This window comes from Topomyia yanbarensis, chromosome 2 (genome assembly GCF_030247195.1).
Source record: "Topomyia yanbarensis strain Yona2022 chromosome 2, ASM3024719v1, whole genome shotgun sequence".
NCBI lineage: Eukaryota > Metazoa > Arthropoda > Insecta > Diptera > Culicidae > Topomyia > Topomyia yanbarensis.
The window spans coordinates 205,663,414-205,735,502 of NC_080671.1; the positions used below are offsets into that span (position 1 = coordinate 205,663,414).

Sequence of the window (72,089 nt, forward strand, 5' to 3'; positions counted from 1 at the left end):
ACCCCTCCCTCCCCCCTCGTAGCATTTGGTCACAAAATTCTAACCTCCCCCTCGTAAATAACGTAGCATTTACCTACCCCCTCCCCCTCGTCCCATGCAAAGCACCCGGGTGATGAAAAAAAATTACATGTTTTTCAATTATTTTAAATACATGTCCTTTCAAAATGTTTGACGACTTTTATCAACATTTTCATTATAACAGCAAAATGCGTGCAAAATAAGCCCATTTCATCACAAATATTGTGTTGATAGTTTTGTTTTGAATTTTATATGTCAAGGGGAGCATAAAGAGAAGTTCTCTCAGTTCACAATCCTGCAGCTACCAATGATTCTTAGAAGCATACGTTCATCTAAATTACTAAATTTTGTTTGGTTGAATCCGAAGTGAAATCTTAATTCAGCTTCCAAACTAAGTCTACTAGTTAGCAACATTAACTAAGTAATGTAGCAAGTTAAATCCGCATACAAAATCTTTTCGTATTTTTGTGAACTTGTAATTCCGCGAATCGTAAAATTTATCTCATGAAAAACCGCGTCAAAAGTAACTTATTTGAATTTAAACTCATTTCTCTTGGGAATGGAGGATCATTAAATTATTTTCTCTAAACAATGGGTTTTAAATTTAATGCTACGTCGCACAACTTTTGACCCTACCCTCCCCCTCGTCACACTTCGTCACAAATTTAGTATACCCTCCCTACCCCCCAAAATGCTACGTCATTTATGCATGGCCCCTTTGAAATCCACATCGTCAATATAACTTTTTTTCCATTACAGGTACAATATTTTTGTCAATATTCTCTAGTATTGTCAAAAATATTGAACGTGTAAGGGCCGCTATAATGACCATACACCATCAATATATTGGTCAATATATGATTTATTGTTAATATTTCTGCTCATGTAGGGTCCGCTTAACACAACTGCATATGAATTAGTCAATTCGTCTCTCTCCCTATATTCTCTCTGCACGCAGACGAAAAATACCTAAAATTGAGTATTTCGACGTCAACGTTTCATAAGGCATTATATACAACTAGCCAATACCCATCGCGCGTTGCTGCGACTTTCAACGAAATATGAGGAAAACACAATTTGTCCCGAAGCGCCATCTGGCGGGCACATAATTCCCAATCAGTGGCACACAAACACGCCCCATACCAAATACCTACTGTATGCAAATTTTTACGGAAATCGGTTAAGCCGTTTGGGAGTCTATAAATCATATACATACAAACTTTGACTTATATATATATATATATATATATATATATATATATATATATATATATATATATATATATATATATATATATATATATATATATATATATATATATATATATATATATATATATATATATATATATATATATATATATATATATATATATATATATATATATATATATATATATATATATATATATATATATATATATATATATATATATATATATATATATATATATATATATATATATATATATATATATATATATATATATATATATATATATATATATATATATATATATACAAATATACAAATACAATATGCTCATGCTGAGAAAATGGCGTCTGGAAAATTGCCTACTTTATATTCCCATTTATGAACAGGAGCTTGATTTAAGGACCACTAGCTTTCGAAAGAAAATTCCTAGCTGCTGCTACGCTATCAGTCTCTCTCTCTCGACTGAGGACTACAATTTCGGTCGACTAAATTATGCTATGAATATTGTACTTCCTGGAATTTCACCTAACGAGATCAATTCATTGTGAGGAATTTCGCTGCGTTCCAATATTGCTTGCCTCTGTAGGTGATGATGTGTGTGGATTCACTTCGGCAGCCAGGTCTTATGTTTTGGGTAATTTTGCTATCTTATTCTGCTGAATAAATCATCTGGCTAAAGCCTCTACGTTATACTATGGTCACTTTAAAAACGCCCTGCTATTTAATCTTGTAGCTCTTGGCAAGTCAGTCCTGGCACTGTTCTCGACTAATCCTGGCACTATACGTCGCACTTATTACGGTGATCAAACTTGGCGAGAGCGGCAGTGGTTTCGTCGGAATTGTTCACTCGACAAGCAGGAAGTGCAAGGACTCTGCTACTTGTTCCTGAGCCCCTCATTGAAACCTTCGTCCTGTCAGAGTGTTAGTTTCGTCCGATACCGGGGCGTATTGCTGAACCGAAGCAGTCTGCTACTGGCGCTGCTTCATTCGAATCGGAATCGCTGAATATTCCCGTTAGCCGAATGTCCAACGTGGCCGAAGGCAAACCGATTGCAGCAACACCACCAACCGTAGCTGAAATTTTGGCCTTTAATCCAAGTCCCTGCCATTGACATAGCGACAGACGAGTGCGGCGAAGGTTGGACCATCGGTTGACTCGGTGCCGGACAGGGCGAAACAGCTGCAACAGGAGCGGACCTAGTATGGGGTGTAAAGGTCATCAATTGCCATAGATCACCAAAATGCTCTGCGACTAACATTGTGAACAAAACAAACCAAACGAAATTGATCGCAACAACGATAAAAAAATAATCTAAATTCTACCCAAACATTTGAAAATGAGAAACAGGCAAAAGAAGTTTTGGTTGAATTCATTATAATTCTATTTAAAAATTGAATACCGTTTTATTTAGTTTGATTGCGCATATTGTTTACATCAGACACACCCCTTAATTCATTGAGTACGTTTTTCTCTGCCTTTATAATCCTTTTGGAATCAGTTACAATAATCCTTTATAATCATTTTATAATATGCGTATTGCTAGTTAGGACTTTTATATCAGCCGGGCCCTTTTATAATTTGTTATAAAATCATTATCAAAATTCTTCATAATCCATTGTTGCGTTATGTTTATGTCCATGGCCAGATAGATAGTTTTTAACTGGGACGGAACGTATGGATACGAAAAAACTTAATGTCAATTGTAGCCAGAGGGAGCTGTCAAATGCAGCCAAAGGGAACCGTCAAATGCAGTCAGGGGTAACTGTCAAATATAGCCAGTCCATTTAAAATATGTGAGGAAGAAAGAGTGGCTATGCAAGACAAGAGATAAAATAAACAGAAAAAAGAAAAAGAAAACATCTATCCACAGGTTCTGTACCAGGATTTTAATAGAAAACATCAAAATTCGCTTTGTTTGCATTTGGCAGTAGGCCTTTTTCAAATGTTTGGCTAGAAATTCCTTGCTTCTTCAATGAATCATGTACAAGAAAAGTAAAAATGTTAAATTTAACGGAACAATGTATGATGCCGACGTCAATTAAAAAATACAGCTGAGCGACCTTGTTGGGAAAGTGTTAACATTTGGCAGCGAACCAAACCAAGTTTCTCATACTATGATCGAATCAACAAAAATTCCAAGATCATGTAAACAATCTCTTTGAATTGTCAAAAAAGTGAGGTTAAACATTACCATGCAACGTTCTCCACCGAGAGGTTCACTTTAGTTTGTTTACATAACCAATGAACTTTGTACCGCTACTCACCACTTCATTTGCCGCGTTGCCAGGAAGCCAAGCAAAAATATACAAAACAGTGCTGCCCAAACACATATTTTGAGTACCACCATTCTTGCAAAGGTAAAAAAAATACTCAACATTCTTGCATTTTTCAAATTTAAAAAAATCATTAAAAAATCACGATAGCTCTAAAAAGTCTCATTTCAGCGAAAATATTCTTAAAAATGTGTAGTCTTTTGAATAAAAATAAGAAAAAAAGGTCGGACGAGAAAGGTCTATTGTAAAATACTGAAACACAGATCTCAGACCAAATCCAACCCAAAAAAAGAAATTTTAAGTAGAATGTGTCCAAAATCAATAAAAATCGGTAGTTTTCGGTAGGGATAACAAAATATCGGTAGTTTTGCCAAAGACAAAAGACGTGAATCATACGAACAAGTTATAGAAAATATGTGGCTCATTTTACACTTTTAGAATGAGTTACTTCGGTCCCTTCAAATTTGACTGCATGACCGCTTAGTGGCGCCACAGTTTGATGTTTCTTTTGAGTGTTCTGAGAAAACGAATATCATCAACGCAGGCCTGGATACGGATAAATAAATATAAACAAAGTTTGGTATCCGTGCATCATTTTCTAAAGTGGTTAGACGTGTAAGTATATTTATTAAATTCTATCTTTGATCGCAATGTTTGTGAGTCATAAATTGTTACTGGTTTCAGATGCAGGCATTTTTATTCAGAGCACCTGATTCTAAACGTTACCTATAAGCGGTTTCTCAAGTGGTTTGCCCGAGAGGATTGCATCGGATTGGTTCACTGGTAGTGGTTAAAATTTTTCGATAAATTAACACCGCAAAGTTCTCGTTCACTTCCACCCCATTATGCTACCACAGTGAACCGCACGGGAGCCCAATTTCTTGCCACGCTTGAGATGGTTCCATAGACGGAGTTTTTTTGACATGTGGAACACCTTTATCAATTTTTAAATAACCGAGTTAGGTAAGGTATTCTCTACTATTCCGGTTGTTTGTACTTACATTGTACCACATTCACAGCTTCTGCGGCGAACTCGAACGGCTTATGTGATCATCTATTATAAAAGAGGCAAAATATATGCTCAGAATCATCATGTGGATGCCTAATATATATTTAGCAGAAGTAGAATATTTGACAAGCCCCAAGGAAGTGTTGAACCTGGAAAGGTGGACAAAACTAACAGTCAGAATAATACATTAAGGTGTGAGTAGGTTTGATCACACCACTAGCGAATGCTACCAGAAGAAAACAGTCCCGTAATGTATTAAGTCTCCGATAACTCCCTCATCTGCACAATGTCCATATTCATTTCCAGGAAAAAAAATTCTCAAATGTGTTCTTCGATGCTGACACTGACCCGAAGGACTGAATGAAATTCTTGTATAATCAACATCAAACATATAAAACTTCATCCAATTTGATTTGACAAAGTTACCTAAGAAATTTACTTCGTTGCCTATTTTGCGCGGCTTCCGATGATTTTATGTTTTTTAACGTATGTGATTCGTTGGAATCGGATTTATTGAGAATATAAATCACATTCATTTGGACGTTTGAAACAGATTGCGAACTGATGGAATTCGGAGACGAAAATACGCTCGCAAACGCTGGTATCGTTAAACGGATACCTACTCGGGAGCTGAAAAGCAAATTCTTCCTCTGCACGAAATAATTATACCAACAATGGATTTTGAAGAGGTTTCATCTTGAAATTGATGTGTTGCTTTATATGACAATATAAAGGAGATAATATGGAAGTGGTGATGAACTGTGCCGAATGCAAAAGATAAAAAATCTTTCCTCGGTGGAAGATTGCATAATAGCAATGTTCTCAAAATATAACACTTTCAATCAAACTATCGTGTTAGCCGTTGAGCTCGTGCATATATGTTGAACATTCCCGCTAATGTCTGGTGAACTTCTACATTGGAGTGCTGTGGGAAGATTTGTATCGTGATAGACTTGACGCTCGGGCTGTAGCAGTTTCCAGTGAATCGCAACATTGTATTTTTCGATAAGTATGACGGTCACGGGCGCAACAGTGCCGAATTGTCCGATGGCAGGCTATGGGTTTCCGGAACGAGCGGTACAGGGTACTTGGTCCTTAACTTTTATATTTGGTGTAACATCCAATCTTGCATGTGTCTCTCCGAACAGCCCTTTTGAGGTTATTTCTGGATGTCGTTGTATTTAATTGATGTTGTTGATGTTGGATTTTCTAACATCTTTTATGGGCAGAGCAGCATAGTGGTTTTTGAGAAGCTACCAAAATTAACAGGAACAGTGGTTCTGAGTTCTGGAATCCAGGAGAAAAAGCACAGCAGTGAAACGAGTAAGGGCTGGTTTGGCAGTATTTATTATTGGCCAAAGGGTGATTGAAGGTGGATTAAGTACGAGTTTTTTGGGCGCTATGACGGGCGGAAGTTTCATGGGATTGAGCAGCGACAATATCAGCAGCAGCAGACAAACGATTCTCAACTGAGACCAAAATTCCGAGTGCTTGATCCGAATACACACGATGGAACCTAATAGTTGCGTTAAAACACCATGCAAAAATCACGACAGAGAACACGGCCGTTGGAGTTCAAGCAGGAAAAGGAGAATAAAGGTCGGTAAATTTATTAAATTATTTTGTTTGTTTACCTTTTTTGTGTTACGAAAATCCGAAAGTCTTGGTCGAAGCACCTAGGCCTCCTGAAAAGAAGGGACCGTCGGGCAAATTTATATAAGAACCCGAGTAGTAGACAAACCGCTACTTACACAGTTTAATATTTGGGATGGAAACCGTTGTCACATGACCAACTGGTGGATCGCGCATATCATAATATCCCATCCTCTTAATACTTTGACCTGAAGGGTTCGCAGTTCATATGTGATGTATTGTCCGAAAATATGAGTGCGTTATTGAATCCCAGATTTTATGAAAATGTCTAGGAGGTTTTAACACATTTATTTTCGGATCTACTGTCTATTGCTTGCTTACAACAGACTGGAAGGCAGCGTATTGCTAAGTCCCTACCGTGAGATAATCCGTGACTTTGCCTAGTCGGATGAGTTGGTCACTGTAGAAATCGGTTCTCAGGAGAGCAAAATTTTGCGCATGTTTGTCTCAAAGAGTCTGATGTGTCCTCTAGTTTGTGTAATCTATTTGTGCAGTTGGTAAAAAGACAATCTTGCCATGCTTTTTAGCTTATAGTACATAACAGTCTGCACTCCTTGGTTTTCCAACAGGCAAATACTGCATCATAATGTTCTGAAAACAGTACAAACATTGGTATCCGAAACAAAATGATAGATACAACAGATAAATTTTAACGGTTTCGAAACACGCATCATTCTGATAGTTAAATTTTGCAGTTTACTGCTGTGTAACACTCACATGTCATCCTAGCCTTGGCGAACTTTGGCTGTTAATCGGGAAATAAAAACTGTGCCAGGTCGTCATATTTCACAACAGCCAATGCACTATGGTCCCAAAGCTGTCTTTAGGAAGACTTTGAGTAAATCCAAAAAATACTAGTTGTTTTGTTTTGCTTAGATACCTTTGAGTAGTTTTTTTTTCCTTAGATACCTTACATCAATAGAAAAATGAGTGCCCGTGTTTTGATGTCAGTAAAATGTCATGGATGGGTTTGACATTTCCTAAGAGAAGAGAAGACAATCGCGTACACACTTAATTTAAATTACTGGGTACAGTAAAATTTTGCTGGGGTTTGGAACAGCAAACCGTTCGGTAATCAAGTCAGTAAAACAATTTGGTACCGGACCAACGAAATCTCCGCAATTCGTTCTATCCAAACGTCAAAAAACACTGATCAGTCAGCAGTTTCCTCTAAAAACGGCGACTTGACAGATAATTTGCTGTACCCATTTTGTAAGTTTTTGACGAGGTTCAGTAACGTTGGTACAATTTTTCCGAACAACCAGTCAGTATTTTACTGGATAATGTTTATGTACGGAAAAAACAGAAGAGCTGATAAATTCAGTGAAAAATATTGCGGGTTTCAGTAAATTATTCGAAAAATTACTGAAAATCGCAAAAAAATGAAAACTATTCCGCAAATTTTTAAACAATTTGCTGACAGCTCTTTAAAAATATCACTTTACTGAGCAAGTCGTCAAAAGAAATTACTGAACAAGTTTGGTCCTAACCTAAATATTGAACCAGCTTCTGATTGGTCGTTTTGCCAGTCAAGAGCGTTCATAATATTTTCAAACGGGATGGAAAACAGTGCAGCTGAATTTATTTTGGCTACTTTTCATACAAATGAACATTTCATGCAAATTGAATAAATTCCCTGAATGACGATATAACTACGTGTATTGTTAAGAGAGACGCGAGTAAAATTCAATTTTTAAATGCAGCTAGTATTATGAATTCTTGACAGAGGGTCGATATTTGAGGTACAATTATTTTCAGCAATTGTGAAAAACATGCAAATGGAATCTGGCAACGATGGATGCTTATTGTCTTTGGAATTACGACAGGGTCTGGTAGATAAAATTAAGAAGAGCAAGAAGGCTGTTGTCGTCTCTTCTCTTAGGACATTTCGAGGGACCGTGACTTACTTATTGGCAAATCCAAAGTGGACCAAAAAATAATCATTAGAGGCAAGGCCCTGGTTTTGCCTTGGTCGTCTATGAATCGGTAGGGAAGACCAAAATCGGTAGGACTACCGATAAATCAGTAGGTCTGGCCACTCTGCGTGCAGGAAGGTAAAATTACACGCTCATTCAGAACTACTCAAAATTTGAGTTCGGAGCACTCAATTTCAAAAGTCATAGCAATATGTCAAAAAAATGAGTTTTAATTTGAGTAGAACTAACTCATGGCGAGATGGACCGTGATCGGTCTTAGCCGTCTAAGGACAACACAAAAAAAGAACTAACTCATCTCTTGAGTAATCATTAAATTTTCAAAGTTCTGAGTGAAAAAACTACTTGTTCTCAAAAAAGTGCAGAGTCAGGCGTCGACTTAAACAAGAGCTGATCGTTCATAAAACTAGAAGGTAGGTTTCATTGAATTCTCTTGTTTTCAAATATAACTTCCAGTTTTGTTTTTGCAGTTTCTGCAATTTCTTCAAGATGCCGATCGGCATGAAGTAGATGTAGTGAAAGACCCTCGGATTATATTTCCTGCCATCGCAAACGCATGGACAACGGCCTGGAGGATCAGGTAAATGACATTTGAAATAACAATGAATATATTTGTAGTTTTATTAAAATGCGGAATGATTATTTTTCGTTTTTGCCTTTTGAGTAAAATGTACTCAAGTTTGACATTTTTATCCCAAACTCAAAACTGAGCAAAGGAGAAAAACTCAATTTTTGACTACGTGCACTTTTAATAAAATTGGATGTTATGAATGAGCGTGTAATTAAACCGTGTTGAAGATGGTTTCCATTTCACTACGGTAAAAATAATAACTCAACCTTGAGTTCAATTTACTTAAATTTTATTTGAATTTACCTAACTTTGAGTATACTCCAAACAACTCAAAAGTACCTCCCCTAATAAACATCTTATCATTCAAGAGCCTAACGACCTGTTCAGGGTATCATTTAAACAATATGTGGAATCGTTGGACTATATGGGTTAAAGTTAGTGTATAATATTTTTTATTAGGGTTACAACACGGAAGACCTCGACTGAGTCGATTTTCTCGTTTTGTTTTTGACACCACTATTAAGTGCGAAAGTGATGCACAACTCAAAAGTACCTAAATTTAAGTTAAAAGAACTTATTCTGTGGGTTGTTTTATTTTTGCGTGTGAGCTCCGTTGACAGCTCCGTTCAACGTTTGTCACAAATGACAATAAGGTGTAGTCATATCCCATCGCGTTCACTCGTTGCCCTGTCATGGTCTCATTAAATTTGCAAGGATTCAAGTTCATTCGCTGTCTTCTCGGGTTATTGTCAACAACAAAAGTCATGACTGTAGTGTCAGTTAGCTTTTAGTTTTTTCAATCTGTTCACATTGTTTTTAATGTCCTCTTCGAAGAAGTAAGGAAAATTAGTAGATCTATTATTTTATCTCTTACAGCCTATCAAAAATTAGTGATTAAATTTAAGTGGAAAATTCAACCGTATGTGAACATTTTTTCAACTTCTCTGGCTAGCTGAAAGTGCATCATAAAAAAAATAAAACTAGTGAAACTTAGTGCTTTTCTGGTCGATAATTGTGCAAAAGAAAACGAAGTAGCTTACGTTTGACCGAGTCCGGTAAAGGTTCAGTAGACACAACATGGCAAACCTGAAACAAATTCCACTAACCTGCTCCGGCCATACAAGACCAGTGGTACATTTGGATTTTAGTGATTTGACCGACTGCGGATACTTTTTAATATCGGCCTGCAAAGGTAAGAGCTATGAGAAAAACATTAACTTTCCTACTAGCAATTTCCGAACCAATAGATAGATACTTTCCTTTTGCTATGTCGCTACACACTCTTCTTGATGAGTAAGTCGTGGAAAAACTGTGTGAAATTCGCAAGGACCTTTCGTTGCTGATAGTTTTTTACAGTAGAATTTCTTAAATGTCTATCATACCTACTTCCTACTTGAGGCAGTGTGCTACCTAGACCTTGACAAGTTTCAGCTCTGCGAGAGAAAAAAAACGTTTCGCTCAACGATGGGTCGGATCTGTGCGAAACATTTCGAAAAAGAAGAGATTTGGAATTATATCGACCTTGACCATTCTTGTTTTCTCATGAGATATATTTTCTGTAGAGCAAATATAAATTAAAAACGGTAGCGCTCAAAAACATATGTGAGTTTGCTTCATGATTTGTTGTTTCAAACGTGGAATGTCTATAGCCCAACTAACCTGCCTTTCAACACAACACAATCATGTACTTTAAAATTTACTGTGTGATTTAGGCTACACAAAAGCAGTACATTTTGTTAGCATGGATCATGCAAGTACCTATATATATTTAATCTTTTTGCCGTCGTTGAGAATTGATCAAAATAGCATACGTATTATTTATCTGGAATATTTAAAATTTTCCCATAAATTTTCAATATGCAACTGTGTAAACGTCTACTAAATAGGACAAATTTTATACAAACTGGGTTTCAAGCGAACCTTTGCGTACTTTTGAGAAATTCTGTGAAACTCAAAGTAATTCTGCAAACTTCAACAAAGGATCTTAGAAATCTATCAAGTATGAAGAGAATCTTAAAAGTGCGAATATCGTTGGAGTTTCAGAAAAGTTCTAAAAATGTTGGAAGATTGCTAAGTTACAGAAAGATGCTTAGAACTTCAGAAAATATGTGCAAAACACAAGAAAAGCATAGTTTTTTTTAAATACAGACTATCTCAATGATATTTAGGTAGAATTGAATGTAGGAAAATTTTCAAATTTTCGAGAATTTCACGCATATTGTAAGTTTTTAGTGATTCAGTGAATTTTAAAAATGTTTTTTGTACTTCAAGAAAATCGTACGATCTTCGTAAGTAAATTCTTCAGGAACTCTGGAAATTCCGCGAACCTCCAGGAAAATCCTAAGGATGCCTGGAAAACCTTTCAAGCATACCACCTGACACCTGTAAATTTTACAAAATTCTTTCAAATTTAAAAGAAATTGCCACGAATTGCAAGTAAATATATGACACTTACAGTTGACTATTTCACGCTTCAAATCGCGTGTTATCCGACGTAGCTGCCACTGCGTCCGATTTGAACTAATTTATAACCCCTATGTTTGAGTAATCCGGGCAAACGAGTGGATCACATGTTTGCGCATTACACTACCTTTACCTCTATAATTGAAGAAAAGCAAATACCAAAATACAATGCATATTAAAAATTATATCATATGCCTATTATGCCAAACAATCTTGCAAATGACCATTATGCCAGACAAGTATAAGCACTTTAACCACACTTACATATTTCTGTGGGTTTGGCGGTGAACTTTGGTCTAGAAATCTTTATACTTAGAGATTTGTATAGCAAACTCCATGATTCTGGTGGTCCTAAATAATCCAGCAGCCCAACGGAGCGTGTTTCGTGTAGCAGAGAGAAGCTAAGGGGAACCTTGACGCAGTGATGCCGCATGTTTTTTTGAAATGTCTGTAGAAGAATAACTAAAATGTCTGTAAAAATCTGTAGATGGTTGTGTAAATCCTAGTTACACTAAAATTTTACTTTAAAAATAGATTGCAGGTAGAATTCTATTGTGAAGGAATCACTCGTATTCGAAAACAGTTGTTCTAGTGCAATTTAACTAAACGCTATTACCCTTTTAAAAGTCTGTAGATCTCTGGCTACGTTTGTAGGAGACATCAAAAGTCAAAAGTACATACATGTCTGTAAATCTGGCATCGCTGCCCTGACGATGCAGTATCCTATGGTTGTTGGTTCATATCAATTCAAATATTAAAAATGTGCCTAGTTACTCCACGCGGACCAGACTGTCAAATAAAGTGGCTATGTTCCCAAAAATAAGCAATTACGTACTCTCGATTGGTGGATGAGAGTTCGAGATCTGAGCGAATGCTCGTTCTTTGATCTTTGAACTTCATGATTGTTTCGGCTTCCGAACGGGGGAATGACATGCTGGTTCAGAAGGTCGCCTTGCTTCCTCAAGGTGGTGAGTCGCACTCGTCTCTAACGGATCCGATTTGCTGCCTTCGCGAACAGGGATGGCAGTCTCTTGTGGATGGACCTTTTTCTTAAACATACATGGTCATCAAAACACATGTTTTTTGAGGAAATCCAGTTCACGTGGGCCGCACCACCGGGCATCTGGGTGTAGTTTGGATGTACGTGGTTTATGTTTCTTTCCCTAGCTGATTTATTTACATTTAGTTAGCTGTATAAAAATAATCTTTCTTGGGTGATAGGGTTTTTTAATATAAGTATTTAAAAATACACCGGCCCCGGGGCAAGTTGGTGGTATGTATGTATTTCTGCGCTGTAATTTAAAAAATAACTTTTGCTTGTGGATAGTTGTAATATCTATACGGATGCAGAAAGCTCTTTTCAAATACTATCAAAAAAATATAATCATTCGGGAAATAGATTGAAAATCAACCTAAACAACACAGCGTTCAAAATTTAGAAAATTTGCTTGGCTAAAAACACAATATCGCCCACAACTTGTACAAAACAAAATGTTTTGCAATAAAAATACATTGGATAATGATTTTCACATAACTTGAGGTACACAACGAGAGACTGCGCTATATGTCTAATAGAAACGTAGAAAACGGGATTCCGCCAGCGTACCCAAACCGCCAACTAGCCACGGGCTCCCAATATATATATATATATATATATATATATATATATATATATATATATATATATATATATATATATATATATATATATATATATATATATATATATATATATATATATATATATATATATATATATATATATATATATATATATATATATATATATATATATATATATATATATATATATATATATATATATATATATATATATATATATATATATATATATATATATATATATATATATATATATATATATATATATATATATATATATATATATATATATATATATATATATATATATATATATATATATATATATATATATATATATATATATATATATATATATATATATATATATATATATATATATATATATATATATATATATATATATATATATATATATATATATATATATATATATATATATATATATATATATTATTTTTTTTTTGCTCTAACTTTATGGAGAAACATGTTATTTTTAATTCTGAACAGATAACAGTAATCCTGTTCAATTCACTTTTTCATCACGTTCTGCAGCGCAATTATTTGTCAAGTATACATAAATTCCTTAATTCTACCCCAGCCCAAGCCCTTGTCGTCTCCCATCGGCCTTTGACTGACTTGCGCTCTCATTGCCCCACCAAACGCTGCAAAATGAAAATGAAATGAAATTTAATCATGCGTACATATGTATCATTAATTAGTTTTAGCCGAAATTTGCATATTATTTTCTTTTCTGCTTTCTATTTCATATTTGAGGAAAAAAATTGTCTACGCATGCCATCAAATCTCAGTCGTTAAAGAGTTATTGTACTTTTTCTGAAATTGACTTGTTTTTCTTTAAATACCTCTAACTCAAAAAGTATACTTTATATTTCAATTCTATTAATTTCATTAGCAAGGTGAGAAAATTTCATATGAAATTGTGTCCTCATATCTTTCAGTTATTGAGTTTAAGTATCATTTTAAATTAAAGTATCTTAATGTGAGGGTTATATTTCTCGGAAACTTAAACAGTGAACGTCATTATTTTTATACTTCAATTGTAAAATTCCTTCTGTAAGTTATCAGTATCTCTTTTCGTTTCGACGCAAAATCATTTCAATCACTTCATTGCATATTCAAAACCGACGATTTTAAACCCACCGCATTTGTGGCGACGTCATGTTGTATCTATCATTAAATTTCAGCGAAATAAAAAGAAATAGGGATAAAGTGTCAAAAAACAAATTGTAAAGATTTTTTAAGGGGCATCAAATGAACAATCGCAATGATGAAGTTTTTTCATAAGTAATTAGTAATTGCAAAACTCCTCTGAAACTTTTTTACATTTTAACGACTCCTCTAAAACATTAATTGTTAACTGCCTTACTGGTAAAACGTCACTTAGTACACTTAACTAAAATGTATTTGTATATAATTTGGTAAGAAATTTTCTTAGCTTTTCAATAAAATCTTGGTAACAAGGATATAAACCATATCTTTTAGACTAGAGTCTTTTAAGCACTTATAAGTCGACTACAAATAATATTCAATAATGAAATTTCAACGAAAGGAGAAGAGATACGAATATCATGTTGAAGAATAAATTATGGATCGTTTTGAAACTCGACATTTGGAAAGTATTATTATGTTCATTTTTCCTTTATTTTGAGAAAACCTGCAAAAACCTCATCGAAATACATAGTCAAAAGACTTCGCCATTTAAAGGTTGCTTAAAGATATTTTTTCAGCAGAAGATTTTCTCACCTTTCTAATGGAACTAATAGATTTGATATACAAGGTATTTTTAGCCATGAACCCTGTATACACGCAGAACATTACTTAACTAGAAGTACATTGCTTGCTAGAAGGATATGCTAGAACATGCATAAAAATAACAGCAGAATAAAAGGGACGGGAATAGAAAGTATGCTAACTCTGCATATTTCAAATTCCTCAGCGTATAGTACTAACTTTCTGGTAAAGTTAATACAGTGAAAACCCGTTTTTAACAGCCCCTTGGTGAATCTTAGGCTGATAAAACAGGGACATTGATAAAATCGAGACATATATTTTTCTTTCTTTTTAAAAAATCGAAGCTCTTAAAGTATTCTTCTTTAGTTCCTAGATATAGCCTCATAACCCTTTCTGATTACTTTGTTTAAATTTCCCTTAAGGGGGCTAATAGTGAAAAATTCATAAAAAAATCCAATTTTTTTTTTTGCATATTTCGGATCCCTCGGAAGTCAAGAAAAATATGCTCAAGAAAGGATTTATTCGAATTCAAGTTGGTTCGTCTGCTAGAGCCCATCAAACTACCAACTATCAATTTTCATACAAAGCTGATAAAATCGGGCCAAAAAGCTGATAAAATCGGGGGTAGATGGAATCGGGGGCTGATAAAATCGGGTCATTACTGTACTACTATACCCTACAAAAACAAAAGCGATAAATTTTCGTACTTCTTAACTAATTTACAATTTATGTTTATGTGCGATTAAAATGTATGAATTTAAAAAAGAAATTTTCTCGAGTTGTATTAATTTTACTGTAAAGTTAGCTCTAACAAATGTTAAATATATAAACATTCAAGTATTTGAAACAATAATTTTACGACTAATGTCATGTGTGTGGATTTACAGTCAGTAAGTGAACTAACTTTGCTGTGACGCTGTCATTAATACCGACTAAACTCCATTGGGCTTTGCCATCGTTCCCCCAGGAACTACCTCTCGGTATTACTTCTGGGGAGATGGCTGTACTTGATGTACTCATTCATTCTCACTCACGCGTTCATACGTCCTGTATGAGGATTACTTGAGTGCTCTCTCTATCGCACCTTGATTCACTCTCAAATACTCCACACGAGGCTGACTGTTGTGCTCACCTTTTTCGTTCCTTGCGAGGCTGACTTGTGTGCTCACCTTACTCATTCCTTGCTAGGCTTACTTTTGTGCTCGCCTCACCCATACCATGTGAGGCTGACTTGGGTGCTCACCCTTTCACCTAGTTCACTCTCGATCGTGCCACTCTATTATACCTCTGTCACTCCCACTGGCATCCCATTTTTCTTAGGCCCCTTAGGAATCGAGTACTGATACACAACCTTGCACTGCTAGGCCCCATGGAAAACAGACTCAGACATCACTTGTTAAAAATTTAATAACTTCTTTTAACAAAGCCGGATTGACTAGCAGTCTTCGTCAAAGTTGTAGACAATTAAATTATCTCTTATTTTCACTTACAGTGATAATACGATGTATACAGTGTCACCCAGCGGCAAAAATGCGAGTTAGTGGATTTTCTCCATGTAAATTATCGAAAAATCTCATACAAACTTCAGGCACGTTGGTCCGGTAGCTATACTTGTCCGATTTGCTTCAAATTTGGTGGAAGAGCTCCTGGTGGGACTAGGAAACGAATCAAGGGTAGGCCGATTGAGTTTTCAAAAATTCATTATTTTTCTGGGCAGTTTAATGCTCACCCTTTCACTCCTCTGCCACGCCACGAGGCATCGATAGCTAAGTCCCAACATACTACGCTACGACTCTCCCATCTTGACATGAGGCAGTCCACTTATACGCCTATACTCTCGCTCTTCTGCCTTGCTGCGGGGAGGCTGGGTTTACCCCTTACGCGGTTACCAGTCGCTGCGCCAAACCTGCCTCAGCATGAACAGACCATTCACTCCCTTTTTTGCGCTCGGCCTTTTTCGTTCCAACGAACCAATCACTAGTTAGCCGTGCCCGTCGTCTGTTGCTCGGTTCGCCAGATTACCTGTAGTCTACAGGAAATCTGGGTAGTAGCCGAGACTGCGTTCCACTTCTCCACCGATTGACACATCCGCTGAATAAGGGTATCAGGGGTTGTGTCACAGCCGCAGACGTCAAGCATTGGTCTTCTTTCGACGTCGAATCGAGGACATACGAACAGTATGTATTCGGCAGTTTCGTCTACACCTGGGCAGTCCGGGCAGGCTGGGACCTCCGCGTGCCCGAACCTGTGGAGGTACTGTCGGAAACAGCCATGGCCTGACAGGAATTCTGTCAGGTGGAAGTGAACTTCCCCATGGGGTCTTCCCACCCAGCTCGATATGTTAGGTATTAGCCGGTGGGTCCACCTACCTTTCGAGGAGTTATCCCACTCACGCTGCCATCTGGCGACCGAGGTCACCCTGGTGCGCTCACGGGCTCCTCTATTTCCACGTAGCTCGAAACACTCCTCATCTTCCCGAATGGCCAGCCCGACTGGCTATCACGCAGGATGCATCGTGTGATACCGTGCGGTAGGCAGATATCAGTCTGAGGCACATCACGCGGTAGGTGCTCTCTAGTTTCTGTAGGTAACTGGTTACCCTCAGTGCTCTTGACCATGACGGGCCGCCGTATCTGAGGATAGATACGGCAACGCCTGCCAGTAACCTACATCTACTGGCGCACACCTTTGAGCTGTTGGACATCATCCTCGATAGAGCCGCAACAGCAGTCGACGCTCTCTTGCATGTATGGCTGCCGAAGGTCAGCTTGTCGTCTATAATGACTCCGAGAGACTTCAGACTCCGCTGTGAAGTGATCGTGGCTTCTCCCACAAGGATAACTTTTTCTCGAACAGGACAACCCCAGAAATTTGATTTATGATTTTCGCTACAATTAGCGCATTTGAAACTTTTTGTGGTTTTTTTCACCGGACAAGTATCTTTCGTGTGTGATTTATCACCACAAATCATACATTTGGAATTCAAATGACAGTTTTTTGTGTCGTGCCTAAAACCTTGGCATCTACAGCACTGGATCAGATTTTGAATTCTGCCCCCATGTCGTCTATAATGTTCCCACTTTACTCGCACGTGGAACATAAAACGTGCTTTTTTAAATACTTTCAAATTATTAACCTCATTACGATTAAAATGAATTAAATAAAGCTCCTGGATAATTCCAGAGCGCACTGGCGTGTTCACGCCGCTAGCCTTTCTCTTCATAAGAATAACTTGTGAAGGAGAAAAGCCAAGTAAATGTTTCAATTCGTTGGATATTTCATCCAAACTTTGACCTTGTGGTAGCCCTTTAAAGACAGCCTTGAATGGTCTAGCTGTCTTGAAATCATATGAATAAAATTTTTATAACTTCTCCGTAAGATACTGGAGTAGTCGTTGGTATATAATGTCCAATTTTCAAAATCCACTTGAGAACATAAAAATAGTAATAACTGTCGAAGTTATAGTAATTTCCGCAAAACGCATTTTTTTCAAAGAGGTTTACTGTGACTACGATTCCAGTCCAACAACTCAACTAAAAGCATAAAACTAAAAAAAATCATTAGTATATTGCCCTATGGTGTCCTTCAACAATTGATTAAAAAAATCTTTTTGGAAACGTGGACGATTTTTCCAAAAAAAAAACACTATTTTCACTTGAAAAAATATTAAAAAATTCATAACAATAATATGAAAATTTTGTCGAAAAAAAGATGGATAGGTAATGTCAGAGACATAACCGAAGTGAAGTAGAATACACTTAGGCTGGTAATTCGAATGGTGTATTTTTTACTATCTTTTGCATTAAATTTAGCTATCAAGTATTTCTGTTATTTAAATTCAAACCTTAACCAACCAGGTTTCCTCGTAATAACCCTGCAATTAAGCGGTGGTGTTTTCGCAAACAAAATAAGTAAAATGAAAATCCCGTTTTCCAGTTTGCCCCCGTAGCAACAGAAACTTATATCAGTATTCAACAAACCAACGTAATCTCCTTCAAATCATCAATCGCAGCAACACTACCGTTTGCTAGAAAGAAACTAATAAAAGAGCACACACCTTCGCAGTGCACTCTGGAGCGCGCGCCGTGGTGAATTTATTTGAGAACGCCACACATAATTGAAAGAGCAACAGAGCGCGGTCTCTCGCACCCAATCGCCTTGAAATTCGTTTATTTAGCTCCGAAAGAAAGAGCGTGCTGTTTTTTCTGTGGTCTGTGATGATTATGTGCATAAAACTGGCGCGCATGTATGTACATCATTGAAATGATGCCTGGCGGCAGTCATGGAATATATTGCTTCGAGTTGACGGAACGTAGCAACGGGGTCAGAAAGCAAACTGACGATTTTTTTTCTTATGTGGTGCTTTTATATGTGTGTCGCGGTTCATTGCTGCTTGGTTGAATTGTTCGGACTAATCAGCACTCATAATTACCACTTTCACAAAATACCTTATTTTTGTTATTTATAGATATAATACATTTTACGGAATAAAATACAATAGACGTGCACATATTTCCGATCAGATAGTGCAAAATTTTAGCGGTTTCAATCAGTACAACAGAAGTTATTCGCATTTGGAAAACGGGGAAAATATCTTAGCAGAAATTTTGAAACGGGACCCCTATATTGAAACGTTAGAAGTATTCTACTTCCAAAATGAAATCGTTCAAGGACACGGCAGTTAAGGTTGGACAGAGAATGGGTGAAAATTTAAAACGAAAAAAACAGTTTTCTTCCATACCGTGTGTCAGATCTTCATAAAAATCAATCAACTAATGTAGAATGTTGTTACAGTACTGCTGATTGATTTTTATGAAGATCTAACACACGGTATGGAAGAAAACTGCTTCTTCGTTTTCGATTTTTGCCCATTCTCTGTTCAAACTTAAATTACGAACGAGATAAAAAAATTTAAGATAGGTTGAAAGCTTTTTCTGCAATCGTAGTCACCGCAAAGACGTTTTTGGGATAACATGATTTCGAAATAATCGCGTTTAAAGCTGCAAGTATACACCATGCATCCGTAAGGGAGCAAGATGAAAAACGCTATAACTTTGCGTCTACTGCTCCAATCTCTATAAAAATTTGAGATTACATTCTTAAGAACCTGAACTTTACGATAGAAGATTAAAAAAACAATTCGATGTTTTGGCCGACCTCAACGTATGTAACCCCTTAAACTTGAAAAAAGTCAGTTTACTTGAGTGGTAGTGCTAACTTTACTGTAAAATTAGTACAACCACTAAAGTAAACTACTCTATAAAGTTGGCACTACCATACCATTTAAAACAAGATCACCACAATTTGTTGGATTTCACAACTAACAACAATTAAAAGACGATTAATCCATATGGTCCGGTTCACTTTTGCGAAAGTGGTACTGCTAACTTTAAGCATGTCTTCCCACAAACAAGTCTTACTAACTTCTAAGAAATCTGCAAACTTTAAATTTAAGGGGACTCTATACTAACTATAATAAAACAATACATAGATAGATTTTTATTAAACTATTGCCATTACTCTTGCAGTGGTAGCGTAATTTGTAAATCGATTGCCTTGTACGCAGCGCAGCTGGGTTAAAGTCCCGACCCCGCACATAGGGTTAGAAATTTTTCATAAGAGATTTTTCTATCCCGAAGAGGCGAATGACCTTAAGGTTAAAACCTCTATAATCGAAACAAAAAAAGGTTAGGGGTAAGAAAAATAACGACACAACAATTAAAACAGGGCATCCTGCACCACCGGAGGAATGCTGAACGATCTGCAGGTGCTACAATAGCAATAATAAAACTTCCAACCCCCGGCTAAAACTATAGCTCTTTACCACACTGGGTTAGGAACAATAGCATATCCTTCAATTTCAGCTCTCTGTACATAGGTTCATCTATGTATGGAGAACCAAAAATTCGGATACGTAATTGCATTACTACAGCGCAGTTGAATATCAAATATTATGATGTTCCGTAATCGGATTCACAGAATAGTAGCCATGCGATAATTGAATTTGCAATGTCCAGTTCAGTGCCCTGACTAGAATACTGCAGTTGTACTTGGAAAAATGCAAGAAATTCTTTTATATTTTCGGACTCACATCCGGCAGAAAAGTCTTTGTTTGAACGCAAGTTTGCAAGCTACACCAATGGATGACATGTTCGGATGCAGCCCAAAAACGAATCTTGGGCTTTATCCAACTTATTGACAGTGGTAGAACTGGTTCTAAACCAGCGCCAGCTCTAGCCAATTCATCCGCCCATTCATTTCCAGTAATACTGGAATGACCGGGAATGATCAAAGTCGATGTACTTATGATCAGATAACGATGGTTCTAGCTCGTTTGCTACGAGCCAGTTTGCCAACTCATGCGTAATACCGTCAGAGCAGATAGTTACATCTAACACCTCTTCTCTGCCAGCTCGTGCAAATGTTGGGCAGTTCCCTGAATTAAGAATGTGCAGATTTGTACTACTTAAGTATTCCAGTAATTCGGTGCCTCTCAAATTGATATCTGAGCTACCCTAAATTATGTGGTGGGCAGAAGGTGATGGTTCATTATGCGGCAAATATGCCGAACAATAGACGTATTTCTTTTTATGTTGTCAACAGTCATATTTACCGTGACAGCACAAATATCGTGAGTTGTGAGCACGGATATAAGACATGCGTCAATAGCACTATTCGCAAGTATACATGCACGAGGCATTTCACATGGATTTGTCATGCCATTTTTCACTATGCTATATCTTTTTTCACCCTAGTGAGAAATTTTGGTTTTTACCAAATTTTCCTCCTTAGGGCGAAATATAGCATAGTGCTTTCGCATAGGCCTGCTAAACCAAGACAAGCTTCGGCTTCACTGTGTCCCATCGGCATAAACAGAACTTCTGCTCGAATGGAACATCACGTTGATTGAAACACAAAGTGTGTTTTAGTTTTAAGGGATTTGCGTCAAGTCGGCGCTAATCTATTCCGACAATAAGTTAGTGTCGGTTTCTGATGAGGCGAAGCCGAAACGCAACTAAGTATTCCATTTTTGTTTAAAGCTACGAAGACGGGTTTATGGAAATACGGTTCTTGAACCAAAGCTATGGAAGCTTTTCCTTCCTGCACAAGGCGGGACAGATTTATAGTTGCTGTACGTTTATACTAAAGATTAATTTGTGCTACTCTATCCATACTCAATTACAGTACTACACATTTCATCATCAGCATTTGTTGTACAGCAACTGGAAGATACCAAACACGTTGGCTTATAATCGCCTATAGCGAACCCCGCAATGGGTATTAGGGACATGACCATCATTTGAATCCCACGATTCGTAGTAATGCTGCCAAAGCTTGACTTCTATCTGCAGTAGACAACAGATTTCAAGCCTGTTTCTTATGACCCTGCCACTTCTAGTTTTCCAATCTGTATATTTCACATCTTTGCTCTCACTTAAGTACTATGGCTCTAAATTTTCATAACTTTCCCTACTCAGTAATCTCTAGCTAATTGAAAAATAAAAAATAAAAACCCTACCGCAACAACAATTAGTATCACAAGATGCAATACAGTGAATCAGGAATCAGTAGCGTCTGACTCAAATGGCACGTTCCCCATGTTGATCGGAGTTTTGTGCCTTGCCAAGAATCGTCTTTTCATCATTTTCTGATGGGAAGAATTGCAATACAGTGAAGACCCAATTTTATCAGCCTCCGATTTTATCTGCTTTTTGACCCGGTTTGATCAGCTTCGTATGAAAATTGATAGTTGGTAGTTTGTTGGAATTCGAGTAAATCCTTTCTTGAGCATATTTTTCTTATCTTAGAAATCGGAAATATGCAAAAATAAAAATTTAAATTTTATGAATTTTGCACTGTATACCCCTTTAAGGGCAATTTAAGCTAAATAATCAGAAAGTGTAATAAGGCTATTCCTAGGAACTAACAAAGAACATTTTAAGAGCTTCGGTTTCTTAAAAAGAAAGAAAAATATATGTCCCGATTTTATCAATGTCCCCGTTTTATCAGCCTAAAACTCACCAATGGGCTGATAAAAACGGGTTGTCACTATATAACAAATAAACGTTCTTTACATTCCTACTGCAAGGAACGCGAGAATCACGAATTAGAAAACTTCAACGGAGTTTCCCCGTACAGAAGATTCGCTCACCTGTTGGCAAAGAGGAATATTCATTAAGGCCCGATGAGAGAGGGAGGCAGCCAGGGCAATTGCCCTACGGCCCGGGTCGTATTTGGGGGCCCGTGTTTTTACCCGGAGATGGGCGAACACGTCCGGTGTTCATAGAAGAGCAATAAAAATAGCAATAGTAATTTCTTTGTAATCATTCGCCTCATTAAATTGTTAAATGATGAAAGCGTAAAAAAATGAAAAATTCAAAGTATTTTCGAAGAAAGCAATAGAGCGTCAAACAGAAATGCGAGCGCACGGACAAGCGCATCGGTCCTCTTCTACGTTCGCTTCTTTGTTGGTGGTGTCCGTTGTTGGCTTAGAGACACTGAGCGTGATTGTTGTTGAGAGAACATTTGTTCCTGTCAGATTCTTAGATATTGGTTTTGTAGCCGTTTGCGGTTTGGCATAAGATAACGGTGTGCTGTTTACGGTTATAGTAGGTGGGCTTTTCTTAGCTGCTTTTGCACAAATTTTTCCATGGTTCAGTGTCTTTTTGTAGAACTCGCACATAGGAATCTACAATGGTTGCATAACCAGTATTGTCTGATGAAACGTCCCATTTTCGGGTGATCTACATAAAATGGTTACGTATGAACAAGTTGGTTTGTACGGAAGCATTCTCACCACAAGAACACCGTTAGGGACACCCGGGAAAATGCGAAGCCACTCTTAGCTCTTATGGAAGCCACTTCTCCGTATCTTGACATAAATTTGTTAATCACGATGTCAGAGGCGTGCGGTTCCATTTGGGGTCCCAAACAACTGTGCAAATTTTGGGGTCGATTGGTATTGACCCGGCGTAGCGCATTGCGTTTGAAATTTGTATGGAAATTAGTATGGGATAACCTACTTTTTTGTATTTCCAATTCTACAGACTACAATTCTTCCTGCAGTATGCCAACAATTATATGAAAGTGTAGTCCAGGATATGCTGAACAACTTTGCCGAATGATACACGGTGTTAAAATATCTCTAAAATAAGTTATAGCTATTCAAAGTTCGATAAATCGAATTAAATGCCAAAAATCTTTATTTTGCCAACACTGCGGGTGTACCGATGATATTTCATATAGCATACCAAAATAACACTATATATTTTAGATTTACCACATTGGTATGTTAGGATGAATTATGCAAAAGCTTTTGCTCAATTTCATGGGCGTATGTAGTTTAGTAATAGGACGTAGTGAGGGAAGAGGGGGGAGGGCTTTTATATTTTGAAATTTGAACTGAAATAACTGAAATACTGTCGAGTAGGAATGTCCAGATGAATTATTTTAAAACATTTGCACAAAGTCTTATTCATAATAGTAACGATAAAACGAAACATACTATATTCCTCTGCATTGACTTATATAAATAGAAGTAAAGTTATAGACTGAATCAACTGATATCGAGTAAGCTGAGTGACGATTACAAGCAGAAAGTGGCCTATTATGGACAAACTGTATTCCTGTTTACTTTTCGAGACGTTCCTTTAGATATATTGTTAAAAGTACAAATGGAACTAAAGATGGCCAATGTTTACACCCTGCAATTTCACCATGTTAGACATAGCGTGCTGATTATGTTCCAGACCATCAACCAAGCAGAAATGTTTGTTTACGCTCACTGTTAAAATTAAAATTCTAAATCCCTCCTGGGGTTGGAAGTATTATTCCTGCTATTGTAGCACGTGCAGATCGTTCAGCATCCTTCAAGGGGTGCAGAATGCTCTGTTTTAATTGTTTTGTGTCGTTACCCAAGTAACCATAAGCACTAATTTAAAATGGTTACGTTATCGATTTTTTTTTCTTTTGCTGTGTCGATAAATAAGGGAAGAGTTATTTAAAAAAACACGGCTCTGTGTTAACATTGCTGACAGCCATTAAGGTGCTTCTGAACTAGCTCTATTCTGGCACACTATTCCGCCTTTTCCGACACTAGGTGTGCTTTAATGAACTCTATAGAACTGTGAATCCGCGAAGAATATGTTTTGTATGCGAATATAGAACATATCTAAAGCCATTAAATAATGCTTCGTGGTCTCCTGGGTATATTCCTTAGGGGAGAGAGGGTAACAGTGGATTCAGCAGGAACTATGAAACATTCGCAATAAAATAATAATGCATGGTCAGAATCGTCTCATTCCCTCATGTTTCCCAATTTCTAATTCTTTACACGTGTTCCTGTATTTTGAGAGAGATCTGATAACTGCATCTCATTTAATGAATGTTTTAATGAATATTTGTTTGTTTTATTATAGCCAGAGTAAATTCGCAATGAAAAACATTATTTCATCTTTATGACTTGCCATCCATTGAATAAATATTTAGTCCATTGTTATTTATAGTAAATTTTATGCTCAACATTTGCCGCGACCAAAGTTTTTTGGTGACTTGTCATGGTTCTGTGTAATTTCACAATTTTCGTGAATAGACCCATTGGGTAACTGTGAAACGATGACGTATGGGGAACAGTGGAATTTTCTTGTTTTTGTGGTCTGTCTCAAAATGTGAAAGGGTTTCGATTTTCCACAGTAAATACTACTCATATAGTGCAAAATTGGTAAATTTGGACAAATTTTGAAGAAATTGTCGCTACTTTCAGGATTGCAGCTAATATGCATATATGGTAGTCCTATCTTACGCGATGATATAGTGATTTCTTTCGTAAGCAAGTGATTTTCGCCTCAATATAACTTTAATTTGAAGCATTAGGATAATTCTTCGTCAAAACAAAAGAACAGATTTTTTCCTTTTTTATTAACGACTTATAGTGAGTCAATCTTTTTCCTTTTTTATATTGTAACGACATATAATTAGCAAGGGACTGGAAGGTGAAGTATTTTTCAAATATTAAGAGCCATAGTACTCAAGGGAGAGCAAGGATTTGAAGTAGCCGACTCGGCTCCGACAGCATAGGTCATTAAATTGGCTTTACGCTTGTCCGGACATGCCGCAGACTCAGGTGATTCGCATTTAATGCCAAAAGATCCTGACTACTGCGCTGCAGAAGACAAAAAGCTAAGTAACCGGGAAACTCTAAGCTTGTTCATTGACGCTACTCCACGCTTTTTTAAACTTTCTTACTTCAAATCCTTGCTCTCCCTTGAGTCACAGAGAACAGACATCCATGATCGAACAAAAATATTTAAAAAACGTGTGCAAAAATTTGAATTAATATACTAAAAACTCTAGCGCCGCCACACCAACCTATCCCAACTATCCGTCAAATCGATTCCGGAACCGGTTCGAAATCCTGGATGGATTCTGCATGGAATCTAGCTCAAAGGAAACAACCGATTCCGACTCTATCGGTTGACGCATTTGAGCTGGAATTCATGCTAGAAGTCCGAATCGGTTCCGGACTAGTTTGACTGGGTAGAGGAATAACCGCAGTCAATTCTGTCGCACTCAGCCACAAGAAAACATGACGACAGTAGCGCACCTGGTTTAGATATCCAAACTACCTTCGAAACCGTTAGAGATTTTACACAAGTTGAATGCTGAAGATGGACGTCTGTTCTCTGTGCTTGAGTACTATGGCTCTTAATATTTGAAAAATACTTCACCTTCCAGTCCGTTGCTAATTATATGTCGTTACAATATACAAAAGAACAGAGTTTACAAATAGAATATTTCACTATAGACGACGTCGTGTTTCATAGTTCCTACCCATGGGGCACAATGGTACATTTTACCACCGACTGTTTATTACCCACAAAAAGTAATTTCCCGTGAGTTTAACCAGTTGGGAAAAAATATATGTATTACTTAATAATAGAGTAATACTATGTACCACTTTTGGCTACCCAAATATCATGTATTATCATCAAATTTAAATCGTAGAAAAAATGTGTTTCACTGTTACCCCATCTCCCCTACCCCTAATCTTACTACTTCCTTCTTTTCCATCAGGGAAATCATGAAAAGACGATTCATGGCAAGGCACATATCTCCGATCAACACGGGGAACGTACCATTTGAGCTAGACGCTACTGATTCCTGAGTACCCGAAGATTGAAAAACTCGTAGTTATGGCAATTTTATCCGATTTGAATACCACGGAATAAGAAGCCGTCGAAATTCACCTGTCTGGCACGCTATCTGCGGATGTGGCAATATGAGTCAACCGGAGACTAATAGAAACCACGGACTAACACGGAGATACTAATTCATACTGAGCTAGAGGGCTTAGGTTTAAAAGGGTCCGGCAGTAATACAAGCCTTAGGGCCGGCTCTCGACGACCCTGTATTCATTGATAGAAAAATATGGTGTTTTCCGAAATAGGATGTCGACTCTATTTAGTTTTATCATTAAAACAAAATTGTACTGTATCGATTTTGTTCGCTATTTGAGACTAAGAGAAACGAAAGCAATGAAATTGAAAGACGGATAGGTATTCTAGAGCGAATCAGTTATAAACTTATAACGGAAAACTAGAACAAGGCAGGCTCATATGGGCAAGATCGAAAGAAAATGTGAAGAATTCTTTACCTTCTGCAGAGTAGGAGTTGGGCGTTGCACCCAAGTCTACCGCATGGTCTATGGAAGAACATAACTCATCATCATGTTTTACCGCCGACGCCGGCAAAAAATTCTTCACAAATCCTCGCCTAAAACGACCATGCGATCATTCTTCTCCCTTTCTGCTAGCATCAAGCCGTGACGTATGCATTCAATCGAAACCAAGCTATCGGTGTCGCACCGATCCTATTGTGATTGAACTACTTATTGATTTTTTCGTTCCGCACACACGGATGGCTGATAGCAATTAATGACACAGCTCAGCTAGCAGAAATCGAATTTTTATCTACTTTTTTACCAACTAGTTTTATATGTTACTATGTTTCAATTGCCGCAAGGTTCTACTGTATCGATTTTGTTGGCTATTTTCGGCAAATTTGAGACTAAGAGAAACGAAAGCAATGAAATCTAGAACTAGGCAGGCTCATATGGGCATGATCGAAAGGAAATGTGATCGCATATGAGCGACCGAAAATAAAAGTCGCAAGGATAGAACATGCTTCGCAAAACCCGTTTCAAACATATTAAAATATAAAAATCGGAAATAAAGTTCAAGCATAAAACTCGAACAGAAATTCTTCAGCATAAGAATCGCTTAAAAAGTTTTCACCCATAAAACTCGGCAAGGATGAACCTCCAGTATAAAAATCGTTTTAAAATAAATAAATCGCTCGTAGAAGCATCCGTATATATTGATGTTCAAGTTTAAAAGTCGGTTAAAAAAAGTTACTTTGTAAGAATCGGATATATTTCTTTCCGGTTCTTTTACTGAAGGTTTTTTTATCCGATTCTTACAAAGAAATGTCCCAGTCCGATTTTTATGCTTGAAGTTTATATCCGGTTTTTATATTCTAATATATTTGAAACGGGTTTTACGAAGCATGTTCTGTCCTTGCGCCTTTTATTTTCGGGCGCTCATATATATTAATTAAACTGGATTCATTTCCTTCAAAATGCATCCAACCGATTGTTTATAGACCAAATGTAGCCAAAGATATGAATAAAAGTTAATAATTGATGATCTTTTCTCGAATGACACTCCAGACACATTTTGTCATCAATACACACCTCGTCGCTGTTGTGCTATCTTATGACAAGCGCCATTTAGCACATTTCGAGAAAAACGATTTTTAAAGTTTGAGATTGAATATTTTGAAACTTATAAATGGTATAAACAATCCAAAGAAGACAATTGATGCTTCTATCTATTCTGCATTAATCTCTCAAATAATACGAAGATCGGTTGACTATGTTGCGAGTTTTTACTATGAATGTAAACAAAAGTCGCACTCACACGTGTCATAGACGTGTATTGATGACAAAATTTGTAGGACGTGTCATAATCGTGCATGGAAAATTTTCCATAGAAAAAAATCATCAATTTTTAACTTTTATTCATATCATTGCGTTCATATGGTCTATAAACAATCGGTGAATTGCATTTTGAAAGAAATGGGTCAGGGAATCTAGAAAAAATTATTATTTTTGATTACAGTGTTGCCAAATATGCTTTATTTCCAGTTTAAAACTAAAACTGTGTTTTTCTCACAACTCGTGTAATTTTCTTTTGAAAATGTTTATGCCATTGTGTTCCTCAGACATTTTCACACATAAAAACATCTAAAACTTCAATATAACTCGAACAAATCCCTAGATACAGTGATTTGATGCAAAAAACTCACAATTTCTCATCATGTTTCTCGCTATATCTAACTAACCAAGCAGAATTTCAAAATTCTGAAAACGCCACTTTGTAGAGATTTTTCAAACAAGTAATGTGGCATATCTAACTCAGTTTACCCCAAAATGGCGTTTGTCATAACATAGCACAACAGCGACGACCTATGACACATGTGAGTGCGACTTTTCTTTACACTTTTAGTAAAAACTCGTAAAGTAGTCCACCGATCTCCGTAATATTTGAGAGATCAATACAGAATAGATAGAAGCATCAATTGTCTTCTCTGAATTGTTTCTACTATTTCTCTATTTTTAAGTTACAAGATATTCAATCTCAAACTTTAAAAAATCGTTTTTCTCGAAATGTGCAAAATGGCGCTTGTCATAAGATAGCACAACAGCGACGATGTGTGATAGATAAAATTCATTTGCAGGCTCTTGAAAAAGCTACATTTTGAATGCCACCATGGTCGTGTCCTGTATACAACCCTTTAATTTTTTTCTTCAGCTTCTAGACTTGTAATATATGCAATAAATAGTAGATTTTCAAAAATTACTATACTTTTTCGAGTTTTTAGGAGATAGGATTTTTACAATGTACGTGGCATACGGTTGATTGAAATTCTTTGCGACTTGTTAGTTTTACGGTTTGAAAATTACCTGTTTACTCAATAGTTCTACATATTATACATGGATATTATTATATCAAAATGTTTGCACGAACGTGGAGAAACACATTATTCTATGTAACTTACTAAATAATAGAGTGTGTTAGGACGATTCAGTAAATACGAAGAAGTTCAGAATTTTAAAATATTCATCATATAACTTTAAATTTGAAGCGATGACCTATACATTTTAATACACCAGTCGATTGTAATTGATGGCGGCTACAATTTCTAAAAAAACTCATTTTTATATTTCCTCAAGAAATAGCCAAAAGTACGTAGAAGTACAGAAATTTCATTTAGTTGGCAAATAACGTCGAATTCAAAGCGATGGCCCATACCTTTTTATATACCAATCGATTATAATTGATTTTGGTTACAATTTCTGGAAGAACAATTTTTATATTTTCTCAAAAAATAGACAAAAGTACGTAGAACTACAGTAATTTCATTTAGTTGACAAATAGCTTCAAGTATTCAAAGCTATCACCTATGCAATTTATACACCAATCGATTGTAATTGATTTTGGCTACAATTTCTGAAAGAACAAATTTTTATATTTTCTCAAAAAATAGCCAAAAATACGTACAAGTATAGAAATTTCATTTAGTGGGCAAAGAACGTCGAATTCTAAGGGATGATTTATACTTTTTTATACACCAATCGATTGTAATTGATGGCGGCTACAATTTTTGAAAGAACACATTTTTATATTTTCTCAAAAAATAGACAAAATACGTAGGAGTACGGAAATTTGATGTAGTTGGAAAATAAGGTCAAAATTCAAAGTGATGGCCTACACTTTTATTTATATACCAATTTCGGCTACAATTGTTGCAAGATAAACTTTTCATATTTTCCCAAAAAAACGACAAAAATACGTAGAAGTACAGAAATTTCGTCTGATTGGCACATAACTACAAATTTCCGTACTTCTACGTATTTTTGGCTAATTTTTGAGAAAATATAAACAATTGTTCTATCAAAAATTGTAGCCGCCATCAATTACAATAGATTGGTGTATAAATAGTGTAGGTCATTTTAATTTGCAGTTATTTGTCAATCAAACGAAATTTTTGTACTTCTACGTATTTTTGTCGTTTTTTTAAGAAAATATAAAAAGTTTATCTTGCAACAATTGTAGCCGAAATCAATTACAATCGATTGGTATATATAAAAGTGTAGTCATCACTTTGAATTTGACCTTATTTGCCAACTAAATCAAATTTTCGTACTTCTACGTATTTTGTCTATTTTTTGAGAAAATATAAAAATGTGTTCTTTCAGAAATTGTAGCCACCATCAATTACAATCGATTGGTGTATAAAAAAGTATAAATCATCCCTTAAAATTCGACGTTATTTCGTCGCTGTTGTGCTATCTTATGACAAACGCCATTTTGGGGTAAATTGAGTTAGATATGTCACATCACTTGTCTAAAAAATCTCTAGAAGGTGGCGTTTTCAGAATTTTGACATTCTGCTTGATTACTGAGCTATAGCGAAAAACGTGCTGCGAAATTTTATAATTTTTGCTTCGAATGACCGTGTCTGAGTATTGGCTCAAGTTATCTTGATGTATAAGATGTTTTTATGTGTAAAACTATTTGAGGAACACAACGGCATAATCATTTTTAAAACAAAAATACACTAATTGTGAGAAAAATGCAATTTAAGTTTTAAACTGGAAATATACCATATTTGGCAACACTGTAACCAAAAATAACTATTTTTTCTAGATTTACTGACTCATTTACTTCAAAATGTATGTCACCGATTGTCTATAGATCAAATGAAACCAAAGATATGAATAAAAGTTAATAATTGATGATTTTTTTCTATGGAAAATTTTCCATGTACGATTATGACACGCCATACAAATTTTGTCATCAATACACACCTATGACACGTGTGAGTGCGACTTTTGTTTATATTTATAGTCAAAACTCGCAACTTAGTCAACAGATCTTCGTAATATTTGAGAGATTAATACAGAATAGATAGAAGCATCGTTTGTCTTCTTTGGATTGTTTATACCATTTTTAAGTTTCAAGAAATTCAATCTCAAACTTTAAAAATCGTTTTTCTCGAAATGTGCGAAATGGCGCTTGTCATAAGATAGCACAACAGCGACGATTTACCCACTAAATGAAATTTCTGTGCTTATACGTATTTTTGGCTATTTTTTTTAGAAAATATAAAAATATGTTCTTTCAGAAATTGTAGCCAAAATCAATTACAATCGATTGGTATATAAAATGCATAGGTGATAGCTTTGAATACTTGAAGTTATTTGTCAACTAAATGTGTACTGTAGTTCTACGTACTTTTGTCTATTTTTGAGAAAATATAAAAATCGTTCTTTCAGAAATTGTAACCAAAATCAATTATAATCGATTGGTATATAAAAAGGTATAGGCCATCACTTTGAATTCGACGTTATTTGCCAACTAAATGAAATTTCTGTACTTCTACGTACTTTTGGCTATTTTTTGAGAAAATATAAAAATGTGTTTTTTCAGAAATTGTAGCCGCCATCAATTACAATCGACTGGTGTATTAAAATGTATAGGCCATCGCTTCAAATTTAAAGTTATATGACGAATATTTTAAAATTCTGAACTTCTTCGTATTTACTGAATCGTCCTAACACACTCTATTATTTAGTAAGTTACATGCAATAATGTGTTTCTCCACGTTCGTGCAAACATTTTGATATAATATTATCCATGTATAATATGTAGAACTATTGAGTAAACAGGTAATTTTCAAACCGTAAAACTAACAAGTCGCAAAGAATTTCAATCAACCGTATGCCACGTACATTGTAAAAATCCTATCTCCTAAAAACTCGAAAAAGTATAGTAATTTTTGAAAATCTACTATTTATTGCATATATTACAAGTCTAGAAGCTCTAAGGATTGCATTGGTGTAAGGAAAATTGAAATTGGTTGACAAACGGTCGTGATACGATTGTTTGAACAGAAAAACTCATTTCTTCTGTACTGACTCTCAATTACTGTTTTTACAATTACTTCAGATATACAAATTTGATTTCCATCATTCTTTGTTCACTGTTTTTATAAAAAATTTACCTATCCAATGGTGAAGAAAGAATTAAAATTGGTGAGCAAACAGCTAAGATATGGCAAGTCAAAGAAGCGTTCCCATTTTTTTTCTCACTGACTTTGTTATACTCTTTTTACTGTAACTTACAGTAGACAACTCTATTCTTCTATTTCTTAATTTCGTATTCACAAAAGACATATCTTTCTATTGGTGAAGACAGATTTAAAATCGATTATGTAACGGCTGAGATATGACCGGTCAAAGTAAGCGTTCCCATTTTTTAGACCCCCTTGGTAGTCCGCGTAACTTTTTACCCCCTTGGTATTCCGAGTGTTAATAATAATGACATGCGAGACTAATGTCCTATCTCGATACAACCAAAGTTAAGCAATCAACTATTGTACTACTAGTATTTAAATACTCCTGTGAAACAAAAAGGAAAAGTTATAGTTACACACTATTGTGTTTGTGCGTTATTATATGAATAATAAAGTAAACTGTAATGTAACTTAAACTGGGTTTGTAGTGTACCGATTTCCGCTTTGTTACAACTTTACGGCAAGATCAAGGTTAAATCCATAAAAGCCATTGACCCAAAGCGCGAAAGTGTCGTGCTTTATCTTTGGACCAAGCCAATTGCAGGAAGGGATACTTGAATGCATGTGCTTTTTGGTTTAAACCATTCCTCTTCTGGTTTTTCTGCTTTCCAGCTGGATTGCCTTGAGCGCACATCACGCAGTGCGCTTGCGACTTGTATATTGTATATAAACGAATGTGCACTATGTATATATGGTAACTGTTCTCTAACGCAGCCTAGTTCCTATATTCATCCTACTCGTTTGAATATATTAGTTAGAGCAATGCGCATCTGCTATCTCTTGAATTTTTGCTTCGAGTATTTTACATTTTTCACTCCCGTTTGGTTATTTACAAAGCAACGATATTGATACCGATTTGTGCACAATCTAACATCGAGTAATCGATGAAAGAGTGTGATGCCTTAACTAATGAGATGGATAAGGAATCATTTACCCTATCTTAAATGGTATTCGACTTTTCTTCCTGACTCAGTCAGTGATTATATTAATACAAACAATGATTACCAGTCATATCTAAACCAAACAACACACGCATTTAGAAGTCATAAAATGTTAATAAAAAAGCAATTCTTGAAAGCCCTTTTGTTTCATTATAAAGAAAATCTCATTGTCATTCTGGCCATTCATCGAGTCCGCCAAAGAAACTCTCGTAACCCGGAACTCTGCACCTGTTTAATTCTAAACCTATAGTAACATTTGGAACACAATACCACGCGAACGACGACATGCAAGACCACTCTAGTAGACGCCGCCTTAAATAGAGTATTTACTTACATGTTACTCCCGACACCCGGAAGCCCTCTGATTCCATACCAATAAATGTATAGGAAGCTGTCTCGTGCTAATCTCACACCCGAGACACACATCTCGCTTTTGCAAGCAACGGTATATACGCTCCCTTTTGTAGCAGTTCTGTTCTAGGAAACAGTCGCGCACCAGCCATTTGTATAGTGTAGCGCACTGCTTTACTATTTGATATTCCATTACCTTGAAATTGATTTTCAATGCCATCCGGTCGTGCGGAGCGGCCTTTTTATATTCGTACTTATAGTACCTTTCTGATCGGGACGTGTGATTCTAGTTCCTCAAACAACGAAACTTCGTTCTATCCATTCCCTCGCAATGATTATGTGTGTACCGTCGAAATGGGTATATATGAACACAGTTAAGATAAGTTTGTCTTTGTTTTCGTTTTTTTACTTGACCTTCCGGAAGTCGCGTGATGTATTGAGTGAAATTCTAGCAAAATTTCCTTTTACAGCGCCAGACGGTTGCAAAAATATACTTATGACGAGAATTCCAGAAGGTTAATCATTTTTCTAGATTATAGAATCATCGCTCGAAACGCATATTTTAACTATTAAGATTATCTTGTTCTATTCAATTTTTAGCATTCGTCGAATATTATATCATAGTACATGCTTTAGTGTAGTGTATTAATTTACTTGTTGCATATATACTAACTAGGGTAGGAAACATGGTCATTTTTAAAACGTGTTTACCCGAAAACGACTATGCATAATTTGGGGTCGGTCTGGTATTTGAAATTTGGAAATAGAAATTAGTATCAGAAAACCATTATTTAACATTTTCATTTAAAGAGATCACTCGAGCCTACCAAACCTAAAAAGAATCCTATGTTATTTGTAGACCGACAGTGTTGACGAATAGAATAATATCTGGTTTTCAATATGACACATTTACGAATTTTTAAACGCTCTACCTTAATATCTTGTATTTAATTTGAAACATCAAATTTTTAACAACTACAACATTCTATCGCAGAAAACAGCCGTATAAGTTGTTTATCATATAGGATTGGTGCGACGCTTGACCCTTAAGGGACAACTTTTTCAACGGGTAGCTAATTAGATTTACAGTTCTGGTAAGATATTATAATATACGATGAGAAAGATAATTTTTAATTCTTTTTTTTATTTAGGTTGGATAATTGAAATCCCACATTTTGGCAATTAATCCTTTGTGCCAAACACTTTCCAAAGTTTTTTCGATGTCTACAAGAGCAACTCCAGTGTAATAACCCTCTGAGATAGGAAGATTTTTAAGAAGAATGTTAAAAATTCCATCATAACCTGGTGCTTTCATATTTTTTTAACTTTTTCATGATGGATTTGATCTCATCCTAGTTTGTTTCAACAATTTCGTCTAGAGACAATACTTGATTTAAAACATATTCATATTTTTGTAAAACTTCGGATTTTCTTGAACTGCTGAGCTTTTCGAGCTTTTGCTTCGTTTGTAAGAAGTATGTGAGGTTTCTTAAGAACCTTAGAAAGTTTCCAGAAAGGGGGCTTGAATTGTTGAACCTCTGCTATGAATCTATGTTTAATTTCTTTTTCTAGATCCTGATAGGTCAATTTCATAACAGAATCGCGAGAACGATGATATAGACCAAGGAGCTTTTATTCTCAGGTGATACGATCCTTGAAATCGCCGATCAGCAATATTGGTGCTGGAAACGATAGCTAACAACATTGTTTACTACATCTCCATGCATGTTTGCTTGGATTTCAGTATGCAAACAAAGTTGTTCGCTGTTATATTTCTTCCGCGCAGCTTGCTGCACGCTTACCTCACTCCTCACCTAGTTACTGCCAAAGACGAATCACCTTAGAACTCTAAGCACCTTGATATAGACGTCTTAAAACATTCTTCAAGGAAATCAGAGATTGAAGATTGTCGTCGATAATACTGCCAGTACCCGCATAGCAGTGTTCCCGAGCAAAGTCGAACATCAAAATTACAACAAGTAGAAATCATATTTTGATAATAGCATCAAACTGAAATCTTATTTTGCTATCAGTTTTAGATTTTTTAAATATGACATCAAATTTTGATCTTATTTTGCTATCCTTGTTTCTTAGAAGAATTTTCTATGTTTATATTTCTTTGGTGAAACATCACAGTGAATACATATTTTGTTATCAAAAAAAATTTCAACATCTCAATGAGCTTTCAATTTATTCTCACTGATAGCAGTATTAGTTTTCTGCTTGATGTCATAGGACAAATTTGCTGCTCTCCATTTTGATCTTTTAACCGTTAAAACGACCAAAACGACAACAACCTGAGTAATTATTTGCCGAACATCACAACATCAAGTTAAGTTTTCAATTTGAGGTCCGACTCCGCTCGGGTTAGATCTCACTTTTATTGTACTAGCAAATAACGCACTGAAAATTATTGATTTATTCAAAAAATGTACAAAAAACACCAACTAATGCCAGTCCCATATGAAAAGTACCTACATAGCTCCCTTATGCATTTTGGATAAAAGCTACAGACAATATTTATCTGTTATACAGTATTGTGACATTTTTTCGACTTTCCTGATCAAATGCACCTCAATGAAACCGATTGGGAGGTGGTAGGGCATAGTATAGTTGTAAATCGTACGCAGCTTACCTGGATACTAAAAAAACAAAAGTTATGGTCACATTTTCTCGACATGATGGTTTTGTATATGGGACTGTTATGCGAGTACTGGCAGAATAGGAGTGTTAAATTTTTATTGATAAATTTCTAGCATCAACTATAGAATCATTCAAATTTTGTAACGCCGTAGCAATGTCAGCTTTATTTTGTGAATCATGATCATGATTAAAATTATGACGTAGTTTTCTTCGGCGAATTTCGATCACTCCCTCCCCCCTTGTAGCATTTTGTCACAATATTCTAACCTCCGTCTTGAAAATAACGTAGCACTTACCACCCCACCCCACGCGCCCGATGGGTAAAAAGAAATTGAACATGTTTCAATTATTTTAAATACATGTCCTTACAAAATGTTTCACGACTTTCATCGGCATTTTCATTAAAACAGCAAATTGCGTACAAAATACAAGCCCATTTCATGAGAGTTTCGTTTTGAGTTTTATGTTTCAGAGATGATCTCTCAGTTCACAATCCTGCAGCTTCCAATAATTCTAAAATGCTTACGTTCAACTAAAATTCTAAATTTTGGTTGGTTGAATCAAAAGAAAAAAAAATGATTGAGCTATCAAACTTACTCTACTAGTTAGCAAAATTAACTAACTAATGTAGCACAATCTTTTCGTTTTTTTGCCGTGGGCTTGGCGGTAGACTTAAGACTACAATTTTTTATGTTTAGAGATTTGAGAATTGGAGACCTTGGATTCTGTTGGTCCCTAGAATCTAATAGCAACACGGCGCGTGCTTCAGATGGTGGATAGAAGCGAAGGGATACCCTGACGACTGGCACATTGGCTTATTTTTGCTGTCAATTCAACTAGATCCAGACCGATGCAGTGTCCTATGATTGGTGGTTCATTACATATAATTAAATATCATTCTATTTGCACAACGCATTAAAACTTAAGTGAATTAGCCAAAGTATTGGGATCATACCAATTCAAACCCAAATCTAAAGTAAACATCATTCAATTGCACAATGTATTAAATTTACAATTTAAGTGAACTATCCAAATTATTGGGACCATATCAATTCAAATATGTATTAAAAATCTGCCTAGTAATCTTGATGAACCGTCATCCACGCAAACCAAACCGTCAAATAAAGTGGCTATGTTCCCAACTATAAGTAACTTTGTATAACTTCCTCCCTTTCTTTTCCTCTACTTCATTGGTCGGTTTTTGTTTTACTTCTATTAGTTTGCTTTTCCACTACTCATGCATACCAAACAATATCAGTCAAATTATACGTTTCTACTTAATCTCTTTTAATATTTTGACGTAGGACTACGTCTTTGTTTTCGATATGGGGGTGCACTCTGCAAATTCTACAAAAATGGTATGTAACGAAAAGTGGTCCAATTTTAAACGCATATAATTCAGCCATCTCACGATAAATTTTCAATTTTTTTGCACAAACCGCCCCGAAATACTTCTAAGAATAGATTTCAATAGATAAACCCAAAGATTTTTGATGTCATAGCATTAAAAATTAAATAATATACAACCTTGTCAAAATATCGCGCATTAACACACAGAAGATAGCGCTTCTTGTTAGGCATGTTTTGTACATATCTGGTAAAAATATTTCGTCACAAACATATTTTTTCAAACATGATTCTTGATTTCTAAACATGTCCAAAAATGAGACATGTTTATAGCGAGTGGGTAAAAAGAACATGTGGCGGTGGTAAAATGAACAGCTTCTGGTGACCTGTAAAATGTCCTGTATGTATGCAATGCGCAGCGTTGGAAAGCATTTTCCGATCAATGCTAATATCCCAACAAATCATTAGCTTTGCATACACACAGGGCATTTTGCAGGCAAAAAAAATTGTCACGGAAGAATTGTATTTTCATGACGTAATATTAACCATTTTACAATCCTGTGGCATCGAAACACATCTACAAACTTGGGGTTATCCATGCGTGTTTGAACTTTTAGGATATGTTTGAGAGCAACTAGTAAGCTTGTTATATACATGAGATGTGATTATATTGTCTAAAATTTGATTTTTCTTCACCGGTCCGGGTGTTTTTTCCCACACACTAAGTACTAAGAAAATAAATATTTTACATTAAGTAGTATAGTCCTACGTCTACAGTTCGTGCAACCCCATAGGGCTGCCCCTTCTAGTTTTTTCTTTTAATTCGTCATGTTATTTTTCTTTTTATTGCTATATTTTAAGCTAGATTCGTAATAACACTCACTAACACAATCAAGTGCATATTCGCTCATATACACTCATAATCTTTCTCGTTCAGAACGTACGAATGCCTTCGTGATAACACATACCGTGTCACAAACGCAAACATGCAATTGCAGTCATTCACACATACTTACGCCCGCAATCTCACCAACATTGAAACATCCCGGTAATTAAATGAGCGTTTTAACAAAATTTACAAACGAGATCTCAAGCATTAACCCACCGTTCATCAATCGATCACGTCCGGCAGTCCCTGCCCTCGTTCTTAACAGCATAGATTCATGCCTTCAGTTGGACCAATAAAAAATGACGCTCATATCCGCTAGACAACACATTCCATGAAACCGTAACCGGGAACTCTAGTGTTATGGGGGAACTCTCTTCTAGCATCTAAACCGTACACTAAAAACTATGCATCAGATTCACGGTCCACGCAATCATTCAAGAACACACGCGTATATGCAAATGGTCACACAGTTACAAAACCTAATTTATACACGCGAAGTCACATATGTGCTGGCATATAAAGCATTGTGCCCGAGCACTTTCTGTACCAGTAAGTATTATTTTTCAGCGTTTAATTTCGGAAAATATTTTCCCAACGGCATGGAAAGAAACTGCTATAGTTCCTATTCATAAGGCTGGAGGTAGGCACAATGTTGAAAACTACAGAGGAATCTCGATGCTGAACTGCCTAACTAAAGTTCTGGAAAAGTTTGTGTACAATGCGATGTACGCTGCTTCTTCCAACATAATCGACGAACGACAACACGGATTTATGAAAAAACGCTCCGCCGCTTCGAACTTGATGACGTACACGAGCGTTCTAGTTCCAGCTGTAGAGAAGCGTCAACAAGTGGACGCTATATATTTTGATTTCGCAAAAGCATTCGACAAGGTGCCCCACAACATTGCTGTTTTGAAGCTGGAGCGACTAGGCTTTCCTGAGTGGGTTACCAGATGGCTGCATTCTTACCTCTCACAACGATCGGCCTTTGTTAGAATTGGCACTACATGCTCAAGCGCATTCGTAACGCCAACCAGTGTGCCTCAAGGAAGTCACCTAGGGCCACTGATCTTTCTCTTATTCATCAACGACCTCTGCACCCGCATCAACTTTGAAAAAACTGCTCTATGCTGATGATCTGAAAATCTTTCGTTCAATTGCTTCAGCACTCGACTCTGCCAATATAGCCAATATAGAGGAATGGTTTTTGCTGAACGGTATGCAGATCAACATTGATACATGTAAGATGATAAGTTTCGGACGCTCGGCAAATATAAGGCGTTGCGACTATACTCTTCAAGCCTGTGTCATCGAGCGGGTGGATTCTATCCGTGACCTAGGAGTGTTATTCGACAACAAACTTCGCTTCGCCGACCACAACACTGCAACAATGGCGAAGGCTTTTGCAACATTGGGTTTTATTCTAAAACGGAACGCTGTCGATTTTGTGATTTTCTACGCACTGAAATATTTATACTGCGCACTGGTCCGGAGCACTTTGGAGTATGCTGTACAAGTATGGGCGCCATACAACGCCGCTCAAAGTAGCCGACTGGAGCGCGTTCAGAGAAGTTTTGTACGATTTGCTCTCAGAAAATTGCCTTGGAGCGACCCTATCCGTCTTCCGCCGTATAATAATAGATGCATGTTGCTAGATTTGCCAACGCTGTAGTCTCGCCGCCCGTTCTTGCAAAGAATGTTCACTTTCGATATGTTGTCGAGCAATATTGACTGTCCAGACATTCTTTCAAGGATTCATTTATTTGTTCCCCCTCGTGATATAAGGAATCGTCCGCTTCTGTGGATTCCCAGACACCGCACAGCATATGGCCAGAACAATACGCTAGACAGATGTTGTAGCTGATTCAACGAAACTGTTTTAGTTTATGACTTCCATACGACTAAATCTAATTATAAGTTAGCAATTAGAAATTTTTAACATTGACACTAAGAATAGCATTAAGTGTAATCTGTACGATATACAGGTATACCTCGATAGTACGTACACCTTCGCTTCGTTTAGTGTACGTACTATCGAAACGTACGTACTATCGAATCACAAAAATAAATTTCAAAATATCACTTTTTATGTTTAAAATAGCATAAAATCTTACAAAAATAATATTTATTACTAGATAAACCCCCATATTAGTGATAAACCGTTCTATGACTGGGTATTTGATTTAAAAATGGTTTCCTACGACCAGAATGGTGAAAATGGCATGTAAAAGCATTTTCTTAGACTCGTACAATTGCTTGACGTATGTGCGATTTTTCTGAAGTTCGTATAAAATATTCGGAATTTGTAATAAAAATCGAAAGCAATAAGACGCCTCTGAATATTGCAGGATCTCTGAGATTTTCTAATAATTTTTTTGGATTTGGTAGCACTTCCTTGCGAACGATGTCATTAACAATTCTTCTCAGAACAGGATTCCGTATTGTTTTCTATTCCTTATATTTTTGGTTGAAAATCGTATAATTAATTATATTTACAAAGACTATTGATTTCAAATATAAATTATGACAACATATAAGCTTATATAAACCATTGTTTCGTGTCACACCTTAATCCTTGAACCATGCCAATATGTTGAATAGTTTTTTAATCACTAGCACAAGAGGTATGGAGAAAAAACGCTGCGTTTGTCTATATCTGTAAGTCATAGTTGAAGCCGCTAGGCGTGCTTGAACCAAATCTCATTCATTTTATTCAAAACATTGTGGCTCTTAGAATATAATGAAGCCTTACATGTATGTACATTATGTACGTAATATTGAAAATCTACTAGGAAAAAACTTTTTATCATTTTTATTACCTTCATAGTTCCTAAAACCTTGTTTGATGTTAGGAATATTTACAAAATCTAAATTTTATAGGTTATCTTGAAGTCAGTAATACTTCTCTGATACTTTAGGAACATACCGTGCATAAAAGCATGCAAAAGCTTTCGGTTAGACTTTCCCAATTTTGTTAGTTTTACTTCATTGAAGTTTATTGTGAGTTTGTAAAACTTGCAGACACTCCTTGATGTTTGAAAGATCTTCCAAAATTCTTTTAAATATTCTTGAAGCTTCGTGAACTTTTCAGAGATTCTAAAGATTTCATTCAAGGTTGAAAGATTTTTTTTTCGCAGAGTTCGCAGAATTACCTCGAGTTTGGTAAAATATGCGTGAACATCGTGAACACTCTGTTGTTTATAGAAATTGTTTGAGCGCATAGAAATTCTCTGAAGTTTGAAGTAATTTCCTAAATTTTATGCAACCTTCGAAGTGTCAACCTTAAAGATAATTGAGATTCTCTGAAGTTTGACAAACAAACTATAAATGCTCAGAATTTCGTACAAATTGTCTAAAGTTCTACGGATCTCCTTGTAAGTTAGCAAGCTTCCGAAGCTTATAAGACTTTTAAGATACTTGTAGGACGTCCTTAAAGCTTGCAGGATTCTTTTCAAACTTCATAAATTTTCATGATACATTTGGTCGATGTTAGGTCAGACCGGACTAAATGACAATTTATTGATTTCGAGAAAAACGAGTTTAAAGTTTGAATCACCATTTACGTTAAATTTGGAAATTAATTTTCGCCATAATTCTAGCTTATTGTTATATAACTCAAATCTGGTAAAAGTCCAATGTAGCTGAAGAAATTCTCTAACTTGATCATTATCTCATTTTTTGATGTTTTGCGACTTAGTCCGGTCTGACTTAACACCGACCATTTGTGGTTTACTTAAACTTTGGAATACTTTGTTGGAGTTTGCAGAACTACTCTGAGTAGCACAGAACTCTTGACATAACCTTTCTAAAGCATGCATAAGTAACATGAAACCCGTAAAACTTCTATAAACGTTTTGTTGAAGTTTACAAAATCAAACGAATAAAAAAATTGTAGGTGTACGTACTATCGAGGTATACCTGTATATCGAATATATATATATATATATATATATATATATATATATATATATATATATATATATATATATATATATATATATATATATATATATATATATATATATATATATATATATATATATATATATATATATATATATATATATATATATATATATATATATATATATATATATATATATATATATATATATATATATATATATATATATATATATATATATATATATATATATATATATATATATATATATATATATATATATATATATATATATATATATATATATATATATATATATATATATATATATATATATATATATATATATATATATATATATATATATATATATATATATATATATATATATATATATATATATATATATATATATATATATATATATATATATATATATATATATATATATATATATATATATATATATATATATATATATATATATATATATATATATATATATATATATATATATATATATATATATATATATATATATATATATATATATATATATATATATATATATATATATATATATATATATATATTCTACCGATTTCATGTGCAACTATCTTCCCAGAGATAAATTACAAACAAATTCTTTTTTTCGACCCTTCTTAAGATCTGTCGAATTGTGGTGTCAACAAGTTATATTCCCCTGCAGTTCTTTGATTCTCAGTTCCTGTGTGTTAACGAGGTCAAGTTCGTTATATTGGGTTCCAAACTAAATTGGGCTACTCACATTGAGTTCAGAGTCAAGAAATCATGATTGGCTTTCGAGTAGTGCAGACGAGCTTTGGGGAAAACTTTGGATTTCAAACCTTGGGTGAGGTGAGACGATCCAGTCGAATGTTAGCCACCTGTAAAGAATGGTGCTCAAGGTGATGACTGGTGTGCTTAGTCATTTTCATGGGATCATCGTGAATGCGACTTTGTACATGAGAGCACAACACCTAACTTAGAAAAGTTGTCCGTAACTAGGAACCGTTCGACACTAAATCCAAGCAGTTCATACGCTTAGATCTATACAACCCTAAAGAGAAAAAAAGTTAATACCCAAATTCGTACATATGTTTTCTAAGTTTGTGGCCACATAGTTTATAAGAAAACAAAAACACCACTACGTGACAGGTTTAATTCTATTTTTGTTCGTTACAGATGGCAAACCAATGCTACGTCTCGGAGACACTGGAGATTGGGTAGGTACGTTTGAAGGCCACAAAGGTGCAGTTTGGGGAGTTGCTCTCAATAATAAGGCGACACTAGCCGCATCCGGAGCTGCAGATTTCACTGGAAAAATCTGGAATGCAGTTACCGGTGAAGAAGTTCACAGTTTGCAGCACAACCATATTGTCAAAACGGTTGCATTTGACAGTCATAGCCAATGTATTGTAACCGGTAGTAATGAAAAACTAGTCAGAGTATTTGATCTGAACGCCTCAGGAACACCGGTTGAATCCTATTCAGGTCATGCCGGTACTATTAAGAGAGCCATTTTTGCTCGTAACGATAAATATGTGATTAGCTGTGCAGACGACAAGACCATGCGACTGTGGGATCGCTCATCAGGTCAGGAAACGATGCGTGTCGAATTCAGCGCACATCCAAACAGTTTAGAGCTATCGCGTGATGGGAACATGCTAACTGTTACTTATGGCTCGACTGTTGCCTTCTTTGAAACGGAAACACTAAAAAAAATGAAGGAAATCGTCGTGCCAACAAAAGTAAGCTCAGCCAGTTTACATCCTGATAAGCAAATTTTCGTGTGTGGCGGTGAAGACTTCAAAATGTACAAATTTGATTATATAACTGGAAATGAAATTGGTAAGTAATTCTTTTACAACTGCTTCCGTATTGTGACATTTTGTTTATTCCATAGAATCTTTTAAAGGACACTTTGGACCTGTGCATGCCGTTAGCTTTAGTCCGGATGGGGAGTTGTATGCTAGCGGATCAGAAGACGGCACACTTCGGCTATGGCAGACAACTGTTGGTAAAACTTACGGGCTTTGGAAATGCACAGAGCCTACAGACCTTAACAATTCAATGAATTCTTCCGCATCACGCGAAGTCACTGCAAATTGAGCACACACTTGCGATCAAAGCTGAGCGAAATTGTTGTTCGGAACGGTCAAACATACTATTGTATGGTAGGATAAACAACTTCATACTCCCAATACTATCAGAGGGAATAATTCATCTCGCCTGATTACGCAGTGTAGATGGTTCCAATCCTTACCTGTCAGGAGTGTATTCAGATTTTGACACTTTGCTAAGAACGTAACGCGTACATATTAATAACTTATTATTTTCGACAAATGAACTACATTGCAAGCTATAGAATGTAAATTGATCAAATGGAACAAAAAGATTTTCCCGTGCAGAAAGTCACCGTCTCGGATTATTAGTTGTCTAGAGCTGCGGTTATCAACCTTTTTCGTGCCACGGACCCCTTAGAAATCGCCCTGGGTCATTGCGGACCCCCACGGTTAAGCATCGGTTTTGTATGCTATCAATACACCCAGGTTTTTTACGCGGTTTTTGCTACGAGGTTTTTTTGATTTTCCAATCAACGCGGTTTTTTACGCGGATTTTTCAATTAACGCGGTATTTTACTCGGATTTTCCAATTAACGCGGTTTTGCAAAAATATTCTGTCATTTTGAATGCAAAAGACGACTTTTTTCTGAAAGTCCTTTTAAATGCAAATAATTTTGGCAGTTTTTTTTGCGCGGATTTTGCAATTCACGGTTATTGCAAAAAATATTCTAAGTCCTTTTGAATGCAAAAGACTTTTTTAATTTAAGATTTTCGAAAAGATGGAAGAGACGGGTCTAGAAGGCCCACACCCTAACAATATAGGTATTTTCGGAATGGTCTTGAAGAGTATACCTATAGCTGCCAGAAATTGATTCTTGACGCCATTTTGAAATCAAAGATGGCGACTTCCGGTTTGGTAAAATTCGCTATAACCCAATCAATATGGGTATTTGTGGAATGATCTTGAAGAGTGGGTGCCAGAAATTGATGTTGACGCCATTTCGAAATCAAAGATGGCGACTTCCGGTTTGGTAAAATTCGCTATAGCCCAATCAATATGGGTATTTGTTGAATGTTCTTGAAGAGTAGGTGCCAGAAATTGATGTTGACGCCATTTTGAAATCAAAGATGGCGACTTCCGGTTTAGTGAAATTCGCTATAACCCAATCAATATGGGTATTTTTGGAATGGTCTTGAAAAGTAGGTACCAGAAATTGATTTTTGATGCCATTTTGAAATCAAAGATGGCGACATCCGGTTTAGTGAAATTCGCTATAACCCAATCAATATGGGTATTTCCGGAATGGTCTTGAAGAATAGGTGCCAGAAATTGATTTTTGACGCATTTTGAAATCCAAGATGGCGACATCCGGTTTAGTGAAATTCGTTATAACCCAATCAATATGGGTATTTTCGGAATGGTCTTGACAAGTAGGTGCTAGAAATTTATGTTTGACGCCATTTTGAAATTCAAGATGGCGACTGCCGGTTTAGCGGATATTCTCTACAACACATGCAATATGGGTATTATCGGAATTGTCTTGAAGAGTAGGTACCAGAAATTTGCTTGGCGCCATTTTGAAATCCAATCAATATGGGTATTTTCGGAATGGTCTTGACGAGTAGGAGACAAAGATCGATGTTTGACGCCATTTTGAATTCCAAGATGGCGACTTCCGGGTTAGCTACATTCACTATAATCCAGCCTTAACGAGTAGGTTACAAAAGTTGATTTTTGAAGCCATTTTTAAATCCAAGATGGCGATTTCCGATTTAGCGAGCAATAACACAATCAATGGTAATTTTGGAAGTTGAAGTTGTAGTACAAATAGCTTTAATTAAACAGTTGAATTTACTTAAATTTAAGTAATAGGTTTAATTTGAATAAATTCAAACCCCCAACTCACATCACATACGTCTCTTTCTTCTCTCTCTTCCATTCTCACCGCACTCTTCTGGATAAACACATAAAAATATTTTGCATTTTGCTGGTTTATGATTAGATCTTATATTTGAGGGTGATTTAGATGATTGCCCAGATTTTTCATGCGGAAATTTCGGTAAACCGGAAGTCGCCATCTAGAATTTAAAACGCCAAACATATTGTCTGCTACTCATTAAAACCTTTCAGAAATACTGCGGGGAAGGTGCAAATTTATTTATTTCTGGCACCTACTCGTCAAGACCGTTCCGAAAATATCCATATTGATTGGGTTACAGCTAAATTTCGCTAAGCCGGAAGTCGCCATCTTCGATTTCAAAATGTCGTCAAAAATCAATTTCTGGCACCTACTCTTCAAGACCATTCCGAAAATATCCATATTGATTGAGTTATAGCGAATTTCGCTAAACCGGAGATCGCCATCTTTGATTTCAAAATGGCGTCAAAAATCAATTTCTGGCACCTACTCTTCACCTTCACCTTCCCGAAAATATCCATATTGATTGAGTTATAGTGAATTTTGCTAAACCGGAAGACGCCATCTTTGATTTCAAAATGGCGTCAACATCAATTTCTGACACCTACTCTTCAAGACCATTCCGAAAATACCCATATTGTTGGGGTGTGGGCCATAAGGAGTATTCCAGACCCGTCTCTTCCAACTTACCGAAAATTCTAGTCTAGGCATTCAAAAGGACCTTTTTTGCAAAAACCGTGTTAATTGCGAAATCCGCGCAAAATAAAAACTGCCAAAATTCTTCTTGTTGTGTAGCAGTTAATACCCCTTGTATATCGATCTAGACTAGCTACCTATCTTGTGATATCTTGATGTGAGAGAATTATGTTGTACTATTTCCTGATGATCTACTTCCGGTATTTGAACCTATATAAACCATTGTACCATAGGCTTAAGTCCCTTTCCCGTTCGGGACATTTAAGAATAAAGTATTTAAACACGCAAGTGTTTCAATTGTGGAGTCCGCACGGTAACTAAAGACGATTTATCGTTGGCGACGTGTGGAAAATAGCAACACGGTTTGCTGGTAACGCGTGAGTAGTGCAAGTGTATTTCGAACACGTGATTAGGACCGAAGTAATAGTTCCCTAGAAAGCGCTCGGAATACGTTGGTAGCCCAGTTAAATTTAAAACACCGCGATATTTTCACAAAAAGTTGAAGAGCCTATAGAGGGTTTCGAAGCTTCTATTAATGTGAAAGATGATGCACGGCCGATTTTCTACAAACCTTATGATGTTCCTTTCACACTCCGAGATAAAGTTTCGTCCGAGTTAGTTCGCTTAGTTCGCGAAAATATATTAATTCCAATTAAGCACAGTGAGTGGGCTTCACCGATCGTAGTAGTACCTAAACAGGACGGTAGTATTAGGTTATGTATGGATAGCAAGGTAACAGTGAACAAAGTACAAATTGCAATGAACACTATCCACTCAGAAAGAACTGTATGCTTACCAAAGATTGCCTTTCGGAATCTCCAGTGCCGCATCAACGTTTCAGAAAATTATGGACACTATTTTACAAGGTATTGCGGTGTTCAATGCTATTTAGATGACATACTCGTGAGAAGTGATACAGTAAAAGGGTTGATTACAAAAATTCAGGAGGTGCTCAAACGGTTGCAAACCTACAAAGTTAAAGTGAACCTTGAAAAAATGCGAGATATTAGTGCAACGAATTGAATATCTAGGACACAAGGTGTCCGAAAATGGACTTAGTCCGGCAGAAGGAAAGGTTATAGCCATTGACGCGGTGCATCGCGTCCACGGGATGTTTCGCAGCTGAAATCCTTTTTAGGAATGATCAATTACTATTCAAATTTATTCCAAACTTGTCTGAGAAGTTGAGTACGTTGTATAATCTGTTGAAGAAGAACACTCAATTCAGTTGGAGTGTAGAATACGAAAGTGTGTTCAAGGAGTGCAAACGGCTTCTGCAAAGTTGTAATCTATTGGAACTTTATAATCCGGAGTTGCCAATTGTGGTATCGTGTGATTCGAGCTCAGTTGGAGTTGGCGATGTATTGTGCCATAACGTTAATGGTGTAGAAAAATCAGTTTTCTATGTATCAAGCACTCTTTCTGCAGCAGAAAAAAATTATTCGAATCTCCACAGAGAGGCTTTGGCAGTTGTTTTTGGACTGACCAAATTTTTTAAATATGTTTATGGCAAGAAGTTTAGGGTGGTAACTGATAATAAACCGTGAGCTAGTATATTTAATCTTAAGAAGGGCATTCCGCCATTGGCAGCAGCTAGGCTGCAGAAATACGCGTATATTTTGTCGATATTTGATTTCGAAATAGTATAATAGTATAATAGTATGGTTTGGATCCACGTATCCGAACCGAGGGTCCGGATCCAGACACTTGTCTGAATCTAAGCACCAAGTCTGGGCCTGGTTCAGGTTCGGACTTGGAAAAAGGAAAAGGGGATGGGCTAGATCCAGGTACTGGTTCGGATCCGAGTACTGGTCCAGATCCGGGAACTGGTCCGGATCTGGGCACTGGTCTGGAACCGGGAGATCCGGATTTGGGAACTGGTCCGGATCCGGAAACTGCCTACACTTTTTATTCCACTATCCAACCTACCCAGTAAAAATACATAATTCCGGCTAGTTTCTGCCAATTTTGGGGCAGATTCCAGGTTTGACTTGGTACTAATACTATCATAGAAATCGACCGAATTATCCTACATATTGTGCGTTTACTCTCTTACTGGACACGGTCAGTTAAAGTATTCGTTCGTTCAAATAGTCGCTGGAGTATTCGCTGTCATTTAGTTGTCAATCAGAAGTGTCAAAAAAAATATTAAACTTCACAATAAATCATTGAGCGATCTTTTTTTTGTTCAAACATGGCGATTTTCTCGAAATTTAAACTTTTTTTTTGGAAATTTATATTCAACAACTCAATCATGAACAACGCGATTATAGAAAATGTGCGACGAAAAAGAGCCAGTAGCAACACCAAATATCATTGCCTTTATGGTTACTATGTACTTCGAATGAGACGATCACACCTATCCGTAATCTATGGCAAATCGAGAACCACCATCAGTTCCTGGATTGCTGAATACGACTGCAGAGGAGCTTTCGGACATAATTCTCGACGCGTAACTTTCCTGAAAGTTGATCATGTGAAGCGAAATTGGATATTGAATTTATACAAGCGATGTCCCATAATGTATCTGGACGAAGCACAGCAACAGTTCAGTTCTCATTTCGGCGTGTCGATCAGTATATTATTAGTATATTGGGTGTTCAGCCACAAGTGATTCAGTTAATTATTATTAAGTTATAATATGCTTTCGCAGTTAAGTATTTTTTTCAGTAGGATGTTTTAAACCTACTTGTCTTCTGAATAAGGAGCTAAACAAATCTTATAAACTACACACCTAGAAAAAATAGTGTAAATTTACGTCTCCTGACCCTGACATATACGAGCATCAAAAATGACTTAGTTTTACGTTTGACTATAATTTTACATGACGTTTAATTTCGTAAATCATGTAATTTTACTCTACATACAGCGTTTGTTCTGAATGGTAGGAAGTGCAATTTTATGTCATTGCGCATGTAAAGTATATGTTCCATGTAAAATTAAACGGAACACGGTAATGTTACGTCATTTCCTAAATTACGGTTTGTTGAATTGTGTCATGTTTGCAATTACGTCAACGATAAAATTCAGATTTTTTTGGTGTGTAACTTATAAACTATAAAGAGAGCTAATCGTTGCAATTGAAGATTGGAACGATTTTTGTCGGAAGTTGAATATAATACTGTTCGTCATAATTTCTAATGTTTCTATGTTTGCGATTCAGCGCAACTCATTTGTGCTAACCCAGGGAGGACGCTTCAAAATCATTTTCAGAATTTTATTCTGAATCCTTTGAAGCGTTTTCTTCCTAGTAGCACAACAACTTGCCCAGATTGGCACTGCATATAGCATTGCCGGTCTAAATATTTGTTTATAAATAAATTAATAGTTTGTTCATTAGGCAAAGCCTAGAATTCCTATTTATAAGAGGGTATAAACATTTTATATATTTGTTGCATTTTGTTTGGATTCCTTCAATGTGATCCTTAAAAGTGAGTTTTTTATCGTAAATCAAACCCAAGTATTTTACTTGATCTGACCACGTTAAATTCAAATTATTAAATTTAATAATATGGTTATTATTTGGTTTAAGAGAAGAAGCTCTTGGCTTATGCGGAAACAAAATCAATTGTGTTTTTGCCGCATTAGTGGAAATTTTCCATTTTTTCAGATAATCATTGAAAATATTTAAGCTTCGTTGCAGTCGACTGCAGATAATACGAAGACTCCTACCAGTGGCTGAGATGCTAGTATCACCACAGAAAAGTGACTTTTTATAGCCTGTAGGTAGATTTGGAAGATCAGAGATAAAAATATTGTATAGTATTGGTGCGACGCTTGATCCTTGGGGGACGCCTGCTTTAACGGGTAGCTTATTAGATTTACAATTCTGATAAGAAACCTGTAGGGTTAGTAAGATAATTTTTAATTATATTATGTAAATTGGAAAATTGAAATCCCACATTTTGGCAATTAATCCTTTGTGCCAAACACTGTCGAAAGCTTTTTCGATGTCTAGAAGAGCAACTCCAGTGGAATAGCCCTCTGAGATATTTGCCTTCATCATGTTAGTTACTCTCACAAGTTGATGAGTAGTTGAATGTCCAATACGAAATCCAAACTGCTCAGGAAGAAAAATAGAATTCTCATTGATATGTGACATCATTCTAGTTAGGATGATTTTTTCAAATAATTTACTAATAGAAGAGAGTAAGCTAATTGGTCGACAGCTAGATGCTTCTGCTGGGTTTTTATCTGGCTTCAAAATAGGAATAATCTTGGCATTTTTCCATCTTTCAGGGAAGTATGCAAATTCAAAACACTTGTTGAATATTTTGGCCAAGTATCTCATGGTGATTTCGGGAAGGTTTTTAAGAAGAATGTTGAAAATTCCATCATAACCTGGAGCTTTCATATTTTTTAACTTTTTAATGATGGATTTGATCTCATCATAGTTTGTTTCAACAATATCGTCTAGAGACAATACTTGATTTGAAACGTTTTCATATTTTTGTAAGACTTCGGTTTCAATAGGACTCACAACGTTGAGATTAAAATTATGGACGCTTTCAAATTGCTGAGCAAGTTTTTAAGCTTTTTCTTCATTTGTAAGAAGTATGTGATCACCTTCCTTCAAAGCTGGAATTGGTTTCTGAGGTTTTTTAAGAACCTTAGAAAGTTTCCAGAAAGGTTTAGAATTTGGCTTGATTTGTTCAACCTCTTTCGCGAAATGTTCATTTCTTAAGAGTGTGAATCTATGCTTAATTTCTTTTTGTAGATCCTGATAGATACATTTCATAGCAGGATCACGAGAACGTTGATATTGACGTCTTCGAACATTCTTCAAGCGAATCAGAAGTTGAAGATCGTCGTCAATAATAGGAGTATTAAATTTTTTCTGTGTTGTTTATACAGTAAGATTCCGTGTTTGGCACGTTCCGTTTTTGGCATGCTCCATTTTTGGCAACAAAAAAATTCCGTTTTTGGCAACAAATGGGTTCCGTTTTTGGCAACATTATTTTTGTTCATAGTAAATCTTTTGAAAAATGCTCAATAATCATTTTGGTGTAATAATGGATATCACTTTAGACTTTATTTCCAAAAATAGGAGTCATATTTACTATATTTTGTGGGGGCGGGCATTGCGAATCAAGTTAAATTTGTAGATTTTTTTCTATTATTTCATTCCATTTCACATATTCTTATATAATTAATGTTCTTGTAACATTTATGATGTCACAAATTGAAAATAAAAACTTTTAAAGTAAGGTTCCATTTTTGGCAAGGTTCCAGTTTTGGCAACTGAAAAAAAAATATTGTTGCCAAAAACGGAATCCCACTGTACTGATAAATTTCTAGCATCAACTATACTGCCGCTAGAAGCATAATTATCCCATGTGCTATGGCAATCCCTATACACATGGGCCAATTATGCTTCTAGCGGCAGTATAGATATACTTAAATTTTGTAATGCCGTATCAATGTCAGCTTTATTTTGTAAATCAAGGTCATGATAAAAATTATTCTCAAAATAAGTTTTGTACCTTTCCCAATTCGCTTTGTGATAATTGAACACTTAGCTAATGGAATTGGAAACAGCTTCTTGAGAAAGTGAAAAAGTTACTGGAAGATGATCAGAATCAAAGTCAGCATGTGTAATAAATTCGCTACAAGGGTGACTTTGATCTGTCAAAACCAAATCAATTGTTGATGGATTCCTTACAGACGAATACCACGTAGGACCATTCGGGAACAAAATTGAATAATAACCAGCAGAGCAATCATTAAAAAGTAGTTTACCGTTGGAATTGCTTTGAGCATTATTCCAGGCTCGGTGTTTGGCGTTAAAATCACCGATTATGAAGAATTTCGACAGATTTCTTGTAAGTTTTTGTAAGTCTCCTTTCAAGAAATTAATTTGCTCGCCAGTGCCCTGAAAAGTCAAATAGGCAGCAGCAATAAAAATGATAGCAAGATCAGTCTCAACTTCTATACCCAAACTCTCGATCACCTTGGTGTCAAGAGACGGCCTAACGAAATGTTTAATCCTGCGATTAACCGCTATTGCGATTCTTCCGCCGAATCCAACAATTCGATCAAATCGATGAATAACAAAATTAGAGTTACTCTTCAATTTAATATTTGGTTTTAAAAAAGCTTCGATCACAACGGCTATATGCACATTATGTATCCCCAAGAAGTTGAAAAATTCGTCTTCGCACGTTTTTAATGAACGAGCATTCCAATTTAATAAATTTAAATTATTATTTAAAGTCATTGTTAAACTTTAATTTCATTACAATTTTGGTAGCAAATTCCCACCCCGCTTGAAAAGCTTCAAACATGGAAGTAGAATTTAACATGGCAATCATCATAGGTAAAATAGAGTCTTGCAGGTATTTTAATATTTCTTCCGTTACGCTACCTACATCCATTGGACTAAAGGAAGCGTTGGGTGCAAACGAGTTTGTGGGCGTGGTAACGGTAGCCGTTATTTTGGCCTTGTTACCTGCCACTGAAGCATAAGATGACACACCATTGTAGGATGGTGTGACGGAGGTAGAAGAAGTTGTTAATCTATTTTGAATCGGATTAACACGTTTGGACGTGTTTTCTTGAAGTGTACCTGAAGAAGTAGGTACATTTATTATTTGTTGTTTTTGTTGTCTAGAACGAGAATTTACAATTTTTTCTCGAACTGGACAACCCCAGAAATTCGATTTATGATTTTCGCTACAATTAGCGCATTTGAAACTTTTTGTGGTTTTTTTCACCGGACAAGTATCTTTAGTGTGCGATTTATCACCACAGATCATACATTTGGAATCCAAATGACAATTTTTTGGGAAGTGCCCAAAGCCTTGGCATCTACGACACTAGGTCAGATTTTGAATTCTGTCCCCATGTCGTCTATAATGTTCCCACTTTACTCGCACGTGGATCATAAAACGTGCTTTTTCAACTACTTTCAAATTATTAACCTCATTACGGTTAAAATGAATTAAATAAAGCTCCTGGATAATTCCAGAGCTTACTGGCGTGTTATCGCCGCTAGCCTTTCTCTTCATAATAACTTGTGAAGGAGAAAAGCCAAGTAAATTTTTCAATTCGTTGGATATATCATCCAAACTTTGACCTTGTGGTAGCCCTTTCAAGACAGCCTTGAATGGTCTAGCTGTCTTGAAATCATATGAATAAAATTTATATAACTTCTCCGTAAGATACTGGAGTAGTCGTTTGTTGCCAATCAGTTCCTCCGCTGTATCTCGACATTCTCCATTTCGGCCAATCTGAAAAGAGACTTTCACGTCCGGAAGGAACGTCGAAAGCTCAGTTCGAAAGGCTTTGAAGTCATCACTGTTATAGGCGGAGGTGATTGCGTTTTCTTCTCATTGGCATTATGCGCAATGCGAGGAAATTTAGAAATTTCATCAGCTTCACATTCGGATAAAACATCGAATGAGTTGCTGCAGTCAATTCAATTTTCGGGTGGAGAAGACACCCTTTTCCGTTTAGCTTTAATTTTTGGAAGACGGCCTTTCTGGGAGGACCCAGGCATATTGGAAGAGTTAAAAATAGGCTGAATTGTTCTTGAAAAATGTTTTAGTCTTGAAAAAGACTGATTGAGTAGAAAAAGTAGGTAGTCTTGAGAAAGACTAATTGTCGAAAAAATATAGGTAGTCTTGAGAAAGACTGATCGAGCGAAAATACAGGTAGCCTTTAGAAAGACTGTTACTATTGAAAAACTCTAGGTAAACCAGGAGCTATCAAGATTTGTGACCGGTTCGAACGAAGGTTCAAGCTGGTATGAAAATAAATTGTTTCATTAATAATTTTGTGCCAATGCATAAAAAACAAAAGAAACAAAAATATTCTTTTTTCATAATCCACCATTACATTTTGGCATATTTCCATAGTGGAAATCTCAAAAGGAAATGTTTTCGATCATTTTTACCGCTACCTTGCAGTATTTTAGTCGCATAATATCATAGTAGCGAAAACTCAGTTTGTTCACATTAGCGATTTAGGCCAGTGTTACCACAATCAAATCTGTACCGGGATTTGAAAACTCTTTTCTATCTGTACTCTTCTATCGAAAAAAGAACCGGATTCTGTACCCAAACAATAACGAGGTTGTTTAAAAAAAACCATTTTTCTTATACATATTTTCCATTCGGGGTAATCAAACCAGACATTCTGACTCGGTTGTTTTATTTGAGCTGGAATTCCGCAAGAACCCAGTAAACTGAAAAACGGGTTGATCGGTAGACTATTGAAACATTGTTCTAGTCTACACGCCGTAACTTGCCGTTTACTATAAAAGTAGTGTGGGAAACCAGTTAGAATTCGATTGCAGGGAGGGTTTGTCAAGGGGCTTTTTGATTGGTTTTTCTTTACAAAATAATATTTTCAAGAACCATTTAACAGAACTACTATTATAGAAAAATTTAAAAAAACCGTATGTATGGCAACCCTGATCTCATCAAGTTTTGAGATTGAGAGGAACTGAAATAATTAGGTAATTCATTAGACGTTTGTTTGATAATTCAGCGGTGGGTTCTGTCAACAAGTCTACTGTATATCAAGATAATTACTGCAGATACGCACAGTAAAGACCCGGTTTTATCAGCCCCGATTTTATCAGCTTCTTTACCCGATTTTGTCAGAATCATATGGAAATTGATAGTTAGCAGTTTGATGGGCTCTAGAAAAGGGTTAAGCGGCTGTATCTAGAATATTTTAAGAGCATCGGTTGACTAAAAAGAAAGAAAATTATATTTCCCGATCTTGTCAATGTCCCCGTTTTATCAGCCTAAAATTCACCAATGGGCTGATAAAAACGGGTCTTCACTGTATTACCATTATAAATCACAAAATGGTGGAAACTGGAAACTCGTCAACCGTTATACCCAGCCCCCTGCTAGGCAGCCATTTTGTCCTAGCCAACATCTGCCTTTGTTCAAATCAAAACAACCCAATGCTATTGCACAGGCGACATGGGCCTAGATGCGGCTAGGCCCACATATGTTGACTACTGTCAAAGTCTGTATATCTCCATAGAGGATGACAGGAGTGACACCCTCCTGGTTATACCGAAATGAAAAAAAAACTGGAGAAAGTAACTACAACAGTCGTGATTCGCTGATTGGACACTTTTTAACTGGACCGCTTTTTAGTTGGACCTCCGCTAGTTGGACCATTGTCCAACTAAGAAGCATCTGAATGTCAAAATCTTATATCAAATTTACTTTGACAATCAATCTGACAATTATTAGAGATGTGAATAGATGCAATTACACTCCTAACATCTGTCAGTCGGTCCAACTAACAAATCAAATTCGTTAGTTGGACAGAGGTGTGGCCCAACCAGCGAATCACTATGACTATGATCTACCACCTACTGTAGCAAGGCACAACCGGTAGCATGGACTGCATAATTTGTTCAAGTTTTACGTTCTGGATATCTTCAGCATATCATTGTATGAAGGGCCAAAATAGGGTGGGCTAACCCGTAAGCTTAAGCGCCTTTTGCGGGATTGTTGAGAGTCTCCTTCCAATGACATCATCATATATCTAAACGCAAAACAAGCCATTATACTGGATGTTGTCCCAGTAGGTGGGGAGAAGAGCCCGCCTTCAATCTACGAGATGTTAATAATAGGAAGTTGGCAGTTCCACTCTCCCTATCCACCATCGTTTCAATCAGGTGCCCTGCTGGTCCCACCCGATCCCAAGGTATCAATTTAGATCAATATATGTTTTCTATATAACTACTACAATGTGTCTATTTGCAAATATTTGCTACTCTATTACTACAGTTTAGTGAAAAAAAAGTCAGCTACAACTACGCATGCATCATATTCAACTTTTGTTAATAATTTTAATGTGAGAGGAAAGCGTGTACTATCCGCAGAGTTCAGTAAGAGAAAAGACAGCATTAGTTATTACATCCACATAAACTTAGGTTAACATAAATATGAAGGATATGCCAACCTGTTTGAAGTGTTTCGTGACAAGCAAATTGGTTAAAGTCGTCCATCCTGTAGAGAAGTACAACACTTTTTGCCGTAACCTATCTCAGCACGAAAGTGGTACTGAAAACCAAAAGTATCGATTTCCATGACAGTCCAATCCGTTTCGGGAAAGCGTCGTGTATCATATTTGGCAAGCCATCGACTCCTTTGGATTACCTAACTTCTATAATATACTGGAATTCGTTGATTAGATTATATAACGAAAGATTAAATGATTGAATGTTAGTTAAAATTACGGTTATTGATACTTGATTATTTACAGAAACTAAAAACAAAATTATCTACCAAGATATTTATAATAGGTATACTAGATAAAATTCAATGCAGATGAATATAGTAAGTAAAATTCAATGCCACGCGCCTGCGTAAAATAATATTATACACTTGCCCATACCTCTCAGTCTCAGTTGTTTCGGTTGTTGTTTTCATTCATTTTTATATTTTTTTATTTTATTTATTTATTTTTTGTATTTTTATTTATTTATTTTTTTATATTTTATTATTATTATAATTATATTTATTATTATTGTTTTATTTCTTCATGCTCTTCCAATATCTATATTTATTTACCCCTACCTTGCCCTCATCTGATTCTCCTTCCGAAATTTCACTTGCTTCGTTTTGATATATTTCTTCTGCTTTGCTTTTAAGCTTTTCCTTATCCTTCGCCAGAACATTCCAATTTATCTCATTCTTATCATCTAGTTTATCTAAATCTTGTATCAGGGCGTTTTCCCATGTATAACTTGGCCTGCCTTCTTTTTTCTTTCTACATCTTAATGCGTATGCAAGCCTAAGCGGATGGGCCTTTTCTCTGCGTTTGATGTGACCAAAATAGCTGATGCGCCCCACTCTCGCCCTCCTATTGATAGTTCTACCATCTAGTAATACTCTAGCATTAAATGTTATTTCGGGGGACTTTTTACAATTACTAAAAATGTTTCTTAATATCATTTTTTCATAGTTAGCTAACGATACTCTATTTCGTTTTGTCAGTACAGCTACCTTGATCCCATACAAAAGCGAGGGTGCCAATACAGTATTATAGATCATCTTGCCTAACTCCCAACTTGGATTAAATTTTTTGCAGAACTCAACAATAAACCTGGATGATTTCAAGGTATTTTGACATCGTTGCCTAATTGTCATTTTCCTGTTCAGAGTTGACGTCATACATGCTCCTAAATATTTCAAATGCTGGCATACCTTGAATAATTTTCCGTTCAGTGCTATATGTGTGGGTAATTCGGCTTTATCATTTGGCAACCGAACCAAAACTTGACTCTTGTCACAGTTTATTTCCAACCCTACTTCTTTAAGCTTTTCCTGTAATATTTTTAGTATCTTCTCAATTTCCTCCTTGCTCCGCGCAATCAACAGTATATCATCGGCAAATACCAGTATTAATGGAAGCAGCAGGCATCCCACCTCCATTAGTTTGATCTCGGGTATATCTGCCACTAGTTTTATTAGTATGTCTTGCATAATAAGATTAAAAAGCATTCGTGACAGCGGGCATCCCTGTTTAATCCCCTTTCCTCTTTTAACCTCGCTTGACAGTTGATTTTCCCATAGCACCCTGGTTAATTCTCCATAAAAGCACTCTATCCACTAACCGGGAAGGTACTTTTAACCTTAATAGAATATCTCTAATACTTTGTAATTTAACAGTATCAAATACCTTTCTGATATCTAATGCTAGTATGTATAGGGTTTTGCCAGCGTTCCAGTTTTCCTCCATTACCCGTCTTGCAACAAATATATGATCGTCTGTTGACCTGTTTGTCGTGAAGGCTGCTTGATGTAGTCATGGTTCTCCAGAAAATTTCTTTAGCTGGTTTGCAATCCATTTTGCGTAAATCTTATAAGCTGTGTTGCAGAGGGAGATTCTCCTGAAGTCATCTGCATTCGCTGCGCCGGATTTCTTTGGTATTGGTATTTGAGTTGTTTTATACCATTCGTTGGGCATTTTGTTATTTATGTAAACATTTTGAAGAATTTCTACAAGTGATTTTATTGTCTCATCGTCTGCGCATTTAATGTATTCTACATATATCCTGTCCGATCCAGGTGCTCTTCCGTTGCTCGATGTTTGGATGATTTCGTTAATTTCTTCAAAGGTGGGCGGATTTAGTAACGGTACAAAATCATGATTTTCGCAGAATTCGACTTCTGGTCCTTCACACGAATGTAAAATATCGTCCCACGTTTTTGCGCTGATTTTCGCAAATTTTCGTTTCCTTGTGCTACCGAATCCTTTCAAGTAACTGTATGTTTTCCTTATGCGGGTTCCTACATCAAAATCATTCAAGTTTTGGAAAAACTTGATCATTTCCTTTTCTTTATTATCCTTGACCGCCTTGGAGAATTCTTGTCTTCGGTTGTTGACCGTGAATTTAAAATTTTGCATATCAGGATGTTTCATCGAAACCTTAATAGCGGACTTTAATCGATTTAGTGCCCTCTTTCGTTTAGGTGTGCTTGGTATTATGGATTCTTTTAAGGTAGCATGTGCGGCTTTCTTTATTCTACTGGTTAATTCCGCGTAGCACTCCTCGACTGAATTTATGGATGTTTTAGTTTGGATAGTTAAGCTTTTCAATTTTTCCTGGTATCGTTTCTTTATTTGTATATCCTTGAGACGACCAATGTTTACTCGTCTAGGTTCTGTTGGCCTATTACTGATATTTATTACTGATTGTAAATTAATTCCGGCTATTATTAACTTATCATCTGTTTTAAGATGCGTCCAGTATCCTTTTACATATTTTAATCTAAATTTTTTGTTTTGAGGTACTAAAATATGATCAATTTGACTGACTTTATCGTTAGCTTTCCAAGTAATCCTTGTGCCTTTCCCAATTTTTGACGAGATATTCTTAAATTTAGAAATGTGTAAAAACATCTTAAAGAGCTCTCCATTGTCGTTACAAAAATCATGTCCTAGATTCTTTCCAATCCATCTTTCATCATCTTGTTGCAAATCTTTGATACCTATTTGCGCATTAAAATCACCTAGAATCATCAGATGCCTTCTATCTCTCTCTCTTGATGTTATTTCAGTAAGTTTAGTTAAAAAGGTTGTTTGGGATGCATTTGGGGCATGTACATATATTAAGATCATTATCTTTCTACCTATTCTCATTTTGCACCACAAAATTCCACGTCTAATTTCCTTGCATTTTATTATGTTTGTTCCTGAACATCTTTTAATGACGAATGCTAATCCCCTAGATTTATTATAATGGTTACCTCTAATATTCCAAAAAAAATCTTGCTATGAATTTCATCTCCTAGTGTATTTACCTCTTGTAGAGCGGCGATGTCTATGTCATTGACTGTCAAAATCTCATCTATTTCTTCTCTTTTTCTGCTTGTCCGGCATCCCCTGATATTCCAGCTAGCTATTTTCAGGTACCTATCCTTCAAGGATCCATTCTGCTCTATTTTATCATTATCTAAGGGATTATTTTTGTCGTGACTAACGACTTACCTTTCAATATAGGGGCCCCTTTTCAAAATTTCGGCAGAAAAATGATGTAAGATTTTGAACGCTTATATCTTTTGTTGTACTGAATGGATTTAATCAATTTCTTCGGCATTTTGTCGAAAATATTTGTACCAATGTTGTATTAAATTTTGGAATATGTAGGACATTCATTATCAACGGAAAAATAGTGTTTTGAAAAATCTTTCGAAAACGACTCGGAAAAGTGAAAATTTTCAGCCCATCCCGCACAGAGCCGTCAAAATGGTGCAGCAAATGAACAATAAAATAATGAAAAGTTTATATATAGGTTCACTACATGTTTGTTCCTTTGATTATTCGTATTGGGTTGCTTGACGAGAGCAGTTGGTGGGGGAAAGCCGGCATATTAGTTTTGGTTATGCCGTTAGAAGCCGGACGGAAAGGAAAGGCTCATGCACGCCACGAGAACGAGCGAGAAAGCGATAGTAGTGCATATTAGCGAAAGCGTTACGTACATTTTGAACCTTAATAACTTTTCTTCTACTAAACGAATTGCCAATCTCGTTTCATAAATCGGAAGGAAATCGTTCAACGCTTGCTACCGATACGTTGTTTGCTATATAAAATTTGTTTAAATAGTTCAAAAACTACTTTAAATGAGAATCAACATTAATGATAAAACCTATAAATAGGGGTGTCGCAGCTTTTCTCAAAACCAGACGTGTGTAAGACGCAGTGCATAACAGACGTGCGTGGTCGTGAGAAGCTGCATCGGACGACCAATCAAATCAGCTACCATCGGAGAGAAGCAGAAAAACGTTGGTGGAGGTGGTGGCGGTGAGAAGGCCAAAAAGCCAAAGGCTAAGAAACGCAGTCACTGAAAAAGCGGTAGTAACTGCCACTAAAAATGCCACCAAAACATCGAAGACTGCAAAGCGTACTCATTCGGTGTGAGCTGCGAAAGGGGAAAGATCGTATGGATGTACGCAAAAAAAACAATCGTCGGCAAGGTTTGAATTGTTTTAAAAGATTCCCGTCTTGTATCAACATAGTTATCCACAAACCGTCCTTATTAGGACGAATGCAAAATGGAAAAAGAATTTAATTAGAAAGTTTCTTTTATTAACTAGTATTAAGTTTGCGCTTGGTAATTCTGTACTTTTACCAGTGACTCATGAGAAAATGTTTTTCTAATCTACAAACTCGAAGGTTTTTGCAAATCCTTCCAAGAAAATCAGTGAATGTGGCAACTCTGCCACTAAGCGAAAGCTACACCAAAACGAATGATGAAAATATTTTCATTTATCGAACAAAAGGACGGCCTTCCATCTGCATTGTAAAGTCTATAAATAGGAACACCATGATGAAAACTGTGCTCATTCGGTGTGAGCTGCGAAAGGGGAAAGATGTATGTACGCAGTAAAAACAATCGTCGGCAAGGTTTGAATTGTTTTAAAAGATTCCCGTCTTGTATCAACATAGACAAACCGTCCTTATCAGGACGAAGGCAAAATGGAAAAAGAATTTAATTAGAAAGTTTCTTTTATTAACTAGTATTAAGTTTGCGCTTGGTAATTCTGTACTTTTACCAGTGAATCATGAGAAAATGTTTTTCTAATCTACAAACTCGAAGGTTTTTGCAAATCCTTCCAAGAAAATCAGTGAATGTGGCAACTCTGCTACTAAGCGAAAGCTACACCAAAACGAATGATGAAAATATTTTCATTTATCGAACAAAAGGACGGCCTTCCATCTGCATTGTAAAGTCTATAAATAGGAACACCATGATGAAAACCGTGCTCATTCGGTGTGAGCTGCGAAAGGGGAAAGATCGTATGTTTGTTTTAAAAGATTCCCGTCTTGTATTAGCATAGACAAACCGTCCTTATCAGGACGAATGCAAAATGGAAAAAGAATTTAATTAGAAAGTTTCTTTTATTAACTAGTATTAAGTTTGCGCTTGGTAATTCTGTACTTTTACCAGTGAATCATAAGAAAATGTTTTTCTAATCTACAAACCCGAAGGTTTTTGCAAATCCTTCCAAGAAAATCAGTGAATGTGGCAACTCTGCCACTAAGCGAAAGCTACACCAAAACGAATGATGAAAATATTTTCATTTATCGAACAAAAGGACGGCCTTCCATCTGCATTGTAAAGTCTATAAATAGGAACACCATGATGAAAACTGTGCTCATTCGGTGTGAGCTGCGAAAGGGGAAAGATGTATGTACGCAGTAAAAACAATCGTCGGCAAGGTTTGAATTGTTTTAAAAGATTCCCGTCTTGTATCAACATAGACAAACCGTCCTTATCAGGACGAAGGCAAAATGGAAAAAGAATTTAATTAGAAAGTTTCTTTTATTAACTAGTATTAAGTTTGCGCTTGGTAATTCTGTACTTTTACCAGTGACTCATGAGAAAATGTTTTTCTAATCTACAAACTCGAAGGTTTTTGCAAATCCTTCCAAGAAAATCAGTGAATGTGGCAACTCTGCCACTAAGCGAAAGCTACACCAAAACGAATGATGAAAATATTTTCATTTATCGAACAAAAGGACGGCCTTCCATCTGCATTGTAAAGTCTATAAATAGGAACACCATGATGAAAACTGTGCTCATTCGGTGTGAGCTGCGAAAGGGGAAAGATGTATGTACGCAGTAAAAACAATCGTCGGCAAGGTTTGAATTGTTTTAAAAGATTCCCGTCTTGTATCAACATAGACAAACCGTCCTTATCAGGACGAAGGCAAAATGGAAAAAGAATTTAATTAGAAAGTTTCTTTTATTAACTAGTATTAAGTTTGCGCTTGGTAATTCTGTACTTTTACCAGTGAATCATGAGAAAATGTTTTTCTAATCTACAAACTCGAAGGTTTTTGCAAATCCTTCCAAGAAAATCAGTGAATGTGGCAACTCTGCTACTAAGCGAAAGCTACACCAAAACGAATGATGAAAATATTTTCATTTATCGAACAAAAGGACGGCCTTCCATCTGCATTGTAAAGTCTATAAATAGGAACACCATGATGAAAACCGTGCTCATTCGGTGTGAGCTGCGAAAGGGGAAAGATCGTATGTTTGTTTTAAAAGATTCCCGTCTTGTATTAGCATAGACAAACCGTCCTTATCAGGACGAATGCAAAATGGAAAAAGAATTTAATTAGAAAGTTTCTTTTATTAACTAGTATTAAGTTTGCGCTTGGTAATTCTGTACTTTTACCAGTGAATCATAAGAAAATGTTTTTCTAATCTACAAACCCGAAGGTTTTTGCAAATCCTTCCAAGAAAATCAGTGAATGTGGCAACTCTGCCACTAAGCGAAAGCTACACCAAAACAAATGATGAAAATATTTTCATTTATCGAACAAAAGGACGTCCTTCCATCTGCATTGTAAAGTCAATAAATAGGAACAGCTTGATGAAAAGTGTGCTCATTCGGTGTAAACTGCGAAAGGGGAAAGATCGTATGGATGTACGCAGTAAAAACAATCGTCGGCAAGGTTTGAATTGTTTTAAAAGATTCCCGTCTTGTATCTGCATAGTTATCCACAAACCGTCCTTATTAGGACGAATGCAAAATGGAAAAAGATGGGTTGGTAATGTATATGACATAACAGGGGTGTCGTGACCACACTTCGAAGTTATTTCAAATCTTGCAAAGCATAAATTGACATAATTTCAATGATTGTTCCTTTATGAATGAAATGACAAATTTTCAGGTCAACGCGGCAATAACTTTGCAATTTATAGAACAATTTTATATTTTTAGTTATCATATATTAACTGTCATCTCTTCCAAACAACTTAACCCTCTGCTGCCAACCACGTGGTTTTGCAGGGTTAAGGAGAATCATTGTAAAATGTCCAATACATGATTTTATGTTGTTACCTCCACTAAAACCACTTCAGAACACTCCCACCTGTCATACATGTACATTGTCTGCATGTTTAAATCATTATATGAAATTATTGACCTGTATTCAACGCGGAGAACTCGGTAATAAAATTGTTTTGCTGAATATACTAACGAACGGGATCCCCAGGAAAATTTCGCTGAGCCCGGTGAATCGAACTTAATGCGCAAAATTTATCCATTTGAAGGAGATACAAGCAGAATTTTAAGAATATGAGCATCGCGGTTATGTCCCGGACATTACCCGCCCCTAGTTTTTCGCTAAGCGTGTTCATTTCTGTATACGGAAAAGATTCCGATGGTTGTTTCGAGCGATTTTAACATTGATATTTCAAAGCAAGAAAATTGTTCATTTCATGAATGAATGTCTCAACGAGCTTAGAATCCAGCGCATCCCCTATCAACGCAGACGCCAACAACAAAGGTTCTTTTCAGAACCACCATAATTATTATAAAGAATAACTTGAAACATTCCCACATATTTCATTGAGTATCATTCGATTTGAATTACAAGTCAAACGAGTAGTCACGACACTCCGGTTATGTCCTAGACATTACCCACCCATCTTTTTTTTCTAAAACTGATTGATTCCAACTTTCTCTATTTTCATTTACAGTAGTCGAAAATAAGGTAACATTATCCTTAGCACATTTCTTCGATATATTCTCTTGTTCTATCACATGTACATTTCTAAAAACAGAAGTGTTGTCTTGAATCGGTTGCTCGCCTGCTCCTGGTACGTCTTTTGTTAGTCCAATGATACTATCATAGTGATTTTTAGTTAACCCTCCTGTGTATAAAATCCTACATATTCCGTTGTTTTTATAGTTTTCCTGAAATTGATGTACTGTACCATCATTAACAATAACCTCAATCATTAGTTTAAACATTTCCGCTACGGCCACCAGAGCTTCCTGCCCTAACCAGAATCCGTTTTGTCGCATTTTGCTAATAACTGAATCAAAATTATCAGATTCCAAATACTCATATAAAAATACCTCAAATCGATCTCTGTGCAGAACTATGTAATCCGCAATCCAGTTGCGCATTTTCCAAACGTTGTAATCGGACATACAGTAAGTACCATTGATTCTACCAATTTGGTCTAATAGTGCTCGGACTAAGCAATTGCCATCTCCATCTATTCTTTTGACCTTAACTGCATCTTTGTTACATACAAAATAGTGTACGTATATTTCGTCCAATGGTTTGGAATAGTAAGCATCTGAAGCCAACTTTCTTCCCATATTGATCCAGCTACTTAGCGGTGCAGGCCTGGCTACATACACCGGGATGTACCACATCTGTGATTCTTTTTCTACTGCTAAAACCAATAGAGTAGCCAATTTTTTTGTGCCTTCAGTAACACCCAATGCTATTTCTCCTATCTTCTCAACAAATACAACGATCTCCGAGTTTAGCCATTCCCCTAGCTCACTTAATTTCGCAATGAAGCCATTCGGTAAGCTCCATTGTTCTGGAATCTGTAGTTCATACTCATTTTGGAATTGGTTTCTGAAAAACTGACGCACCTTGTCACTGAGATTTGTAGCGTAATTCTGACTTATTTTCCCTCTAGCAAATTCATGTTCTATTGTTTGTACTAAACAACTTTGGAATGTTAAACTATCGCGATGCCCATCTAGAATCAATAAACAAGTTTTTACCTCGTTCGTTTGAAATATAACTTCCATTAAATTGTCTTCAGGAAATTTTCGATTAAACTTTATCTGTTCATTCATATTATCAAAGTTATCCCTTTTTCTTTCCCATGACGTCAACCCTGTACAGAATCCGTTGTCCAAGATATTCTCTATTCTTCCTTTGTGCGATATAAAAAACTCCATACTTCTAAACTGTGTAAACTGTGTATTATATCTACCTTCCCCTATAGAAGTAACAGATCCCTCCTCATAGAAAATTATTACTTCGCACTCAAAAATTTCCGATATAGCTCCAGTATCTGAAAACCCATTTTTCCTTCAATACCTTCGCGATTTGCAAACCCTTTCTCGCCAAAGTCGCCGCATCGAATAATCCAGTTAACATATCTATCAATCGAATGTGTTTCCTTCTGTTCAGCGTTTCCATTCAAATGTTGCAAAATAATGGAATTAAGTTCAAAGTAAAACTCTTCAACCACATAATTTATCCCCAGTTTTAGTTTCAGTTGTTCAATAATAATTTTGCTAATATTTACTGTCCGCTCGAAGCGTTGTGTCGAAATTTCTAACCCCCCTGGCAACCCATATTTAACCAAACTCCACTTGTTTTGCTCCATCCTCTCTCCAATTTAGTGTTATTCTGCAGCGGTAAATTTAATAAAATGGAAGACCCCTTGTCCTTATAACTGTATGGGTGGTATATGAAGGAAAACTAGCTACTCACGCATACACCTCACAACGCGTGTTCTGTTTCTTTTCATTCACTAGCTCTATTTACTGCCGGCAGCTGTGCTTTACCTAAAGAATGAAAAATACAAGAGGGAGAAAGAGAGAAAAAAAAGAGAAACGCGGCTGGATTCCTATAGATGACGATGTTACGCTGTCCTCCGCCGTAGTTCACCGTTCTGCAGACTGTAGCTTTTACCTCGCTGACACACACTACCACCAACCTATGTGTCTGGTGAAGCTTTCTGCCAGCAGCTGCTGCTCTCCGGTTTGCTGGCTCTCCGCTCTTCCGCAATACTCTGCGCAGACTAATTAGGGCCCACTCTTGGAGCTTCCAATACCACCACTATTACGCTGGCCACAGAATCTGACGCTTAATTCACTTTTGGAATAGCGATATTTCGCTTTTTTGCCAACACACTTTAATAATCAGGCGTCAGATTTCGACCTCCACTTATCACTGCACTTTCTGGAACCACTTTGCACCACTTTACACTTTACTTCACAACTTAAAACAGCGAGAACTGTGCAACAATTTCACACACGTCTTACTCGCTTGGTATCACACCACTCAATCCATGTGGCCCAACCAGCGAATCACGACTGAAAACGTATTGCAATTGAAACATGTCATGTTTTGTTGAACAAATTACATTACTGTAATTAAAACTAATCGATAAAAGTCATATTGCGGAAATTGTTCGAAAAAATACATCACAGATCGTACAATAAGCATAATATATTTTACGATGTAGGGAAAAACATATTTCTGCCAAGCCTTCTGCAAATAACCTTTTCATCCGTTTTCTTCACGTAATTGCATGTCAGTAAACAGTGTAGGCGGCAAAGCTTGTTGTTGCGCATAATTTAAGTATTATTACTTCATACGTCTCCCAACCTTTGAACGGAACGGATCGTTATACTTCACAGTGGTGTTCGGTGTGTAAGTTTCAGTGAGTGAAGGTCATCCTTTGTTCGTTCGTTAGCTGCCGTTCTGCTGGTGCCGGTAGTAAATCCAGTACATTGTTTTCGCTGGTGCGGAACAATCGACGTTGTTTGCAGATAAGTTTTGCTTGATTTTTTTCCTCGTTTGCTTTCTTTCCTTTTCCCTACTTTTACTCTACCTTGTAATCAAATAATAAGACACATCCCCGTTTATATAACGCTCTGCCCTCGTGCTTAAATGGCCGAGGGCGAAATACCACCTGATGTAATCATGGAAGTCCTTGATCCGCCTAACACTCGCATTGCTCCCCGTATAAAGCAGTACCCAGAAGGTTCCTCTAGGCCATGGGTGGTATATTTTCGGACCGGAGAGAAACCGGTTAATATATTAAAACTTTCTCGAGATCTGACTGCTAACTACCCGGCCGTAACTCAGATAACACGTGTTCGGGCAAACAAGATACGTGTTCTAGTGAATGATCTCGGCCAGGCAAACGCGATTGCTTGCTGTGAGCGCTTTACGCGGGAATTTAAAGCGTGCGTGCCTTGTGTGGCCGTAGAAATCGATGGGGTAGTGTCCGAACCGGGCCTGAAATGCGAAGAACTGTTGGAGCACGGAGTTGGCTGCTTTAAAGACCCCTCACTTCAACAGATTAAGATCTTGGAATGCAAACAATTGTATACCGCAAACATCGAGGGAGGTAAGACTACCTACTCTCTATCAGGCTCGCTTCGGGTGACATTCGCCGGGTCCTCTCTTCCCACCTACATCCTCCTTGACAAGGTTCGCCTACCTGTTCGCCTGTTTGTACCGCGGGTCAGCTGCAGCAATTGTAAGCAGTTGGGCCACACAGCCACATATTGTGGAAATAGGAAACGATGCGGCACATACGAAGGAGAGCATGAGGATGACTCTTGCGTCAAAGAAACTGAGAAGTGTATTTGCTGCGGGGGCTCTTAACATGCTCTTAAATCATGCCCTGCGCACAAGCAGTGCGGGAATAAAATTAAGCGCTCCCTTAAGGAACGCTCGAGGCGCTCTTATGCAGAAATGCTGAAGAATGCTTCGCCATCTGTCCTGTCCGAAAATCCCTATGCTGATTTGGCTAACGTTGAGCACGAATCTGACGACCCACGAGAGGGAACATCTTTGGTTAACCCAGGGGAATCCAGGAAGAGGAGAAATCTAGCCTCCCTTAGATTGCCTCGTAAGGGTGCCAAGGTGTCGTCCACTCAGAGTGCGCCAACTACAATCAATAAATCCAACGGAAGTGATGCACTAAAGCCGAAGCAATTTGCTCCAGGACTTGGAAATATTAATTCTAACAAGGAGTATCCACCACTTCCAGGGACACCGAAAACCCCAAGTGTCCCCTTTTTTCCAACAGACACTCCGTCCAGTAATGGACTAATCAAATTTTCTGACATAGTGGACTTAATTTTCAAAACTTTCAATGTTACTGATCCTCTTAAAAGCATTCTGATACATTTTCTCCCTATAGTGCAAACATTTTTGAAGCAGTTGTCTGCTAAATGGCCCCTCCTTGCAGCGATCGTATCCTTCGATGGCTAAGTCATCAAACGAGGTCACTGATTCGATCACTGTCTTACAGTGGAATTGCAGAAGTATCCTCCCGAAAATTGATTCCTTCAAATTTTTACTAAACAGTCTAAAATGTGATGTTTTCGCATTATGTGAAACTTGGTTAACTTCCGATATAAATATCAACTTCCACGACTTTAATATAATTCGTCTGGATCGAGAAAACCCTTACGGAGGAGTACTTTTGGGGATTAAAAAGTGCTATTCTTTCAACCGAATTAACCTCCCTTCGACACCAGGCATTGAAATTGTCGCTTGTCAAGTTCTAATAAAAGGCAAAGACCTTTGCATTGCTTCCATCTACATTCCTCCTAGAGCCTCGGTGGGGCACCGAACGCTTTGTAATATCACGGAATCCTTACCGGCACCGCGGCTAGTTCTAGGAGACTTTAACTCGCACGGTACGGTATGGGGTTGTCTTCCCGATGATAATAGATCAACATTAATCCAAGATCTTTGCGACATCAACATGACCATCTTAAACACGGGAGAAATGACGCGGATTCCTACACCACCAGCACGCGCGAGCGCGTTGGTTTTATCACTATGCTCGACATAGCTACAGTTGGATTGCATGTGGAAGGTGATCCCTGATCCCCACGGTAGCGATCATTTGCCTATCGTAATGTCAATTGCTAACGGTTCAAGACCATCGGAAACAATCAATGTCTCGTATGACCTCACACGGAACATTGACTGGAAGAGTTACGCGACCGCGATATCCGTTAAAATCGAATCCACCCAAGAGCTTCCTCCGGAGGAAGAGTACAGGTTTTTGGCTGGCTTGATTCTCGACAGTGCGAATCAAGCTCAGACTAAACCAGTACCCAGCGCGAATACCCATGGACGGTCTCCCACCCTGTGCTGGGATAAAGAGTGCTCAGAGCTGTACGCGGAGAAGTCCACTGCATATAAGGCCTTCCGGGAAGGCGGGTTACCCGCTAGCTATCAGCAGTACGCGTCGTTAGAAAGGCGAATGAAGAGTTTAATGAAAGCCAAAAAACGCAGTTATTGGCGCCGATTCGTCGACATGTTAACGAGAGAAACAGCGATGAGCATTCTTTGGGGTACGGCTCGACGTATGCGTAACCGAAACAGTACCAACGAGAACGTGGAATATTCAAACCGTTGGATATTCGCTTTCGCCAAGAAGATCTGTCCGGACTCTGTCCCGGTACAGAAAACGTACCGCGCAGCGTCTCCTCACGATACCGCGAACGAAACACCGTTTTCGATGGTGGAGTTCTCACTTGCCCTCTTATCATGCAACAATAACGCCTCAGGGTTAGACAGAATCAAATTCAACTTGCTGAAGAATCTGCCTGACACTGCAAAAAGGCGCTTGCTGAACTTATTTAACAAGTTTCTTGAGGGTAACATTGTCTCTCATGACTGGAAGCAAGTAAAGGTCATCACCATTCAAAGACCAGGAAAACTAGCCTCCGACCACAACTTGTATCGACCGATTGCAATGCTGTCCTGTATTAGGAAGTTGTTCGAGAAAATGATCTTGTTTCGCCTCGACAATTGGGTTGAAGCAAATGGCTTACTGTCAGATACACAATTTGGCTTCCGCAAAGGCAAAGGGACGAACGATTGCCTTGCGTTGCTTTCTACAGAAATCCAAATGGCCTATGCTAACAAAGAGCAGATGGCATCAGTCTTCTTGGATATTAAGGGGGCTTTTGACTCAGTTTCTATCAACATTCTGTCAGAGTGCAGCATGGTCTTTCACCAATTTTAAATAACTTTTTGCTAAACCTGTTGTCTGAAAAGCACATGCACTTTTCGCATGGCTATTTAACAACATTGCGATTTAGCTACATGGGTCTTCCCCAGGGCTCATGTCTATGTCCCCTGCTCTACAATTATTACGTGAATGACATTGACGATTGTCTTGCCAATTCATGCACGCTAAGGCAACTTGCAGACGACGGGGTGTTACAGGGCCCAAAGCTGCCGATTTGCAAGGACCATTACAAGATACTTTGGACAATTTGTCTGCTTGGGCTCTTCAGCTGGGTATCGAGTTCTCCACGGAGAAAACTGAGTAGGTTGTTTTTTCTAGGAAGCGCGAGCCGGCGCAACTCCAGCTTCTATTAATGGGTGAAACGATCAATCAGGTCTTCACATTTAAATATCTCGGGGTCTGGTTCGACTCTAAAGGTACCTGGGGATGTCACATTAGGTATCTGAAACAGAAATGCCAACAAAGGATCAATTTTCTCCGGACAATAACTGGAACATGGTGGGGTGCCCACCCAGGAGACCTGATCAGGTTATACCAAACAACGATATTGTCGGT

The 72,089-nt window shown here is 36.7% G+C and overlaps 1 protein-coding gene and 1 long non-coding RNA gene across 2 annotated transcripts; both read left to right on the forward strand.

Annotated features, from left to right (window-relative positions):
* The first annotated feature begins 9,314 nt into the window (after nucleotides 1–9,314).
* Nucleotides 9,315–45,177, forward strand: LOC131682769 (serine-threonine kinase receptor-associated protein). The gene is made up of 4 exons (XM_058964490.1): nucleotides 9,315–9,450; nucleotides 9,552–9,867; nucleotides 43,993–44,658; nucleotides 44,714–45,177. The coding sequence occupies exons 2-4, from the start codon at nucleotides 9,753–9,755 to the stop codon at nucleotides 44,917–44,919; spliced, it is 987 nt and encodes a 328-aa protein (XP_058820473.1). The 5' UTR covers nucleotides 9,315–9,450; nucleotides 9,552–9,752; the 3' UTR covers nucleotides 44,920–45,177.
* Nucleotides 33,427–37,797, forward strand: LOC131682770 (uncharacterized). Its single transcript, XR_009304144.1, has 2 exons — nucleotides 33,427–35,100; nucleotides 35,158–37,797. It is a non-coding gene; the product is annotated as an uncharacterized LOC131682770 (long non-coding RNA).
* Nucleotides 45,178–72,089: the final 26,912 nt, after the last annotated feature.

Coding starts and splice junctions, on each gene's coding strand:
- LOC131682769 (XM_058964490.1), top strand. CDS start 9,753: ATGGCAAACCTGAAACAAATTCCACTAACCTGCTCCGGCCATACAAGA. Junction 9,868..43,992: donor TTTAATATCGGCCTGCAAAG/GTAAGAGCTATG, acceptor TGTTCGTTACAG/ATGGCAAACCAATGCTACGT. Junction 44,659..44,713: donor TATAACTGGAAATGAAATTG/GTAAGTAATTCT, acceptor TTTATTCCATAG/AATCTTTTAAAGGACACTTT.